Below are 60,948 nucleotides of genomic sequence, written 5' to 3' on the forward strand. Positions count from 1 at the left end.
CTTATGAAAAGTAATAAAACTTATATATTTTCATCCAGGCAAGATTCACAACTTAACTGAGCCAAACAATACAAATATGCAGATCCACTCAGAATAGGAGCAAAGGAACATAGGACATTTATTATTTTTATAACTCTTAATCTACGATTCCTAAATTCATGAAACAATTACCAGACATCAATTATCATATGGAAAGCATGTCACAATATTTCCACATTTCTTTGAGCCATACTACAGCAGTTATGAAAAAGACAAATATAACAAGCAGTTAAAACCTAACTGCATAAATCTAGTTTTACGACTAAAACTTCAAACTAAACCATGCCATATTATAGATCTAATGCATAGAGAATTTCACAAGGATTCCAAAAAGTCCACATTTGCTATTTTACAATTTTTCTATGAATTACTATGTATTTCTAGAGTTCATCCAGAAATCTGCAAAAAAAACAAAAGAAAAGGAAAACAGATCTTGCACGGGGAACCCTAGCTTTTCCAGGAATCACGCCACAGCCCAGTAACACTATTCATATGAGTCTTAGCTTCGCATCTGGAAGCCTGAGTTGTTTCTTATTCTAACCCGAGATCCCTTGACACAAGGACATGGCCGGCTTCGGGATTCTGCTGGAGAGCGCCGATGGCAGCGGGGAGCCAGTCGACGGCCTGGCCTTGGCCGGCTGCAGCTAGCAGGGGCACAAGCTCGAGCTGGGAGGCTTGCCATGGCGGTGTGCGTTGTGCTTGCTCTGGAGCTTGCTTTGGAGAGCGAGAATGGCAATGAGAAAGGTAGAGGGAGTGGAGAGGCGAGTGAGGAGGGTCAGGCGTCCACTCTGGGGAGTGCAGGGACTCAGGACGCGCGGCACCGAAGGTTGGCAATGGTGGGGGCGCGCTCTGTGCATGGTGGACACGTCCAGAGCAGTTGTCACTCGTTGAGGCGTTTCCTCGAGCACGTGGCGTGCAGCGAAGTAGCCGGCGTGGGAGACGATTTCGGGCCTTTTCCAGACCGAGTTGGACATTGGGCCAAAAACAAAGTTTGCTCACACCGCCGTGCTCTACAACTTTGATTAAGTGTGATAAGTCATTAGACCAACAGATTAGGAGATAACATGATGCCACGTCACGAGTGTCAACGTATTGACGGTGATTAGCAAAACCAAGAATTGATGGTCCAAATCATGTCAAAAATGATGCAACTTTTTACATGACCTTCTCCAAGTAATGTTCCACCACTTTTATTCTTGGACTAACTTTAGTTGCTTAAAAAAAACACGAGAACACGGCATGCCAACGGGTCGACGTCCGTTTGGCAATAAAATAATCATTTTCTGTTTTGGGAGCTACTTTTAGATATCCAAATGAACTCCAAATTTGATGATACTTGATCCAATGCTTTCATCAAGAAGAGTACTCCAACTCATATTAAGGAATCTAATTGAGTTACCATATGAATTTCGATAATAAAATGTCACAAAGAAGCTAACTCACTGCTGTACTTCCAGGGACTTAGAATTATTTCTCAGGGATAAAAAGCAGCAGCTGATTCGAACTTCGAGCCTCTGTTTGAATCATTTTCAGGCCGATTTGGTTCTTGACCCTTGAATAAAGTTTCTTCTACCAAAGGAAAACTACAACGTTCGTTTGGGTCAAACCTCATAACTGCAACAGAAGTCAATCTTTCACTTTAATCAAAGAAGTAACCTGATAAAGCTCCAAATAGGGTTTTAGGCCAATTGAAGCATTTTCTTGACATAAGCTCAACATGAACCCTTCATGACTTTTGTTGTATAATTCATCTAGAGTCATATGAGCAAGTTTGCAAGGTTTGGTTGATGACCCATGATTCTATTTCCTTAATAGAGCCATTCCGACAAGGATATAACTTATCATTTCATGTGACTTTTTGATTCCAAACTTCACCAAACTTTTCCAGAGACCAACATAGATTGGGATGGATATGAGACACATGGAAAATGTTCCACTAGCATCATCCAAGCCTACCTTTTAAAAAGGGCCTATATGTAAGTAAAGGTGCATCATCCAAGTCCCAGTTGGGGCTTACTTTCATAGATTGACTTTGAACTCTTTATTACCATTGAACTTGTCATGTTTGAGCTCAAACCTAATACTTAGCAAGTGACAAACACCTAGGGTGTTACATCCTATATCTAAAAACTATTACTCTCTGTTCACCACTACATAAAAGATTTTAGAAGGCAATTCCCAAATACCAATGGAGGCGGACACAAAATCCAACCACCTTCTAAAATTTTGAACTATTAACGAATGTAGTCATTTTTATTTACCCAGACAATCATGTTGTTTGCTTGCCTTTTCGTAAAATAGATTTACAAAGGCAGATGCCTTAAGACACTGCCTTAAAAACAACCTATTTTTAGAGACGGGCATCTTAAGGTGCCCGTCTCCGTAAATCTATTTTCGAAGATAGACACACTATAAGGCGCGCCTCTAAAAGAGGCCAAAGCCCAATAGGCCCAATCGAGGCCTGATAGCCGTATTCGCTATAAATACATGAAGTTAGAGTTTCTTACTTTCACTTACTCTCCCTCTCTCTTCCTCACCCTCTCCCTCCTCAGTCGAGAACAGTGTTTCCTTCGAGCATCGTCGTGGCCCCTCTTCCTCTCCTCCTTCCCCTCCCTTTGTAGGCCAAGGGAGGCCCTCTCCCTTCCTCCCACATCTGGTAGGTGGCGCGTCACCTCCTCCCTTTGGCGGTGCAGGGCGGCCCTCCCTCCCTCCTAGATCCAGTGGGTGGCGGCCTCCCCTCCCTCCCAAGGTTGCCCCTCTCCCTCCAGCAGCATAGCTCCCTCCCTTTCTGTCAACGGCAACACAGGGAGCAGTGGTAGAGGCGGATCCACACCCTTTTACCATCATGAAGCTCCTGGCAGTGGGCATCTTCGCAAGTTTCTGGTGGCGGCACTAGACGTGGGGACTCCAGCGGTGGCGTGTACTTCGGCATGTTGGGGCTTGAGATCTGACATTGGGGCTTAGGATCTGATGTCGATGCTCGCATATTCGGCATCGGTGCTCGCATATCTGGCGTCGGGGCTTGTGGATCCGGTGCTGGGAGCCGGCGGGCTCGCTAACAGGCTCAAAAATAGGCTCACCGGTGGGCTTCTGCCCTTTTTACCCATTTTCGTAGGTGGGCTTGGTATAACATCCTCCTCCATTAAAAGATTAACCGAGGCGAGCAATTTAACCACATCCATAGATCACGATTAACCATGACCTTTGATTGGAGGTAGTTGCTTTGCCCGCCTCTGTTAATTGTTTTTGTCTGCCTCCAATAAGATTCTTGTAGTAGTGGTTCCAAATTATAAGTGGTTTTGACTTTTTTGGTATATCTGTTTTGCTATATATCTAGATATAATAATATGTCTAAATATATTGCAAAGTGAATGTAAAAAAAAGTCAAAGCAACTTATAATTTGGAATGAAAGGAGTAGCATATATGAAATTCAGGTGCATTAGCAGATATTTTTTATCTATTTTGCTCTACTTCGAATTTTTAAGAGGATCTCTAAAATCTACCTTATCTCCCCTAAAGAAATTAAGAAGAGAATCCAATGTTAAGATAATCGTGCAATAGTGTCTTTCTATAATCTTGCCATAGTGCTTTAAGATTATCTACCCTGAGAAAGAAGAGAACCCAAGGGAGGAGAAGTCAGAACTGTTTTCGAGAAGCCTCCTCCCAAATGGCTCTGGTTTTTTTTTAATAAAAAATGGTTTCTCCTAAATCAAACCATTTAGTAGGTCTTTCTCGTATGAGTCGGAGCCAGAGAGAAGCCCTCCCAAATGGATTATAGAGAAGACATAACGTAGAAGACATATTGGACATTTCTTACCTTGCATATGCCCTAGGCCTTGTTTGGATGCAGTTATATCCACCTTAATCTATTTGTTGGAGTGGATTTGATAATAAATAAACTAAGTTCCACCTTAGTCCATTTTGGTGTAGTCGATCCGTAGCCGTGAAATTTTATCTCAAGAATCTAAAAACGTTACTCAGTGTGGTTCATTGAGCAAGAATTACTTGTGCATTCTGGAATACACCGGCAGTTCTGTTTTCGTGCCAATATACTCTCTGTGGTTCATTGAGCAAGAATTACGTACATTCGTGCAAATTGTTAGAGTGCACGGTTAGTTTCAGACTCAAACAAATCTATTAACCGATAAATGTGAAAGTATAATCGACATAGAAGAAAATACTCAAATAAAAACGACATCGATACCGAGGCATGATGTTTTTTTATGAGATTTGGTGATGTGTTTAATCTTCGGGGCAATAACTACGGACGCTCCTCCCTCTAGAAAGTCACTGTTTTTAATCCATACGGCCTCCTTCCAAGCGTGCATGTCACCATACAAAATCCCACCTAGACTCCTTGTCCATGATCACTCCATCAAAGAAAAAATAATATGGAATCCTAATCATGGCTTGCACGAAAATGCATATCTTTGGCCCGCAAGCACGCGTATCCTCTGGTTCCTTGTCCATGCTTGTACCCTGGTTACACAGTACTCATCACATATACCTTCTAAGGAAAAATCACGCACCCTCTGCGCTTGTCTATTGCTGCATCAATTTCGAAGACACCAACTCAACTTTGATCTATAGCAACACAAGAACACTGTCACGACAACCCTCGATCAAAAAGTTTCTGAAAAAAAATACCCAGAGTCTATTGTGGCTTTCACCACCACCATCATTGCTTATCCCACAATGATCACCCTGATCATGATCAACCACCCGTCGATCTGACCGCGAGTGAAAGCCGTCGTATTCAAGCACGACGTCTTCCAGCTGCACCGTTGAACATGATCATCACGTCTGATCGACCCCTATCAAACAACAGCCATCAGCCGCCATCAACTCGATCTCCACGTCCGGAACGATCCCTGTTGATTGCAGACCATTGGACGGTCCGAGCCACCTGCTCGAAGTTTCCAACTCCACCGATCGAGTCGTCAATCGCGGTCCTGCTCCACCTTGTGCCATGTCCTTCTCCGGACACACCCGTGCGAGCCTTGCGCGGTGCGGAACATATCCATCGCACCTCCCACGATCTTCTTATATGAATCTGGCTCTAGATACCACTTCTTAGAGTGCACAATTAGTTCTAGACCCAGACAAATCTATTAACCGATAAATGCGGAAGCATAATCGACATAGAAGAAAATATGCAAACGAGAACGACACCGAGGCACGATGTCTTTTAACAAGGTTTGGCGATGTGCTTAATCTGTGGGGCAATGACTACGGGCAATCCTCTCCATAAACAGCAGCTACACCGGCATCCCGGCAATCCCACGGCCTCGCCGCCACCCAAACCAGCCACCAAGTCGTCTCACGGTTACAATAGGGGTGACCTTATATTTATCACTACTAGAAATGTGTTCATCAATGACGAATCACTAATGACGCTTACTATTTTCGTCACAGAACTAGGTCATTCGATGACGAAATTAGTAGCTTCGTCATGGTTGACAAGTGACAGAGTTTTGGCACGAAGAACAGTGACGAAAATGGAAACAACGTCACTGATCATGGAAACTAAATCGTCATAGATTGTGTGGCCAGTGTCACCACCCCAAGGAGGAGGGGCTCTGGTCCCACCAGTGGGTCCCATGTTCATGACATGGCGCCTTGGTCCCACCTTTGTGTCGCACGTCGTTGACACAGACGCCACGGTCCCACCAGCGGGTCCTACCCTAGTGACGTGGCGCCATGGTCCCGTCGATGGGTCCCACAATCATGAGGTGGGGCATGGTCCCACCAACGGGTCCCACATGCATGACGTGGCACCATGGTGGCACCTGTTGGTCCCACGTCGTTGACGTGGTGTCATGGTCCCACAAAGTGGGTCTCCAATTGGGGGTGGCGTGGTCCTGCCAGTGGGCCCCACATATGTGGCCATGCAGGGCCAAATCTGCTAGGCGGAGTTCCCCTTCCGATTTTTATTTTATTTGGCAAAAAAACTTACTCTATGGGAGCTTGGATCCCGCGACCTATTGCTGTGTCACCACCAGACCACTAACTAATTTGTGTTGTAGTCTTGTATGTTTCTTTATTTGTTTAGTTATTAAAGCCAACTCCCTTTTTTATTTCCCAAAAAAATTAAAAAAACCCTCTCCAAGAGGGTTTGAACCTACAACCTATTGGTTTAGAGGCTGCTACCTTTACCACCAAACCAATCAAGCTTTTATGTACTTGTAACACATGTTTGTTTATTTGTACACTGATTTTTTTTAATCCGTCCGACTTGATGGGCCCTGTACCCATGATCCGTCATCGGTGGAACACTTCTACGTATGCGCGAGGTGCAGAGAAACCCTCGCGTGAGTTCATTCCTGGTGGCTATACGCTTGTATAGGGTCCCCAAGTAATCGCCGTCGACGTCGTACATCCCTAGCAGGTGATCGTCGCTGACGTCGTGCATCCCTACGTGCGTCCCAAGTGATCATCACGTGCGTCCCAGCTGATCGTCGCTATGCATCCTCATGTGATCGACGTCGTGCGACCCAGCTTGAATTCTCGCATTCATCTCCTGGTATTCTTCTTTTGTACATGCATGTATACAGGAAGAACCTTTTATCTTTTCTATTTTTTCCTAAATGGCTAAATTTTTGCCGAGTGCAAGCATGTTTGTGATTAGTTTTAAATTTTTTTTTGTGTGTATATATATGCATGTGTACGTGTGATTTGTTTTGAATTTTTTTGTATATATACATATATGTTGCGGCGGGCGTGTGTGGGAGAGTGTTCCGCCAGCTCAAGGAAACATATATTTCTTGAAGGTTTAAGGAAACATATATATGCATGTGGCGCACTTACATGCATATGTAAGTAAACAATACCTTGTACATATTTGCACTCAACAATTTATTCTGCATTTGACCTGATAAAACTTTGCTATACTTGATTCTCTATCAAACAGAAGCAGAAGAGTAACAATGTAGAACCCAACACTGAACAAAATGAAGAACTTGATGTGGTGGAGGCATTCAAGACCTGCCATACTAGCTCCAAACATGGTCTCGATGAAGCAGCAAGAGAAGCAGTTGTAAGTCTTGGCATTTGTAACTATAGTGACTACTCATAGTGCTGCTTAGTGTTCAATCTGAACTGATCAACTCATACCTAGACTATGCCTTAAAAAACTTATTGCCCTTGTCCTTTACTAGGATTTGTTCCTGCTTAAGATGAACTGGTTCACACTTGTTCATTAGCATGAGATGATAGATTATAGAATTTTCTAGCTTCTTGAGATATACTTTATACTTGTAGTTGCTGCACTATTGCTGATTGTTTCCGTGCACACTAGCTATCCATGTGAGTAGGTACATTCAGTAGCCTGCAATTTATATCTTTTAAAATACCTGATTGTAGCACTACCAGAATTTCCTTAAGTTAGCATGTGAATCTGGAATTCCAGAATGTTTCACTGTACACTAGTTGTGCTTTATGTTAGTAAGAACCAAACTGCAGTTTACATAATGTTCAACATGATAAATCATTTCAATTGTACAACAATCTGTCCATTTAGCTGGGTTTACTGCTACCTCTCTCTAGCACACATCTTGCAGTCTATACTATTTAAAATACATATTATGTCATATTTGCACCTCACTTTAATGCAATATAAGTTTGAACTAATGATGGTCCTTTGTTGTTTCAGTCCAACATGGAAGCTTTGAGGGCAGCACCTATTGCTGAAGGTGAGACTGGAGTATCCAGTATGCATGTTGTGTCCCATGTGCTCTCCAAGAATAGCTCGAACATTTTCCTCAAGAATGTTGGCATCAAACAAGTGGGATCCTCTAAATCAGCAGCATCAAATGAAGATGAGATTAGGGAACAACTAGCAGCTGAAGCTAAGGCTGCTGTACAAGATGAACTTGAGGATCTCAAGAAGAGAAGTGAAGAAGCTGAGGAAAAGCTTGCGAGGACAGAAAGGGAGATGGAGGAGATGAAGAGGAAAACAGAGATAAACACCAAGGCAATGGAGGAGAACAACGCGCTGCTCAAGCGTATCTTGTCCCTCAACAATGCTTCTTTGACATGAGCGCTACTCGTACCTGCTGGCTTATGAAGCAAGGGTCTGTGTTGGTGATTTGGTTGCTAGTGCTTGGCAAAAACTTGTGTTGTTGGTTATTTTGGCATGGTTGTTGCAAAAAACTTATGTTGCTGGTTGTTGGCAAAAAAATGTGTTGCTAGTGCTTGCCAACTTTATATTATTAGCTTTGATGTTCTGTGAACCAAGTTTCGTAAGTTTATGTGGTGACTGGAAAACTGGACCAAGTCTTCCTGTGATGAAATTATGTGTCATGCTGTGATGAAATTATGTCATTCTGTGATGAAATTCTGGGTCATTCTGTGACCATTTTGTATGTTGATATGTGACGATTCTATAAGTTGTTTTGTGACGAAAATGAGAAATAATAACGGAGAGACACGTGGGCTAATCACAACATGCCATGTGGCTCTTTTAAAAAGTGACACGTGTACATCACGCGTCACTAGCAACGTAAGCAGCCACGTCACCAGCCACGTGGATAACCATGTCAGCAGCCACGTCATCTGCCAGGTCAGCTGGCAAGTGTAATGCCACGTCAGCTGGCCACATGCGCAACCCATGTCATCTGCCAGCGTGGCAAACGCCGTCTGGCCGTCAGATGGATGGTGGCTTATGACGAAAAACAGCGTCATTCTATGACAAATATCTTTCGTCATAGAACGAAATCTATTCTGTGACGACACGTATTTTGTCACAGAATGAGTGCACATCTATGACGAATATTGACATTTCGTCACGGTAGGCAATCAATGACGCTCATTCCATGACAAATACAATTTCGTCATTAACTCGTCATAAAATAAACTCTATGACGCTTATTGATTCTTCGGTGACGAAAGTCGATCGTCATTGGTCAACACATCCCTAGTAGTGTTATGGTCCCCTAGGACATAGAGTTCGATTCTATCCTAGCCCCTAATACAACTCAAGTCCAACATAACCAAATATACACATATTCGACACATATCTAAAAAAAGAAAAAAATTGTGATTTGTCCGATACAATGCGAAGTCTTGACAATATCTGATTTATGAGAGATATATATTCAGAAACTAGGCCTGTTTGGTAAGACTCTAGTTTCTCGCAAAAACATTTTGGATCTTAGATTCTTTCAAGACTGATGATAAATTAGAATCACTTTATAAAATCGTTTGGCTGAAAATCTGGATTTTGATTAAAAAATCATTTAAATAAAAATATGTTCAAAAAGTTCTAAACTTTTTTGGATGGAGAACAACTTAAACAAAAACCATTTTAACTTGTTGCACTAAAAAAGAATTAACTGAAAAAATGAACAAAAAAAAAGTAAGAGGCAATGATATGAGAATCTGTGCGAAACTAGCTCCTAACCATTTCACATGTGTATGTAGAAACGGTGAAACATTTTTGTTTCGAATCACTTGCTAAAAAGATCATTTGGAAGTGATCCTAGTGATATTTCAAAAAAAAACAAGTGATCCTAGTGATTCTCATGAGAAATTGAAACGTTCCTCCTGTCACCCTTAATCAAGCTTCACAAGGAAACTGCTGTCTCCTTTACGATTTAAAATTATAATTTTTCCGGTAGCAAGAATTCAAGAAATTTAAACTTTGGACAAATTGAAACAGAAAAGAATAACCTGTGGACACGTGCAGTTTAATAAATTGATAATGACTACAGCAGGAAAAGATGAAATAAAAAAAGAAGAGAAAACGAAAGGAAAAAAAACAACAACTCATGGGGTCGATTATCCGCTGGGCCAAACAAAAAATATGACGTGACAAAAGAAAATTTGCCTCTAGGCCTGCAATAATGGGCCGTTAAAAGGCAAACCATATGGGCCAATTTTCACGAACTAAACAACTATGAAGTGACGCTTGCCGGGCGGCCTCGGACCTCGGTTACGCTACGCGGTACGCCATTCGAAAGGGAGGCGGTGCGCTCGTCATGGTGCGCGTCGTCCGGCCAGAGCAGGCCGAGTGACAGACAGAGAGTGTACTGTAGAGTTCCAAAAAATTTTGCAAAATAAATACTGTAACACTTTTGTTTATATTTTATAAATATTATTTAATTATAGACTAATACATTATTCGCTTAAGTCAGTGTTTTTCTCTTATAATAAATCAGCTAACATTACTTTCTGCCATGATTTCATTAGTCAAACGAATAAGATGTAACTAGACTTAAAAATTTTATCTTATAATTTATAAACAAACTACGTAATTAATTATTATTTCTATTTTTATTTATATTTACTACTATGTATATATGCCGCGAGATTTGGACCGTGTTTAGTTGGTGTGGGGAAATATTTCGCGACGCTGTAGCACTTTCGTTTGTTTGTGGTAATTATTGTCCAACCATGAACTAACTAGACTCAAAAGATACGTCTCGTAAATTTCGACCAAACTGTACAATTAGTTTTTATTTTCGGCCTTGTTTAGTTCACCCTGAAAACCAAAAAATTTTCAAGATTTCCCGTCACATCAAATTTTGGAGCACATGCATGAAGCATTAGATATAGACGAAAATAAAAACTAACTGTACAGTTTGCCTGTAAATCACGAGATGAATCTTTTGAGCCTAGTTAGTTTATGATTGGATAATATTTGTCAAATAAAAACGAAAATGCTACAGTGCCGAAATCCAAAAAATTTTCGAAACTAAACAAGGCCTTCGTCTATATTTAATACTCCATGCATGCATTTAAAGATTCAATGTAACAGAGAATCTTGAAATTTTAGATTTTGAGGTGGAAGTAAACAAGACCTTGATCTAAATAAAGTTCGTAGACTCGTAGTTATGGCTGTAGGGCGTGTTTGGTTCAAGTTCAAATCCAAGCCTGGCTAGCTATTTGAGCCAGGCTAGACTTAGTCAGGTTTACATAAGCCAATAGTCACTTGTTTGGTTGGAATGATTTGGGAAGCCTGGCTAAGTTCGAGGTGTGTTTGGTTAGCTAGTTTGGCTTGAATACACTCATCTCCTTTCTATCAGTGGTAAGTTACCTCCTTTGACTTATTCCGTCGAACAGCTGGAGTGCATGGTGGTGGAGGTCACACCACGACAGCCTCGCTCGCCCTCCTGGCAACCTCCCCTTCCTTCGGGGCCTTAGCCGCCGGCGCCTCCCTCTCCTTGGTGGTGGTTGTGGTGGCGGAAGCCATCACGCAGCCGCGAGACCTCCGTGCGTCTGCTCGGCGAGGGACTTGTTCTCACGGCGGGCCTCACCGAGCTTCGCCTCTACTTCGACCTCCGTGCGTTTGCTCGGCGAGGGACTTGTTCTCACGGCGGGCCTCACCGAGCTTCGCCTCTACTTCGAGCTTGGCGACGCGGAGGTCCTCGATCTTGACGCGGGCGGCGACAGCAGCGTAGGACCTGGCAGCGGTGTGGGCGTCGGCGTCCCCCTCTTCCTCCTTCGCGACGCCACCGATTGGAGCGGGATTCTCGGCGGCGACGGCGGCGTAGGACTTTGCGGGGTGGGTGATGGGTACTTGCTCCTCCTCCGCGACGCCGTCGTTGAGGGCGGCCTTCTCGGCGGCGGCAACGGTGGGGGAGGCGAGGGTTTCATCGCCATTCTCCATTGGGAGGTGGGGGTGGGTTTTGTTGGTTCTCTATGGCGGTCGTGGCCGACCACCTCGGCGGAGCAGGGTTCGTCGGGGATGGAGCTAGGTTCGCAGAGATGGAGTTCCAGGGCAGGAGGTGAGAAGCTCACCGGGAAGATGGCGCACGGGGCAGTGATGAGAATCTGGCCAGACGGCAGTTGGAAAGCTCGATTTGGGCTTTCAAAACTGACCAGACTATCTCTATACGGCTGGCTCAAGTTAACCATGTCTCAAACCTTCTTCAACCAATTAAACATTTTTTTTGACCTAAGTAAATCCTAACCACATGTGGACTACAACCAAAACACACTCGTCGAGTACGACGATACGTGCGTGCTCCGCCCCGAGAGCTTGATTCGATCCAGCGGGGTGCAGTGGCTATTCCGTCATTCTCGAACCGTCTACACCTTGTCGGCTTGTCCCCTTGTGCTGGTGCTTAATGGCGACCAGGCCCACTTGTCCATTGGACCTGGACAGTCGACAGACCGGTGAAAGTGAAATCGATCGGACCCCGCCCCGTCGGTCAGCGGACGCGAGACGTCACTCCACTTGCACCTGTCCTCGCATGGCCTATGTCAGAGTTTCGTGGCGTTGTTTCAAGACTGCCATGTCATATAAAATAAAATAAAATTTGAATGAAACACTCACTCTCAAAGAAGAGTTTCATCTCATAGTTTCATAAGTATTTAATTCCAAGACTCATAGAGAGTTGGTAATCGTGACAAGAGAGTTTCATCTAGATGAAACACATTTCTTCTCTCTTCTTAAATACTCCCTTCGTCCCTAAATACTGCTATTTCTAGGAGAAAATTTTGTCCACAAATACTGCTATGCTATTCCTACTAGCATACTCAGTCTACCAGCACATTTAATTCTCCTCGGAACTTCTATGGTCTAACAGCCCATTTAATTTCTTCTAGGAAGTAGTACTTTGGCGCATGGTAATTGGTTGAGTCTGTTTAGTTGGTATTAAATGCAGCTCGTTGGAACTAGAGAACCATGGCTTAACATGCATGATTAAATGGTGGAACCCAAATTAATTGAGGGTAGAATAGTCTTTTGTTTGCCACATTAATCTGTCTGAAATCTGCTAGAAATAGCAGTATTTGGGGACGGAGGGAGTACACTGTCATGTCATCAAAACAGTCTATGTGACAACCTATTTAATGCAAATGAAACTGACATGAAACTTCCATTAAGACTGGCCTTATGACGCATCAATGCATCATGCCATCGTGGCACCATGCACTCAAAAACTAAAAACTTTTTAAGATTCTCTATCACATCGTGCATAGAGTTTTAAATATAGGCCTTGTTTAGTTCCCAAAAACTACCAAAATTTTTTAAGATTCTCCGTCGCATCAAATCTTACGACACATGCACGAAGCATTAAATATAGACAAAAATAAAAACTAATTACACAATTTACTTGTAAATCGCAAGAAGAATCTTTTGACCCTAGTTAATTTATTATTAGACAATATTTGTCACAAACAAACGAAAGTGCTACAGTGCGCGAAGCAAAAAAATTTTACAAACTGAACAAGGCTATATATAAAAAAAATAAAAACTAATTACACAGTTTGATTGTAAATCACGAGATGAATATTTGAAACCTAGTTACTCCAAGAGATAATATTTGTCAAATGAAAACAAAAATACCACAATATTAAAATCAAAAAACTTTTTGGATCTAAACAAAGCATGAGTTGTGGGCTTGTTTAAGGCCTTGTTTACTTCCTATAATTTTTTCAAAATTTTTAAAGATTTCTTGTTACATCGAATCTTACGACACATGCATAAAGTATTAAATATAGAGCCTTATTTAGTTCCCACCGAAATTCAAAAAGTTTTCAAAATTCCCTGTCACATCGAATCTTACGGCACATGCATGAAGCACTAAATATAGACGAAAACAAAAACTAATTACACAGTTTGTCTGTAAGCAAAGTCATTGCAATGGAAATACGGATGGGTACAACATAGAAGGGATAATGAATATACCGCAAAAACCACAAGGCAAGAGCCAAGGTAAGGACATTCGGTAGCACCTTCATCTTGTTTTGAAAAGGATTGGTACTTTCGGACTTCATTCATCAAATTATCAAGAATGTGGCCAGCCCAATCAAATGATCTGATTAGAGAGACATCCTTTAAGTTGTGCAAGTACCGTAGGGTTTGACCCTAGTTAGTCTATGATTGGACAATATTTACCACAAACAAACGAAAAGTGTTACAGTAGCGAAATCCAAAAAGATTTCACATCTAAACAAGGCCTAGATAAAATATAACTAATTATATAGTTTGTCTATAATTTACGAGACAAATGTTTTAAGCCTAGTTAGTTTATGATTAGACAATATTTATCAAATACAAATGAAAATGTTACAGTGTCCATTTTGCAAAAAATTTTGTAACTAAACAAGGTCAAAGTTTACCCAGAAAATCTAAAAACTTTTAAAAATTTCTCGTCACATTAAAAAATAACTAAATAAAAAGTAACTAATTTGAGACGATTTTTTAAATTTAATTGTGTGTCAAAATTTTAAAAAACAATAATTGTGTGTCAAAATTTAAAAAAAATAGAGCTAAACAAGTTCTGATCTGATGATCCATGCCGAGCCGGGCGCCTGACTGCAGCGGCGGGCTAGACTGACCGCTGCGGACTGCGGCTCGGAGACCGGACGTCCGGGCCGGAGAATCCGCACAGCACCTTGCTGAAATGTTTTTTTTTCTTTTGCAGAGCACCTTGCTGAAATGTTTTTTTTCTTTTGCAGAGCACCTTTGCTGAAATGTTGATGAGCGTACTGTACGTAGAGTACGGCCTTGATTAGTTCACTCTGAAATCCAAAAACTTTTCAGGATTTTCCGTCACATCGAATCTTGGGACACATGCATGAAGCATTAGATATAGATAAAAACAAAAACTAAGGCCTTGTTTAGATACACATACACCCAAAAACCTAAAATTTTACAAGATTTTCCGTCACATCGAATCTTATGGCACATGCATGAAGTATTAAATATAGATAAAAATAATAACTAATTGCACAGTTTAACTGTAAATCACGAGACGAATCTTCTAAGCCTAGTTACTCCATAATTAGACAATGTTTGTCAAATAAAAACGAAAATGCTACAGTGTCAAAATCTAAAAACTTTTTGCATCTAAACAAGCCCTAATTACACAGTTTGTCTGTAAATCGCGAGATGAATCTTTTAAGCCTAGTTAGTCTATGATTGGATAATATTTGCCATAAACAAACGAAAATACTAAAATACCGAAATCCGAAATCTTTTCGGAACTAAACAAGGCCTACGTGTTGGAGGCCCATGGGCGTGACCGCGTGACGCTGGACTGTTCCTCTCTTTCACGGTCGAGCAACATGGCCTACCGCCTGTACGCGCGGTGCCGCGGCAGAGCATCGGGACGTCCCGTCCGTGGCCGCGGGGGCTGCCTGCCGACGCGGGCCTTGTTTAGGCCTTGTTCAGTTCCAAAAAATTTTGTAAAAATTTTCAGATTCTCCGTCACATCGAATCTTTAGACGTATGTATGAAGTATTAAATATATATGAAAATAAAAACTAGTTGCACAGTTTGGTCGAAATTGACGAGACGAATCTTTTGAGTCTAGTTAGTCCCTGATTGGATAATTTTTGTCAAATACAAACGAAAGTGGTACATTTCAAAAAAAATTAGAACTAAACAAGGCCTTAGTTCTGAAAAGTGAAAAGTTTTTAGTACTGTAGTATTTTCGTTTGTTTGTGACAAATATTATCTAATCATAGACTAATTAGGATCAAAAGATTTGTCTCGTGATTTACAGCTAAACTGTGTAATTAGTTTTTGTTTTCGTCTATATTTAATGTTTCATACATTTGCCATAAAATTCGATGTGACAGCAAATTTTAAAAATTTTTTGATTTTCGCGGTCCCAGCGCCGCTCGCTCTCCCAGGTGATAGGACAGCGATGGATCGTGCGGTCGGTCCGTCATGACTACGGGCACGTTGCCTGGTCTACGGTGACTAAAATTATTATTAGCTAATTTATCGTGGAAAAAAAATATTATTAGCAGACAAAAAAAATATGGTTGATAAAACAAACGAACGGGCATTATATTGAGAGCATGTGCAACCCATGCCACTACCTCTTCCACTCTAAAAAAATTATAAAAATCTCGGTTTGCAAAGAGTTAAAGAATTATTAAATTTAACTAAGGCCTCGTTTAGTTCACCTGAAAACAAAAAAAAATTTCAAGATTCTCCGTCACATCGAATCTTGTGGCACATGCATGAAACATTAAATATAGACGAAAACAAAAACTAATTACACAGTTTAGCTGTAAATCACGAGACGAATCTTTTAATCCTAGTTAGTTCATGATTGGATAATATTTGTCACAAACAAACGAAAGTGCTACAGTATCGAAAACTTTTCGCTTTTCGGAACTAAACAAGGCCTAAGTTTACAAATAATGTCTTTTACATTCGTTTTTAGTTGACAAATATTGTCCAATCATAGAGTAACTAGGTTTAAAAGATTCGTCTCGTGATTTACAGATAAACTGTGTAATTAGTTTTTATTTTCATCTATATTTAATGCTTTATGCATGTGCCGTAAGATTCGATATGACGGAGAATCTTGAAAAATTTTTGGTTTTTGAGGTGAACTAAATAAGGCCTAAGAAGATAGCTCGCTGCAGGTTGTATATGTTTCTAATTTGGATTGAGGAATAAAATCAATCTCTAAGAGCAAGGTTAATAAGATGGCAAGCTATGGTTGTATATAAACTTACAATCAATCAATTAGCTCACTTATATAGTAGTTAGTTCACCTATAATCTACTTATTTCTCATAAAATTTCTTAGTTCTTATACATATAAGTTGATTGTAAACTTGCAACCTACTTATGTTCTCTCTTCTTTTCTTTTTTCTGCAGCTCAACATATAACCCACCCACGGTTTCTTACTGTACTTGCTCTAAGGTCAAGCTCATAGTGAGTTTTATGGCATTTTTTACAAAGGTTGCCATATAAAACTTGCTAGCGCATGGAAGATCCTAACAACACATGGACTGAAGTTGGCATGGGAGGAGGTGCGAATAGGGTTTGGCACGACAACTCGCCAGCACGGGGGATCCCCCACAACACGTGAATGAAATGACTCGGGCTCGAGCCTTTAAATTTATATGCGAATCTGTTAGTCATTCAGTATTATTTTTTTCTCTCACAATAAATCAGCGAACAATACTTTTAGCTATGATTTTTCAGACAAACAAACATGCTTACCTTGTCAACTTATCAAATTTACTAATATGTCATAGTATTAAATGAAAACCAAACTCAAGTCACAAAAAAAATTTAAAACGAAACTCGTATGAAACCTCCAATGAGACTGGAGTAAACATTTGTTGCTCCTCTATTCTAAGCCACACATAAGAAGCTAACAAAATATTTTGGAGCCACAAAGAGAAGACAATAAGACCATACTATTTGGATTTCATGATCTAAAATTTAGCCACTAAATTTTAGACCATTTTAGCTCTTAAAATCCCAAACAAAAGGTTTTGAAGTTTAGACAATTCACGAAATTTAGACCACACAAGTGAGCTAAATTGGTCTAAAGCTTTTGCCCTCAACTTTAGTCAACTAAACTTTCTACCTGAATCCAAACAAGCTCCAAGGGAATAAAGAAATTGCTTGTGCTACAGTTTCTCTCTTAAGCTGACCAATAATAGGGGATAGTGGTTTTGTTTATTTATGTATAGATAGTCAGATCCATCCATTGCATCAATTTTTTTTTCTAAATGTCTCTCTCTCTCTCTCAGGTGGCAGTAAGAGAAAAAAAGTTAGCTTCTTATTTGGTTAGTCCTAGTGGAAGTTTGAGTTTTACCTACAGTTCTATAGAAGCATTCTTGATGACGTGATAAAGTTTTTTTAAAAAAGTGAGAACATGTGAGTTTCATGTAGATGAAAGTCTCTTGGCTTGGTTTTCAACTCTATGAAACAAAAAAAATGGAGCTATGCATAAAGAGTGATTATATTGTTTCATCTAAAATTTGTATTCTATGTTCTTGAAAACAATGGTATAAAACTCTCCACTGTGTATAGTGACCTAGCTTGTGAAGTTGTTCCATTAAGGTGGGATGAATAGGTGGTCCATGTCTAGAGAAGTTGATAATATTACTCCCTCTATCCCTGAAAGATTCAACTCCTAGAATCCGTGTCAGTCAAACTTTTTTAACTTTGACCAACTTTATAGAAAATAACATCAATATCTATGACATAAAATGAATATCTTATGAAAATATATTCTATGATAAACCTAATGGTATTAATTTGGTACTATAAATTTTAGTGTTTTTTTCTATAATAAATTTGGTCAAAGTTTTAAAAGTTTGACTTAGAACAACTCTAGAAGTTGCAGCTTTCAGGGACAGAGGGAGTACTATTGAAATTAAATAGTAGTTTATCCGTTCTAAATCACAAGTCATTTTGGTTTTTCTAGCTATATAGATTAGCACATGTCTAGACCCATAACCAAAGTTATGTACTTAAAAAAGCAAATGATTTATAATTAGAAACTGAGAAAATGGTTAACTATTCTCATCCATATCCTGTCACATCCAATCAAATAAAAAATTTGTTTATCTTATTCTCACAACTAAACGCTTACTTCATTCATCCCTAGATAATTACACATGATGTTTCTTAAGTAAGTTTAACTAAATATTTATTAAAAAAGATACTAGTATTTATGATGAGTACTCCCCCGTCTAGAAAAGAATACAACTTTAACACTTACTAAGTAAAAGTATCTTTAGTTTGACCAATTATATATAAAAATATATAAATACTCTTGATATCACATCAGATAAATAAGTATCACTAGATTCTCATGAAGATATATTTTTATAATACTTATTTGATATCATAAACATTAGTATTTGGTTAAATTTTAGACATTTTAACTAGGAGTGTACTTAGAATTGTTTTTTTCTAAACAGAGATAGTAACGAATACCATTTAATTGTGGAAAGTATTATAGCCTGTTTCCTTGGCTCATAAGCCATGGCTAAAAGTACTCTTCGCTGATTTGTTGTAGGCGGAAAACATTGCTGAATGTCCGACACATTCGGCAAGATCGCTGACTCTTAGAACAGATTGAGTAGAGTATATAATAACCTCGTCCCTAGCGTAGAAGAAGTACGGCGCGTTGTGTAGTTTGTGAAAAGAAACAAATTTGAGTACTATTGCACATTTATAATTATAGAAAATATTATTTAATTATGAACTAATTAGGTTTAAAAGGTTCGTCTCGTAAAATACATACAAATTATGTAAGTAATTATTTTAATCTATATTTAATGTTCTTCAAATATTTGATGTAACGAGATTAAAAGTTTTTTTCAAATATTCGATGTAATTGGATTAAAAGTTTTTTTGAGTGAATCTAACTTTGGCCTTGTTTAGACCCTATTTAGTTCTCCACCCAAAAAATTTTCATCCATCCCATCGAATCTTTGGACATATACATGGAACATTAAATATAAATAAAAAATAAACTAATTATACAGTTTGGTTGGAAATCGCGAGATGAATCTTTTAAGCCTAAATAGTCCATGATTAGCCTTAAGTGCTACAGTATCCTACATGTGCTAATGATATATTAATTATGCTTAATAGATTTGTTTTGCAGTTTCCAGACGAATTATGTAATTTGTTTTTCATCTCCAATCTAAAGAGGACCTTAGTTTCCAAAATTTTCTAATTTTTTTAAGATTCTCTGCCACATCGAATCTTTCGACATAAGCATAGAATATTAAATATAGATAAAATAACTAATTACACAGTTCATTAGTAATTTACGAGATTAAACTTTTGAATCTAGTTAATATATAATTAAACAATAATTATTAAATATAGACAAAAAATAAGTTAATATATAATTAAACAATAATTATTAAATATAGACAAAAAAATATAGTAATTAAATCCAAATTTTTTCATCGACTACAAGGCCTTTGTAGGCCTTGTTTACTTCCACCAAAAATAAAAAAACTTTTCAAGATTTTCCGTCACATCAAATATTTAGACGTATGCATGGAGTATTAAATATAAACGAAAATAAAAACTAATTGCATGGTTTGGTCGAAATTTACGAGACGAATTTTTTAAGTCTAGTTAGTCTATGATTGGACAATAATTACCACAAATAAACGAAAGTGCTACAGTGTCGCGAGAAAATTTCGGGAGAAACTAAACAAGGTCTAAACTAGTGGCTGTCGCAGCAGGAGCTCTCACAACAAATCAGGTAACATGCCATAGCTTATCCTTAAGGCCTTGTTCAATTCTAAAATTGATTTCGACATTGTAGCACTTTCGTTTTTATTTGACAAACATTGTCCAATTATGGAGTAACTAGATTTAAAAGATTCGACTCACGATTTATAGATGAACTATGCAATTAGTTTTTATTTTTATATATATTTAATGCACCACACATATGCCACAAGATTCGATGTGGTGGAGAATTTTGAAAATTTTTGAAACTCAACAAGGCCTACACATGGCCTTATTTACTTCCACTCAAAAACCCAAAATTTTTCAAGATTCTCCGTCATATCGAATCTTTAGACACATGCATGAAGTATTAAATGTAGATGAAAATAATACCTAATTGCACAGTTTGGACGAAATTGACGAGACGAATCTTTTGAGCCTAATTAATCCATAGTTGGACAATAATTATCACAAACAAACGGAAGTGCTACAGTGTTCCAAAATTTTTCCCTTCACAACCTAAAATAAGGCCCATGTGAGGCCTGCCCGAAGCACGACGCTCGAGGGCTAGTTGTGACCGGGCAGTGGGCCAGGTCGCCAGGCGACACTTTTCTTTCATGGTTTTGCCGCGGCGCGCTGCAGCCTTCAAACCAACTAGAACATTAGGCGCCCTTCAGGCGCCCTGCAATGATTCAGGGAAAAAGATATGTAACCAACATAGAAGGGCGCCCTGCAATGATGATTCGAGAAAAAAAGATGTGTAACCAACATATACGGCTAAGATATCAAGCATAATTTTCACCACTACTATCATAGGATAATACCATATCATCATACACTTAGCAAATCAGTATTAACCATACAATTTCAAGCATGTTTAAATATAGTTACATATGATTAGTTTTGCATTAACCATACAATTCCAAGCATGTTCAATACCTATAGCAGTTCACATTACTTATCGACCACGGAATTTAGTAAGCATATCTCAAAACTTTAATTAAAGCTAACATTCATACTTAGTTATACACTTACCATATCTCAATATTTTGATTACAGTTTTTACATAATGTAAGGAGAAAGACAACCTAGGTAGACCAAATTGTAGCTACATGTCATATGTTTGCTTGCACAATATAATTATGTTCACTACAAAATGTCTGATCTTATTAGAACCGAATAAGCGGAACAAATGACATCTCAGATAAGCCAAGAGTAGCTCCACTGGGCCAAATGTTTCAGCCAGCTGAAAGGTATGTTCTTTACAGAACAAATGCAAAGCTTATTGAAAGGCATGTGTCTTCACTATTTTCTTGTCCACCTGCCAAGAAAAGAGAACAATTACAAGCTTCTTCAAAAGCGTGTTCCATAGCAAAATGTTGCGTGCAGATAGCAAATCAACAGCGCACACAACAGGGCGCATCCTGATGTTAGTGAGTAGCCATACAACAGGTTGCTACAAATTCAAATCAAGGTGTCTGTTGATAGCAAACCACTAACATGATGCAAAAATGTAATGCTGATGAACTGGTAATTCTGGCTGCTCTTTTCTAATTTCCATCCATTCATGTACTACTCAAATGCAGGCTCTAGCTTGCGCTTGCTTCTTGAAACTATACTCTGTATATAGCATGTAAATGTAGATCTATAAATCTATAAAGCAAATAAAAAGATGAACCATGATTATAATTTTAGTAGCTAACACAAACTCTAGGATGCATCCCCCGTTTTATAGGAATTTGGCACTAAATACTTTGTTCATATTGTCACTTATCTCTACATATCAGGGTTCGTCAACAATAAGCTACATTGGCGCTAATTCATTTAGTCATGTACATGTGAACTGAAATTTAGGGAGACTAAAAGTTACTGCATGAATAAATCAGTTTGCATTACCCAAAACTGAAACCTGCTATGCAGAAAGATTCATTAGCATGATAAACTATGCACCTTTGAAAAGGAGCACCACCAAAGTCTTATTTAAGCATATAAGGGAGAGGTAAACATTAATTGATTAATACAGTTCAAAAATAGCCTGTGCACTACTACTATTCAAACCAACAACGCTAAATCCCATTGATAGTACATGCAATTGAATTAAGAGCTAACTCAGATATCCATTATTTCATATTACCTGACACATCTCAAAAGCATGCACTACTCCTCAAGGACTTATTTCACACTAAAAGCAACTGAAGGTTCAAGAATCTGATGGTCTCGTGGTCCAATGCAACTGTCCAAAATTTGCCATTTTTTAGCAAATAGAATTTCTATAGACTTGTCAAATGCCAAAACCATGATCCATAAATCCAAACACAATAGGCCTAGCCGAATGCCAAGTCAAAATCGATATGCCTCTGTATGTGATATGTATACCTGACATCGTAGAGGTCGCTGGATGCCTAGATCAATCCCTTCACTCAGTATGCACCCAGCCTAGATACAGAGGAGGCGAGTCAGCTTTGTAGATCCTGAGCTCCACTAACGCATGGATCTGTATCATCACCTACAGATGACTGATCACCTACCAGCTTCCCTCGATGTTCCCCCATCAGATCCGAGCCATAGTTATACCGACGAGTAGAAGTACCGGCTGGGTGGAGAGGGCCGAGGAGGAGGAGACCATGATAACCTGTCGCTAGCATTGCACAAAATCCCCTCCGCCGTCAGGTGACCGTGTTGAGGGCAGCGAGTGTAGGGATGTCTCGGAGGCCAGCGAGCTCCGCCCGATCTGCGCACAGCCCATCTCACGCGCCTCCCCATACTTGAGGGACGGCGATGCCGGGAGACACGTGCGACGACGCCGACGAGCAGCGAACGGCGGCGACGTAGAGAACAGAACGAAAGGAGAGCTTCGTTGTTGCTGCGAAGGACGGTGAGCTCCGCTCTGCCTCCACACCGCGGAAGCTGCAGAGATCTGCCCGATTTACGCACTGGTGAGCCAGATCCACTCGCTGGGCGAGTTGACGTGCGGCAGAGGGAGTGTGGAGAAGAGAGAGAAAGGAGACAAGGGAATGAGGAAAGGGTTAGGGTTCAGCCGTTTGGGCCGGGCGGAGGGGGCTCTCCGAGAAGTCTCCACAGATTGCGGGTTTATTTTAGAAAAGATCGAGAGCTTTTCTGCAAGATATATAAAGTCACGTGTCAGCATGAGAAAGAGCCACAGATGCCAAAATTCTGTGCTGCGCCGAAACTCTAGTGGCTTTTAAACAACCCTGATATATATATAATATATTCAACCGGTGAAGAGAAGGGGAGGCCTGGTTTAGTTCGTAAAATCTTTTAAGTTTACCTAGCGTAATATTTTTATTTATATTTAATAATTATTATTTAATTGTAAATTAATTAGATTAAAAATTTATCTTTTAAATTATAAATAAATCATATAATTAGTTATTTTTTATCTATACTAGCAAATATGTCCATGCGTTGTAACGGAATTGTATAATGTTACAAAGTTATATGAAATATTTTTTTTTGAAGAATCTATTGAAATTTATTTTGAGTTGGAGAAAAAGTAGTATTCACATGAAACTTGTGGTAGCAAACTAATCGTATAAGCTAGAAACTCATCAAGAGATTTTAGCTCACGAGGAGGACTAAGAAACGAAAATTTGAGAAAAATTGGCCTTTTGATATATTAGCTATGAATAGATGTAAACTAATAAAAATAGATTTTTTTAAAAAAATAAAAAGATATTTAAAAGATATCAACATCAAGAAACATAAACTATATGAGAATATTTAATCTTCTAGCTGTTTATAGGAAGATATAAACAAATATTCTTTAAGAATTAAGGTGAATTTACCACCAGAGTACTATTAGCACTCAAGCCCTCCGTGCGACCGTGTCCGAATGGCAAAACAGCCAACGCCACACCCTATTCCCTGAAAACTGCCGACTCGTGTCACGTGGTCAGCGGCCACACCCCTTGCTGCCACACGCACGACCACAGGATCCGAAGCTGCACCGCCAATCTTGTTGTTCCCTAAAATCTGCACGCCTATTGCTCCATCTCTTTCCTTTGTGTTTTCTTGGCATCCATGACAGCTAGGCCCCGCTGCTCCTCATGGCCACACATCGTCGGATCCTTGATCCATCATATGGATCGCTGACCTGGACGCAATTGCATCCTCCCCACGTGCAACATATTCGCATATTCGCAACTCTTCCACCACCACCGAGAGTCCTGGCAAAGCCCTGCCCTACTGGGTCGTCCTCACCATCGGCGACCGCTGCTTCCGGAAGGAGCTGGTAACTGCGGGGTTGCCGACCGCGTCGACGCCAACCCGAGGAGGATGCTGGCGAGGTCCCTGCTCCTGTCCCCTATCGGTGGGAGGACCAAGCTTGACCTGGCCGCAAGAGGCAGCAACACGCATAGCGGCGCACCTGGCCATGCGCGCTGTGGGAGGTGAGTGTGACGGCGCTCTGGCCGGTGAATGCAGTCACGGGGGTGGCAGGAGGGCTTGGCGCTCCTCGGGTGGCTTTGAGACGTGATGTCCTCGTCCATTATTTCTTTGTATTTTTCTATTCAATTCTTTGTTTGATTTCTTCTTCAATCTTGATTTTTGGTGATTGTTGTGGAGGTCCATAGAAGAAACCATAGGTTTATATTGTTTTGATTTGATAAGCTATTTGTATTTCTTGGAGTAGTATCAAATTTGGATTTAGATTTAGATCTGGATCGAAGCGGTGGTTTTAATTCAGTTTTGGTTTCGTCCGTTCCTTCCTTGCTTGCCAATTTGGATCGAAAAAATCTTGCATTGCTGTGTGGAATTGATTTTGATTCAATCTCGGTTTGGTCCTTGGTCCCTCGCATCCTGAATTCTGATTGCCGATTCATAAAATCACGGAGCGGACAGATTTGGCAGAAAAATTTAGAGGGGCAGACTGAAATTTTAGCTCTTTATAGATAGGTATAGATATAGATTTAATATTTATATATACATTCAAATATTGGATGTAGTGAGAAATTTTAAAAATTAAATAAGGCCTGACCCACGATGTTGGGATCACCATCGCGTGCGGCCTAGATGCTTCTCGAATCACGAACGGGCAAGGGGCCAACGTGGGCGTGTCAACGTTAGCGACAATGGTGCGCTTGGGATGCAATCCTATCCTAATAATAGCATCTTCAACAACTTGATAAAATTCACTTATCAAATCTTAAGTTATAGCAAGTTGCTAATTTGTTTAGCAAAAGAAAAAACGATGTGTCTCCAATAAGTTGCTATTCTCACTTGGTAAAAATAGAGGATGACAGATGGGATCCGCTCACTTGGTAAAAGAATATATGTCTCCAACAAGTTGCGCTCGGGATAGTAACTTGGGATAGCAACTTGACAAATCTCGGCAGTAGAAACCTCTGGATAGCAACTTGGGAAATTTAGCAAGTTGAGATAAGAAGTTGTTGGAGGAGGATTTTTATGCTTTTAGCAAATTTGGTAGGATAGCATGTTGAAATACCAAGTTGTTAGAGATGCTCTAATTAAGGTGCTAGCTTCGGATGCAATCCTATCCTAATAAAAAGGTAATATGATAGATTAAAAAAAGGTAATATGACGCTGTAATATTTAAAAAAAGAAGAAAATTATTTTTAAAGGTCAGTCCCGGTAAGAGTTTTATGTCCTAATAATTATTATAAGACTCCACTATATTAAAAAGAATATGGACAAATTTCGTCTTTATGAATAGGTCAAAGCACTAAGGTCACTCTTGATGAGAGGTTTTACGACTCAGTTTTTCAATACATTCATATTTTAAAAATAGTGCAAAAAAGTTTTATAGGGATGAAACTATTTCTATTCCCATAAAACTCCTATCATCTCTTTTTTTATTTATACAATATCATATCAGCATATTTAATGTCCATAAAACTTTTCTTCACTGACCAGCGGATTCACACGATGGCTTAATCGTGTGAGTCTGTTTCTAGCTTTATTAAACTCAAAACATGTACACAATAACCACAATTAAGTTAAATCAACTAATATTTTATTACACTAGTATTTATGTGCCTTAATTTATTTATTTAATATTAGATAATTTTAATTAGGCTAGTCTTAATAGTAAATTTTATAGTGTTGTTTCCAAGAGTGCCATGTTATACGAAATGGAATGAAACTTAGATGAAACATCCACTTTCAATAGAGAGTTTCATTCTATGGTTTCAAAAACATTTAATTTTAAGATTTATAGAGTTGATAACTATCAAAAGAGTTTTATTTTTCTCCTCTCTTCTTAAATACAACATCATATTACACACTATCTAATGCAATAAAACTCACTTAAAACTGATCTTGAATCTAAAGTAGTAGTTTATTCATCATTATCAGCAGAACACTATGCAATAAATTATGCGTGCTGTATATTGTACAAGGCACAATTGTCTTGTACTTCCTCGATTTCAAATAATAAATCATTTTAATTTTTATATAGATTTTGCAAAAGTAAAAAACGACTTTTAGTTTAGAGAACGGGAGAGTACCCAAGAGTCTCTAAGTTTATTGCAGTAACCAATCTCTTTAGGCCTTGTTTAGATCAAAAAGTTTTTGGATTTTGACACTGTAGTAATTTCGTTTTTATTTGACAAACATTGTCTAATTATAGAGTAACTAGGCTTAAAAGATTGGGGCATTTGGCTACCGGACATGCAAAGTGGCGCGCATTAGCTGAAAGACACTTTTTCATATAACACTCACCACCAAAACAGTTGCCATTTGTAAACCATAAGGCCAATGGCTATAAAATTTTAACAGCAACAAGATATGATAGTTATCTACAAATCATCTAATACTCACTTCCATAGAAAATGTTGTTAAGGACATGAAATCATGTCCACCAGCAACCTTAACAGCCATGATTTGCTGGTGGACATGATTTCGTGTCCTTAACGAGATTTTCTATGGAAATGAGTATTAGATGATTTGTAGATAACTATCATATCTTGTTGCTGTTAAAATTTCATAGTCGTTGGCCTTATGGTTTACAAATGGCAATTGTTTTGGTGGTGAGTGTTACATGAAAAAGTGTCTTCCAGCAATGGTCACCACTTTGCATGTCCGGTAGCCATTTTTCCCTAAAAGATTTATCTCGCGATTTACAGACAAACTGTATAATTAGTTTTTATTTTTATTTATGTTTAATACTCCATGCATATCTCGTAAAATTTGATGTGATGGGAAATCTTGAAAAATTTTTGGTTTTTTTTAAACTAAGGCCTTAATTTCGCACGGTGTAAAATCTAAATCGCAGGTAAAGCCAAACGGTCCTCCAAGATTTTAGAAAATCTGACCATAAAACCCTCCGCACCCACCCCGCCGCAACCCACACGCTGCTCTCGCTCCCCCGAGGTAATCGACGAAGGCCACCACCACCTCGACACCACTTCGCCTCGAGAAGGTTCCACCAGGCCTATTCGGCTAGGGTTTGGTACTTTGGTCTCGGGGACTTTGCGGGCGATCGCAATGGAGGGCGGCGGCGCGGAACAAGCACCCGAGGCGGCGGCGGAGGTGAAAAATCCGAGGTGCTTCATGGACGTCACCATCGGCGGCGAGATGGAGGGGAGAATCGTTGTAGAGCTCTACGCGTCCGTGGCACCGCGGACGGCGGAGAACTTCCGCGCGCTCTGCACCGGGGAGAAGGGCATCGGCGCCGCCAGCGGCAAGCCGCTTCACTTTAAGGTTCGTACGGATCGATTGGATCGTCGCGATGACTTTATCTCTGCGCCCTTGCGTGATTTGTGTCCTTTGCTGCTATTTGTCCTGCGATTTGTATTTCTAATAGCTATTACAATTTTTGGTGCTTTTGCGTTTCTCGATTTGGAAATACAAAGCGTTATCAATGTGCCGCTGTAACGGAATAAAAGGATTGAGTATCGGTGCTATTTAACTTTTCTAATTTGTATTCAGGCCTTGTTTAGTTCACCCTGAAAACCAAAAAGTTTTCAAGATTCCCCGTCACATCGAATCTTATGGCACATGCATGAAACATTAAATATAGACGAAAACAAAAACTAATTACACAGTTTAGCTGGAAATCACGAGACGAATCTTTTAATCCTAGTTAGTTCATAATTGGATAATATTTGTCACAAACAAACGAAAGTGCTACAGTTCCGAAAAGTGAAAACTTTTCGGAACTAAACAAGGCCTCAGTAATTGGAACCGAAGAAGCGCTGTTTCCTGTGCGGTCGATTGATTATTTAGGGTTTTGATGCAGATTTGGTAACATGGAAATAGTTGCCATTTGTTTTAGATATACTATAGTTTACTCTTCTACTCTTCTATACAACGGTCCCCTTTAAGGGATTTACCTTCTCATTGCCTGGCAGTTTTGCTTCAGGTGCGATTGTTTAGCTTCAGGTATCATTAATTCGATCCTATAATTTTTTTTTTGCATTGTCCTTTTGTCATATAACTGGATATTCCACATTCTTCAGCGTATCCTTTTTTGTCATATAATAACTGGATATTCCACATTCTTCAGCATATTTGCTTTTGTGTTCTACAGTTTCTGCCTTGTTCTTTTTGTTTTTCTTGTTTTTTCCCCTCGCAGTACTGGTGCTGTAATGTCAAATCAGTGTCCTTTGATGCAGTGAACTCTATGCACTGCTGCCTCCACTTCTGTTACTGTTATAAGGGCCCCTCCCTTTTGACTTCATTCTCATTTGCACCTCTCATGTACCGCCCGTGCTAGCTTTTGTGCCCTTCTGCTATCACTTGCCACGTTAGCTTCTCCTATAGTGTTTGCTCACTTTATGTGCGAAGTAGCGTTGCCGTATTGTACGATCAGGTATATATTGTACCTTAATTTATTGTGATCTAATCACATGGAGGTTCTTATGCTCTCAAAGACGTGACCAACTGTTTGCAATGGAAAATGAGTGCGAGAAGTGGTACTTTTGTTTCAGAATAGTCCTTTTGCTGGCTAGCCTCGCCTGAAGCACTACAAATTGAAGTTACCTTTACATGTAGAACACGCACGAAATGCCTACGATAACAGCTTCGCCACAGACTGACAGGCCAGTTAAGGTTCATGGCTGGTAGTGAGAATTTGGCAGGATTTTATCGTTTAGAGAATCTTTTTGAAGGGACAGCCATCACTGTATCTAGCTTTACTTTGCCGGTTATCTTGATTTGTGTCTGGTCATTGTTTTGGCATTAATCAAGGACAAGTTCTAGTGGGTACCAGAGTGAAATCCTACATTGAACAGGGATGTGTGAGGAGTGTTGAGGTGTGGTGGTCATAGCTAACCTTCTCTGATGATCTGTTGGGCATATCTGGAATTCCACTATCTGCTGTGGGCTAGTCTTGGTGTGGGATCTGTATTTGCTGATTTCCCCCTTTTTTACAGTTTCTGCCACTTGTGAACATTATTATTTGTCTGAGACCCCACTGTCCTAGCTTCAGAAGTGAAATTTGTAGTTTGTTATCTACCTACTGCATGCAAGCTAGTAAATGGCAGTGGTGGGTGTTTTCTGTTATTTTCCTCCTTTCTTTGTTATTTTGCACGTTTTTGTCTGCTTTCTTGGTAGAACTGCATATGTACACTAGAATTTGCTGCCATATCTTGTTAGTAATCCACATCTTTGGTACTTATTACTTTTTCAGGGTTCATGCTTCCACCGTGTTATTAAAGGGTTTATGGTTCAAGGGGGAGACATAACTGCTGGAGATGGAACGGGGGGAGAGTCAATTTATGGGTCCAAATTTGAGGACGAGAATTTTGTTTTAAAGCATGAGAGGAAAGGAATGCTTTCAATGGCTAATTCTGGTCCCAACACAAATGGTTCTCAGTTTTTCATCACTACCACCCGGACACCTCATTTAGATGGGAAACATGTTGTTTTTGGTAGAGTGATAAAAGGGATGGGGGTAGTTCGCTCTATTGAGCATGTCACTGTCGGAGAATCTGACTGCCCCACTCTTGATGTCAAAATTGTTGATTGTGGGGAACTTCCTGAAGGTGCTGATGATGGAGTTGTAAACTTTTTCAAAGATGGTGACACGTATCCGGATTGGCCCAATGATCTTGAAGAGAAGCCTGCTGAGGTTTCATGGTGGATGGATGCTGTGGAGTCTGCTAAAGCTTATGGGAATGACAATTTCAAGGTAATATCCTTTTTTGTCTCACATTTTATTGTATACTGGTGACCTCATTAGTTTCAGTTCAAACCAAATAGGCTTTATGGTTGAATCAGTTCAGAGTGGAGTAAGCAAATTACATAAAACCCAACAAGATATCAGATGTGTTTCTGGGTAGAGAGTAGAGAGTAAAAACATATATCTTATTCTTCATTTGTCACCAAAGGGGTTGTCCTTTATTTTCAACCTTTTATCATTCTGTTATCAGTTCTCCCTTTGTCCGATATGTATTTGTCTCTGCGATTGGAGATGATGTTATCCTCAGGCTATTCCAATCCATGCGCACCTAAATCTTGTTCAAGGCGATAGGAAATACCACATATGAAGCTCTATTCAGTGTTTCTGTTTGGTAGATGGCTAAGATTATATTTCCCTATCTGGAGTTGATGATTATGCCTTTTTTTCTTACAGAAACAGGACTACAAAGCAGCTCTCAGAAAGTACAGGAAAGCTCTGCGCTACTTGGATGTTTGCTGGGAGAAAGAAGAGATAGATGAAGGTAATTATACAATTTCTAATACACTGTTCAGCTTTTGTAATTTCTGTCATATGATACACGCTGATCAAGAAGACATGTCACTTGTAACTCACTGGCATTGTAAACTATGCAGATAAGAGCACAGCACTGCGGAAGACCAAGTCAATAATACTCACTAATAGCTCTGTAAGTGCTTGTCTAGTCTAATCACTCCTTACCTGGGTGAATATCTGGAATTCTTAGATTAGATGTAAGAAAACTGTGGTGTTAGTGCCATCTCGCTAGCTTTGTCATGGTAGTTCATCATATCATCTAAGCACTTGGAATGATGCATGGCCTGAGTTACTTGGTGGCTACAAGGTTTGGTTGTCAGATTACTTGTTCCCTATCCTTAGGCCCTTCTGCTCGTCTTTACAATCCTGTACACATTCAACTTTAAAGTAGATGAGCATTTAAATTTCAGTTCAGGATTTGGACTATTTCTAGAGTTTAATCATCGCTGATATTCATTGCAGTTAAACCCTATCACCAATCTCATGTAAATTTAGCTGCTTGTTTATGATTCAACATTCCATTAGTCCAGAAATATTTACTCTGAATCTGTTTGAATTTTTGTTATCGTCTTTATTTTCTGCTAGTGTATCTGAACCATTATAAAATTACACAGTTATAATTGATTTACTTATTTCTGTGCACCATCTGAGCACTATTCAATAGATTTATCTTTAACATGAGGATATATAACACTACTTTGGATCGAACAATACTCCTATAATAATTCGATGCCATCAGCTTATACTTGTATTATTACTTGTTTCTTTAAAATAACATGACTTTTTCAGGCATGCAAATTAAGGTTAGGAGATTCAAAGGGTGCTTTATTAGACGCGGATTTTGCACTGCGTGAAACGGAGGGAAATGCTAAAGCTTTTTTCCGACAAGGACAGGTTGGCAACTTTTTGTCATATAATCTGTTTGCAGATGTCTACATGCTGTTTGTGACATTCTGGCTTAGTTCAAAATACTTCTTGTCTTTTATGATTGTTCTTTGCAGACCCTGAATCATTCTCTTGCCTAAAATACTGCTTCATGTTAGACTTAGTGCTTGTCTCATTTAAAGTGTGTGATATTACTTTCCTTTACTACCGAACACTTGCTGAAATGATTTCACTATACGAAATACAAGGTGACTTTACACATAGTTCTAGCAACAGGGATTTGAGCGAACTGATCAGCCCCTCAGTTCACTGGCTGTGCCAGCAAATCATCAGTCCAACCTCCAGCTTTTTTAAATAATGACATTAACATAAATGCAAAACCTGATATCTTGTATATTTGTAAATAAACTTAAGTTTATATTTGTTTTCCTGTCATACAAGACAAAAGATTTTCATTCTTAAGTTTGTGACTTGTGAGGACAGAATAAATAGACACTTTGGTACACAGAAAGTTTCCCAGTTCATGTGAATTTTTTGGTTCCAATCAGTGTCCTCACCTGTCTGTTGTTAACTTGTTATCCACTAACATGATGGATGTGAGCCTTCCCTTAACAATAGGCTGGTAGTTAACTATGATACCAAAGGATCTAGAAAACCTGCAGGGCAAGGTGTTCTCAGCCATGAAATGCTGCTATAACGCCAAGGTTGTTGTGCAGCAACCTTTCCTATCATACCATTGCCATAGCGTTGCCCAGCTATCTCTATTATCCCCTGTAACATAAATGTTCCAGCTTCACTAATTTGGTTGTGATCATTGTGTTCAGTTTTGTGGTGCCATGGCTGGGCTCCAGACAACATTAATTCACTTTATTTCAGGTTATGTGTAGTCTCTGGTCAGAGGATGATTAGAAATAGATAAAAGGAAAAAAAGGAAGAGCATTATTAGAGATGACGGTGGCAGGGGATCAGGCTCCATGCTGCCACCTCCATCTTGAGCATGGGTGGCAGGCTTTTGGGCTGGTCTGCACCACGATGCGCTAGGCCATCTGCCCGTTCATATTTTGTTATTGACCACTTTGCCTGAATTTCTGATTTAGTTGGCTGAGCATTCTTTGAAACAAACACAATCACCACAGTAGATACTTCTGTTTTGCTGCTCAACTGCTTGTCTGATCCCGTGTTTGAAGCTATGATTGACATGACTGAGGATTATATTAGTAAAATAAAATTCTCAACATGGAGTCTATTGTCATCCCCACAGCAAAAAACGGTGCAGCTTTACTAGCACTTGATAGCCAATAAACTGTTGACGTTAGGTCCTTCTTTTTCTGTTCTGGTTGACTTGAGAAATGCTCCCTTAGGAAAAGCTTAGGAAAAACGGTTCCCATTAGATATTAGTGATGATATCTCAAAGTCTCAAGATGCGGTTGAGCTGAAAATATATTTCTTACCAAAGCGCTTAATGCCAATAATATCTTATTGTTGTTTACCATCGGCATCTGTAAATTTCTGATCCTTTAAGTTCAATTTTCAGGCACACATTGCACTTAATGACATTGATGCAGCAGTGGAGAGCTTCAAACATGCATTGGAGTTGGAGCCAAATGATGGTTTGTTCTCTTTAGTCTCCATTGCAATTCATAGATGCAACTGATGATCTGATGGGTTTTTCTTTGACACCATTAGCTGGAATCAAAAGAGAGCTGGCTGGTGCAAAGAAGAAGGTCAGTCTGATAACCTTTCGAGCCATAACATTGTGAGCTCATATCATTGTTACTGAAACTTTGGAAGCTGCCACAGATTGCTGACAGAAGAGATCAGGAGCGAAAGGCATTTGCTAGGATGTTCCAACCTTCTGGAAAATCTGACAAGAGCAACGAAGTAATTTTCCAGTACTGATTCACTTGCTCTACAGGTGGGATAACCGAGCTAATGGTTGCTTTAATATTTTTGCAGGAGAATAATTGATCTACAGTTTCTTTCCCCCGTCTGAAACTTTGGTTAGCTTAAATCTGGGACACGTATTGGAACAGGTCTGATTCAGCCTTAGAGTTAACATTTGATGTTTCGTCTCTAATTTATTTAACTGCTTATTATCGTTGACACACTGACATTAAGACTTGCTATTTGTTGCAGGAGTACCATGGGAGTCTGCACTGCAAAAAAAAATGCAGATTATCGATCTTAGATAGAAGGAAACATAGTGGGGGAAAGGAACTTTTTGTTTTCTTTTACTACAGAAGTATCAGTTCGTGCGTTTGTCCCGGTGTTAGTTTCTTCAGGAAACGGACATTGAACTTAACAGTGCAATTTTCAGACTTTGCAGCAAGTGCCATCAGACCACTCCATTTTGTGTAGTCTCGGCCCTCAGGACGTTGTGGCCAACCTGACTATTCACATCTTTTGTGCGTGGTTCGCCCGTTTCACTTTCGTGGTGTTTCCTTGTAGCCTTTTGTCTGCCATGTCTGCTTGTTGCCAGACGCTGAATCAGGCACGGCGCTTTTGCCATGTCTGCGTGGTTCGCCCGTTTCAAATTTTGGTTTTCTGGTTCGTGCTCGGGTCCATGCCCTCTGCTTTGCCGTGTCCGTCACTGAACTTTTGCCTTTCGCATGCTCGTAACGCGTGCGTCAGACGGTCAAAGAATTTCCTCCTTGTCGTTGACCTGTTTTTCTTGGTTTTTCTTGGTTTCAAATTCTTGTTAGGGCCTTGTTTAGTTCACCCAAAAAAGCAAAAAGTTTTCAAGATTTTCCATCACATCAAATCTTGCGGCACATGCATTAAGCATTAAATATAGACGAAAGTAAAAACTAATAACACAGTTTAGCTGGAAATCGTGAGACTAATCTTTTGATTCTAATTAGTCTATAATTGGATAATATTTGTCACAAACAAACGAAAGTGCTACAGTACCGAAATCTTTTCGGAACTAAACAAGGCCTAGGCCTTGTTTTGTTCACCTTGAAAATCAAAATCTTTTTAAGATTTTTCGTCACATTGAATCTTACGTCACATGCATGGAGTATTAAATATAGACGAAAATAAAAACTAATTGTACAGTTTAACTGTAAATCACGAGATGAATCTTTTAAGCCTAGTTACTCTATGATTGGATAATGTTTGTCAAATAAAAACGAAAATGCTACAGTTTCGAAAACTTTTCAGTTTTCGGAACTAAACAAGGCCTTAGCCAATATTTTTTTTAAGATAGTGCGAACTGAGCTAACTCATTTAGTTTATCATGGGTTAGTGAAATGTACTACCGGTGGATTCTCATACGGGTTCATCTTTCAAATTAACTTTTAGAGTGATCATTTAGGCCCCTTCAACTTTTCAGGTGGTTCATTCAAAGTTTATATTGTCAAATATTTGTTTTATATATTTATAGATTTTGATATTTAATTTTTTGAGTTTTTCATATAATATTGAACAAAGACGCATCCTAGGTCGAAGATGTACTATCTTAGTAGATTTAAAACTTTATAATCAATATTGTTTTCATTTAAGCTTATTTAGTAGCTAAAATATTCAATACTCTTTCCATATTAGGAAATAAAGTTGTTTTTATAAGGTTTTGGTCAGACATTAAAAATATAGATTATGAATTACTTTTAAGTTGTTGAGTTTGGAATATGAATAGATTTATCTTGAAAAATACTTTTAAAAATATAAATATATTATTTTCAATAAATATTTTTATAAAAATAAGATGTCAAAAAGTTATACTTTAGAGATCTTATAGCTGTTTAAAACGATTTTAATTTTGAGTATGGAGGGATATGTGATTATAAAATGTTTATACGTAACAATAACATCTTATATATAATCATAATTGAGTGTGCAGTATAGTAATATGAAGGTGTTGTGTAAGTTGAAGGTTGAGGATTAACATCTACTCCTATTCTCTTTTTTGGTTTTTTTATGTTTATTGTAAATGATATGATGGACCAACAAACACGTAGCATGATGGGCCCAGTAGGATGGGCCTTACACGTGACACTAATTTAGACCATTTTTCTATTTTTTTGAAGTTACATAAAATAATTTATAAATCTTCTATATGAAGTTGAATAAAGCCAAACTTTATATTAAAACTGCATCTATCCACTCAATCTATGACTATTTAGTTGAAAATATTTTGATTTAAAACCATTTGTTTTCTGAAATATTGTTTTAAGTTTAGATATTTTAAAATTTTATGTTTTCGAAAAGCCTTAAATTTTCATATGGTTCATACCAAATTTAGAGGCCGACCTATTCTACTATTCTGTTGTTGATATGTTTTTATTTGAAGTTGCTTGGAGTCTTGAATATTTATTTAAATTTATATATTTTGAGATTAAAGTTTTTGATATTTTCAAACAATCTCGGATCAAGACACATCCTGTAGTAAAGTTGTATTGCTAATTTAAAACTTTTATAGCTAAAAGATTTTTTATTTGAGTTCACTAGTAGTCAAAATATACAATATAATATTACAAAATGCTCATATAAATTTATAGCATCATATATATACTGAAAAGTGAGTACGTATTGAAGTGGTTGCAAGACAGTGTGTGACCTAATGTGGTGATTTCAGTCTTGAGAGACTTACTTTTTTTGTGTGTTTTTTAGAAACTTTTATTAGGAAAGATAGACATTTTAACACTTTTGTATTTCTAAATGGTTTAATGACAAACACGTGTTCATTATAGTTTGAAAATAGAGGGTTAGCCATTAGTGTTTGGTCGAAGTCATGTTCGTTACGGTTCGAAAATAAAGCGTCACACATGAGCAATGCGAGTGGCGTGTGTGATCTACGATGATATCATGAGGTGTTTAATGACAATATTTATAATGACAACATAGTTTGTCATAAATAGTCAGCGTCCAAGGCCCCTCACCAATGATTCATGGAGAAACCAAAATTTTTGTCATTACTATGCATTGTTTTTTGAAATGATTTTGATTTTTAAGTAAAAATCCATCACTGATATGCACATTTCTACTATGATAAGTGTGCTTTCCTTTATTGAACCATGACTAGTGTACCTTGAGTCTAAAGTAGTTTGGTTTTTTTGTTAAATTGAGCAAACTTTTATGAATAGGTAGATTTATGTGTAACATGGACACTAATTAAGTACATTCACATTTCAATCTACATATGCTAAATTTAGGAATATCATTGCATGGACATATTCCTTTCGAAGATAGACATAACTAGTTCACTTATTGTATTTCTACTATTGGTTTGTGAGCTTGTCGAACCCAAGGTGAAATGAAAGTAAAAAAATACGAGGATAAAATTGCTTTTGAATATTTAAGATACTAAGTTACTGAGGTTAACTTTAATTCTTGCTCTTTTGTGTCAACAATTATTATGAGCACTTATAGCCTTTGAAAGAAAGATCACTAGTGGTTTGCGACTAATCAACAAAGAGTCATCTATGACACAATTAAAAACATTTGTTACCAAATTATTTAGTGAAATATATCTTGCATGCATATATAAATCATGAAGGTCTGAAGAAAACATGCAATTCATATCTTCTCAAATCATTCGAAACAACTCAAGAAAACAAGGATGACCAAACCATGACACAATGACCTAGTTGTATACTCTCAATTAATAAAATTACTTACACAGACATTCATTTGGTACATCTGTACCAAATATAAAACTCTTATGTACCATATCACAAGAAAAGATTGCATACATTACAAGATTCAAAATGTTCATGATCATTTATGTTGTAGTAAATGTTCATGATCATTTATGTTGCAGTAGCTCGTCAAGATATTTGAATAGACATATCACACATTTGAGATGAAGCATTGCAATCATTAGACTTCTTCATTGAAGATATAGTCAAATAATAGTAGCTAAATCAAATGCTGGTACCATTCTATCCTGTGTGCCTAGGAATGATTTTAGTGGCGGTATGGCCATGCATGACCACACATGTCAACCCGTCAATGGCAACATACATGGGCGCACATGGATCTACCTTGAATCCTCACTTCCATAATCAAAAGACTGCACTAGTGTTTCTCTACCTTTTCTACTCTCAAGTTTGTGCTCTACATAGGAAAACTATTGGCGTTGGTATAACACTCCAGAATTTTTAATTTTGGATTGTTATTATAAAACACTAAATAAAATGAATGATTTTTTTTAATATATGGATAAATTTGCCGATAATAGTTTAGATTTTCATATATTTTTATCGAAGAAAAATGGTGCTTTCCAAATATTTTGGAATTAACTAGACGAGCTTTAGTTGATGTGATGCTTGCTTATTACTTGAGTTTATTATTTTTATGTGTGCTAAGATTTTAAAAACACGTTTAGACGTCGTCCGATGCTTCCCGAGAATTTTTTCGGACCTTTTCAAGACTTTTCCCCATTTTTCTAAAATAAAAATCTAATTTTTGGATGCTCTGTTCTTTTCCATAGACACTAAAAACTTTATTTGGATTGATCAACTCTCAATATATCTCTAAAAGTTTTCCTTTAATTTTTAGAATTTTGGAAATATTTTTCAGGGATTTAAAATGATTTCAGCTTTTCTGGAATTATTTTTCAACTGAAAATGATTTTTATAAAATCCCGAAATTAAGAAATTTCGAAAAGTCTCCAAACTCTAGACCTATATATATGCCGGTGTTCCTCTCGTCACGCTGATTGCAGATCTAAAAACGTCATCCCGAGCCGCCACCTGTAGCTCCCTCCATCCCTCGCCGAAGTTCGCAAAAGCTAGGTTTCCGGCGAACTCTCCGATGAGCTTTTCCGGCAAAACCATCGCGTTCCGGTATCAACTAGTACCACCAAGAGGTAGCCCTCGTCGTTCTCTTCGCCGTGGTATACTTGTTTATACAAATCCATCACCGTTTGACGTGATTCCCATCTCATCTTCCTTATCTCCGGCGAGGTTCCACCATGGCTGAACTTTCTGTTTTCTTCTTCCGGCCAACCTCGCTGTCCTTTCTCCTCCAGGCCCGCGGTGGCCACCCACGCGATCTCACCTCGCCCAGCGCCCTTCCTCGGCCTCCCCTTAGTGTGCGCCTGCAGCATGGGCAGTAGCGTCGCCGGCATTTTTGCCATGGCCGACGACCACTTTTGGCGAGCTGAGCACCTCACCCCGGCCCCACGCGTGGGACCGCGCCACGCCCTTGCTATCCGGCCGAGCCGCTCAGGCTCCTGGCCGAGGCCCCTCCCCTGCGTGCGAGCTGCAGCTGCAACAAATTTTCCTCCATGGCCAGAACACGTTCGAGAGGATGCAGACGACCCAAGGTACAAGATGCACTTATTTACGGTTTTGCCACTGTTCGTTAAATCACCATCTTTCCATCGTTTTAATTCCGATTCAAGTCATTCTTTTTGCGATAGATTCATGTCCTACGCAGTAGTATAAACGTGTAATATATAACTTATTAATAGATTTATTTATTTAAATACAATTTGTTTACTATTTATTTAATGGCTTTCTAATGAAAACTAATCAAGGATTATAATTCCGTATTTATTATGTTGCGACCGTGCCGACGTTACCATGTTATGTGTTTAAAAATTTAATTATATGAATTTGGTGAATGATTAGTGAATGCCCTTTACTTAGGTTTATAGTTTCAACCTTTACAAATAAATAAATGCTAACCCGATTAATATTAGCTTAAATGTTTCTTAAGTACAATTTATTTAGATAAACTTGAAACATATAATTAATTTGTGTTAATATTTAACTATTGTTCTTTTAAATTAAAAGCAATAAAGGTTTATATACTGGTCTTTCATAAATTAATTATAATATGATTAATATCAACTTAAATGGTTCTTTATTAGTTATAACTTGTTTAATAAATGCGACGCATGTTAGGATTTGATTAGTTGCTCTCACTTGCTTTATGTTTCTAAAATTACAAAGACGTAAATGGCTTAAATGATATATAACCATCTACAATTAAAATATAACTAAAATTTAACTCCGGCTTTTATAATTCAACACAATTTGGCTAATCTAATTACGATAGTTCTATTAAATGTCTGTCATATTATTTCATCTAATAAAATACGACCAACGTATAGTCTGTCTTCTCTCTGTTTTTTGCAAGCCCCAATAGTTGTGTCTGTTTAACGATAGCTCCGTTCTCAATCGTTCTTGTGTTGTCACGATTATAACATTAAGCCGTGTCGTTTATTGCGCTCTTCTTTTTCAAAGCTTTTATTTTGATTGATGCTTGTTCTTAGTCGTGATTGTTTGTTTGTCTATTTGTGTTGCTTGGTTGCTACGAGTAGAAGAAGCGTGGTTCGTCAACAGTGAAGATCAGGAGCTGAGGACCGACAGTCGAAGCAGAAGATAGATATCAGAGGATAGAAGCCAAAGAATTCTGAGCAGTTATACACTGGGAATAAAGGCAAGTGCAGACACCATTTGATCATTTTGAACCTACTAATTAATGTCATTTACTTTATATGCATGTGTCCAATGAATGCAAACCCTAAGGACATGACTAGCTTTACTTATTATTACTTGCTCACCTGGGTTATGTATATGGGTAGTCTAGGCTATACTAGGTGTGCTTAGCTGCTCTACTCATCTTATACACATGCTTAAACAAGAATTACTCTCTACTTAACTTGATGCTTAAACTGTGCTGAACCTTTGGTCACTGCGGTGGTGGCGATGTTGGATGCTTACGAGCATCGTGATGATGGTGGCGACAGGGGGAGCGGGTACTGTTGGTGGTTCGGTTTGCCGGGCGTACCCGTCTCTGCTCTCCGTAAGGACTTAGTCAGGGAGCGGCCTCCTGGGACATACAGTGCAGCTCCAAGCTATATGGCTCTGGCTTGACTAATTAGCAGGACCTCCACTAGTAGGGTGTTACTTTCCGGGTAGGCGTGAGGAAGTAACTTGGGTAATGAATATTAAGTTGTCGGTTGATCGGTACGCCATGGCTATGGGTATCGACTGCCGAGCGCCCCGGTAAAAACTTGCGAGTGGCATCCTATTAGTTGGACCCTGTGAAAGGTCTCGTAGTGAGACCCTGCCTGCTCACCTTGGCAGTGTTTTGGGGAGTCAAGACCCCGGGCAAATGGGAATCACGACTTGGAGTGAACGTGCACACCTCTGCAGAGTGTAAAACTGATATATCAGCCGTGCTCACGGTCACGAGCGGCCTAGACCCTCACTTGATGAGCAAATTGGATTCACTGGATACTTGGAGATGGAACTTGGTGAGGTTGCTACCTCGTGTTTTGGCGGAATGGTTATTCCGCGTTGGCAGGATTGCTATCCTGTGTTAATAATTGGGGTTAATCCCTAGAATACTACAATTATTAGGATAGTCATTTAAAAGATGCTAATTACTACTTGCACTAATTAAGGGTTGGGTTTATGCTACTCATAATTAGTAATAGGTTGTTCTAATAATAGTCATAATTAAAAGTGATCAACTAAAATGCTACCGCAGTCAAACCAAGTCAGCTTTACCTTGTTTTAAGCCTTGCATGTCATTACTTTCCGTCTGTGCTTGCTGAGTTCGACATGAACTCACCCTTGCTATTTCCCCCACACCCCAGTGTATAGTAAAGTGCTGCTCAGAAGGACATAAATGCTATGGAGTTTTCTAGAAACTTATGAGAAGTGCTTGGCGTACGGAGCCCCCAGTCAACCGTCCCTGAGAAGAATGGAGGCTAAGAAGTTTAGCTACTCTTTCCGCGTACTCTGATGTTTGTAAGTGATAATATAAATATGTTTTCCGCTATATATAACATTGTTTTCTGATATTTCTATTCTTTTGTTGTATGTGTGGACTTCCTGGGCACACATATGACGACTCTGGTCTTATTTTAAAAGCCAGGGTGTGACAGGAATGGTATCAGAGCAATGTTGACTGTAGGACGTATGCCTAGATAGCACTGGTCGATTTCTAAAGCTTATTTTAATATAAAACTATTTTCTCATCCCTTGGCTCTTTGACTCTGACTATTTTCTCATCCTTGTCATGTTGTATCCCCTCCTTGAATAGCTTCCTTTGAGCTATTTCTATTAATCTCCTTGGCTTTTGTTTAGTTATTTTACTTAAGTTTTCAAAACTTATTTTATTCCAAAATTCGATGGCCCTTCATCATCTCAGACTTACCTTTTAGGATGACCACCATTATTGAAGAAGCACGTGTAGTTCGATGATGTATTGCATGCTTGTCTTGTTTGTTGTGTTGCTTGTGTGTTGTCCTTGTTCTCATGTTTTGAAGGAGGCTCAGAATATGACTTCTCGAGGCTTAGGTTGATCTATGTTAAGTGGGGTAGCGTCCGCTACCATCATATATCTCAAGTATCCCCAGTTTCAAGACACGAAGAACTAAAGATCAATCTTTATCTTTCATCTCTATTATTTTTGTCATCAATTTTTATCTTTCTTGTCAATCTCTCTTTATCATTTTAGATATCGTTCTTCATCTCTCTTATCACCCTTTGCGATCTTTGATGGTTATTGCATTTCATAAAATCTCAAAACAATCTTAAAGAACAACCTTTATCCTTCCTACCAACCCCTGTCAGTCTACGATCCTTTCATCATCTCACACCAAAGATCTTGAAATAACTTGGAAGATTAATCTCCGTCTTCTCTGTCAAGCTTGGCTAATTCTCAATCTTTTTATCCTAAATCCCATAAATCTTGAATGAAGAAAATTATGAGCACTAAAAGATCTATCTTTATCTTTTATACCATGTTTTGCTAGTCCTAGCTCCTTGTCTTTACACCTCATAATGTGAAGACCCGATGATCCATCTTTATCTATTTTTTAACATCATTATATCTTTATTTCCGATATATGTTGACCTTCAATCCTTTGACCACATGTCATAAAGCACGACAAGAATCATGGAGATCAATCCTTATCTTTATTAAAATCTTTAATCCTTTCATCAATCAATCATTAACATCCTTCTCAACTTTTGGTAGTCTTTAGTTCTTTCATCACATCTCTTGTAAATCTTGAAATCAAGGAAATGGTGAGCGCCATAGAATCATTTTTGTCATTTCTCTATCATCCCTTGTCAATTTTTTATCCTTTTATCATATCTCATAAAAAAAAATTTCTCACACTCAACTTTGATGATCTACTTCATCTATCTTCCAAGTCTTTCTAAATCTCGGGACGAGATTTATGTTAAGTGGGGTAGATCTATAACACTCCAAAATTTTTAATTTTGGATTGTTATTATAAAACACTAAATAAAATGAATGATTTTTTTTAATATATGGATAAATTTGCCGATAATAGTTTAGATTTTCATATATTTTTATCGAAGAAAAATGGTGCTTTCCAAATATTTTGGAATTAACTAGACGAGCTTTAGTTGATGTGATGCTTGCTTATTACTTGAGTTTATTATTTTTATGTGTGCTAAGATTTTAAAAACACGTTTAGACGTCGTCCGATGCTTCCCGAGAATTTTTTCGGACCTTTTCAAGACTTTTCCCCATTTTTCTAAAATAAAAATCTAATTTTTGGATGCTCTGTTCTTTTCCATAGACACTAAAAACTTTATTTGGATTGATCAACTCTCAATATATCTCTAAAAGTTTTCCTTTAATTTTTAGAATTTTGGAAATATTTTTCAGGGATTTAAAATGATTTCAGCTTTTCTGGAATTATTTTTCAACTGAAAATGATTTTTATAAAATCCCGAAATTAAGAAATTTCGAAAAGTCTCCAAACTCTAGACCTATATATATGCCGGTGTTCCTCTCGTCACGCTGATCGCAGATCTAAAAACGTCATCCCGAGCCGCCACCTGTAGCTCCCTCCATCCCTCGCCGAAGTTCGCAAAAGCTAGGTTTCCGGCGAACTCTCCGATGAGCTTTTCCGGCAAAACCATCGCGTTCCGGTATCAACTAGTACCACCAAGAGGTAGCCCTCGTCGTTCTCTTCGCCGTGGTATACTTGTTTATACAAATCCATCACCGTTTGACGTGATTCCCATCTCATCTTCCTTATCTCCGGCGAGGTTCCACCATGGCTGAACTTTCTGTTTTCTTCTTCCGGCCAACCTCGCTGTCCTTTCTCCTCCAGGCCCGCGGTGGCCACCCACGCGATCTCACCTCGCCCAGCGCCCTTCCTCGGCCTCCCCTTAGTGTGCGCCTGCAGCATGGGCAGTAGCGTCGCCGGCATTTTTGCCATGGCCGACGACCACTTTTGGCGAGCTGAGCACCTCACCCCGGCCCCACGCGTGGGACCGCGCCACGCCCTTGCTATCCGGCCGAGCCGCTCAGGCTCCTGGCCGAGGCCCCTCCCCTGCGTGCGAGCTGCAGCTGCAACAAATTTTCCTCCATGGCCAGAACACGTTCGAGAGGATGCAGACGACCCAAGGTACAAGATGCACTTATTTACGGTTTTGCCACTGTTCGTTAAATCACCATCTTTCCATCGTTTTAATTCCGATTCAAGTCATTCTTTTTGCGATAGATTCATGTCCTACGCAGTAGTATAAACGTGTAATATATAACTTATTAATAGATTTATTTATTTAAATACAATTTGTTTACTATTTATTTAATGGCTTTCTAATGAAAACTAATCAAGGATTATAATTCCGTATTTATTATGTTGCGACCGTGCCGACGTTACCATGTTATGTGTTTAAAAATTTAATTATATGAATTTGGTGAATGATTAGTGAATGCCCTTTACTTAGGTTTATAGTTTCAACCTTTACAAATAAATAAATGCTAACCCGATTAATATTAGCTTAAATGTTTCTTAAGTACAATTTATTTAGATAAACTTGAAACATATAATTAATTTGTGTTAATATTTAACTATTGTTCTTTTAAATTAAAAGCAATAAAGGTTTATATACTGGTCTTTCATAAATTAATTATAATATGATTAATATCAACTTAAATGGTTCTTTATTAGTTATAACTTGTTTAATAAATGCGACGCATGTTAGGATTTGATTAGTTGCTCTCACTTGCTTTATGTTTCTAAAATTACAAAGACGTAAATGGCTTAAATGATATATAACCATCTACAATTAAAATATAACTAAAATTTAACTCCGGCTTTTATAATTCAACACAATTTGGCTAATCTAATTACGATAGTTCTATTAAATGTCTGTCATATTATTTCATCTAATAAAATACGACCAACGTATAGTCTGTCTTCTCTCTGTTTTTTGCAAGCCCCAATAGTTGTGTCTGTTTAACGATAGCTCCGTTCTCAATCGTTTTTGTGTTGTCACGATTATAACATTAAGCCGTGTCGTTTATTGCGCTCTTCTTTTTCAAAGCTTTTATTTTGATTGATGCTTGTTCTTAGTCGTGATTGTTTGTTTGTCTATTTGTGTTGCTTGGTTGCTACGAGTAGAAGAAGCGTGGTTCGTCAACAGTGAAGATCAGGAGCTGAGGACCGACAGTCGAAGCAGAAGATAGATATCAGAGGATAGAAGCCAAAGAATTCTGAGCAGTTATACACTGGGAATAAAGGCAAGTGCAGACACCATTTGATCATTTTGAACCTACTAATTAATGTCATTTACTTTATATGCATGTGTCCAATGAATGCAAACCCTAAGGACATGACTAGCTTTACTTATTATTACTTGCTCACCTGGGTTATGTATATGGGTAGTCTAGGCTATACTAGGTGTGCTTAGCTGCTCTACTCATCTTATACACATGCTTAAACAAGAATTACTCTCTACTTAACTTGATGCTTAAACTGTGCTGAACCTTTGGTCACTGCGGTGGTGGCGATGTTGGATGCTTACGAGCATCGTGATGATGGTGGCGACAGGGGGAGCGGGTACTGTTGGTGGTTCGGTTTGCCGGGCGTACCCGTCTCTGCTCTCCGTAAGGACTTAGTCAGGGAGCGGCCTCCTGGGACATACAGTGCAGCTCCAAGCTATATGGCTCTGGCTTGACTAATTAGCAGGACCTCCACTAGTAGGGTGTTACTTTCCGGGTAGGCGTGAGGAAGTAACTTGGGTAATGAATATTAAGTTGTCGGTTGATCGGTACGCCATGGCTATGGGTATCGACTGCCGAGCGCCCCGGTAAAAACTTGCGAGTGGCATCCTATTAGTTGGACCCTGTGAAAGGTCTCGTAGTGAGACCCTGCCTGCTCACCTTGGCAGTGTTTTGGGGAGTCATGACCCCGGGCAAATGGGAATCACGACTTGGAGTGAACGTGCACACCTCTGCAGAGTGTAAAACTGATATATCAGCCGTGCTCACGGTCACGAGCGGCCTAGACCCTCACTTGATGAGCAAATTGGATTCACTGGATACTTGGAGATGGAACTTGGTGAGGTTGCTACCTCGTGTTTTGGCGGAATGGCTATTCCGCGTTGGCAGGATTGCTATCCTGTGTTAATAATTGGGGTTAATCCCTAGAATACTACAATTATTAGGATAGTCATTTAAAAGATGCTAATTACTACTTGCACTAATTAAGGGTTGGGTTTATGCTACTCATAATTAGTAATAGGTTGTTCTAATAATAGTCATAATTAAAAGTGATCAACTAAAATGCTACCGCAGTCAAACCAAGTCAGCTTTACCTTGTTTTAAGCCTTGCATGTCATTACTTTCCGTCTGTGCTTGCTGAGTTCGACATGAACTCACCCTTGCTATTTCCCCCACACCCCAGTGTATAGTAAAGTGCTGCTCAGAAGGACATAAATGCTATGGAGTTTTCTAGAAACTTATGAGAAGTGCTTGGCGTACGGAGCCCCCAGTCAACCGTCCCTGAGAAGAATGGAGGCTAAGAAGTTTAGCTACTCTTTCCGCGTACTCTGATGTTTGTAAGTGATAATATAAATATGTTTTCCGCTATATATAACATTGTTTTCTGATATTTCTATTCTTTTGTTGTATGTGTGGACTTCCTGGGCACACATATGACGACTCTGGTCTTATTTTAAAAGCCAGGGTGTGACAGTTGGCAAGTTGACAATGTGTATATAGAGCTTATAGCTAATTTCTAGCACTAAATATTAATGCATTTAAGAAAAAAAGTCACACAAATAGAGATATACTATATATATAGGGTGTATAATATTCTTGGACTTTGTTATCAAAATCTCAATCTTGCCTTCATATCAAAGTAAATTGTCTAATTAATCAAAACTAGGACAAAAAGATTCACATGAGGCCTATAAATACCAGCCTTGGTGTTTTCCAATCTCCACAACCCAACAACCCTCGTTCTTAGCTCAAACTACCAATTGTTGTGTAGTAATCAACCACATGGATCCCAAGTTCAAGGGAGAGTGGAGTGCCTCCGAGATCAAGATGGTGAAATCTCTCATTGCAAGGGACAACACCAATGACAATTGCGCTAGTGATATGAACAAGAAGCAGAATCAAATTGTGGATGAGCTCCAGGCAATGTTTCGAAGCAAGGAGAAGCATCAGGTAACCAACTTGTACACTGATGTCAAGGTGGAGATGACACAAATATTGCAGAGTGGCAACCAGCAAGTGGAAGGAAGTAGCAACCTCATGAATCAACCCTTTGGGGTATTTGTGGATGATCCATCCATGGGTAACATGGAAGCATTTGATGGTTATAAAAAAGTGGAGATGTTTCGCATGAGGAATGTGAAGGAGACTCCACAAAGGAAGCCCACTCCTCGGAAGGAGAGCCAACACACTAGGAGGTTTTGGACCATAGATGAGCATAGGTTAGTTATTTGCTAGATCCTTAAAGCATCTCATATATATATATTTAATGCTTGTCACATTAAGTTTTAGTACCCATATTGACCATAAGTTATGAGGTATTATTATGATGAGGTGTTTATATATTATTTTCATTTTACTAATCTTGAATATATATGGAAATGGAATATAAGTTTCTATCTAATTAGTTCACTCAAACTCTATCTCATTATAGGCAATTCCTTCGTGGTCTACATGTGTACGGTCGCGGAAATTGGAAGAACATCTCTAGGGACTTTGTTACCACCAAGACCCCAGTGCAGGTTTCTAGCCATGCTCAAAAGTACTTCCTTAGGAAAGAAAATGGCACCAAGAAACAACGTTATAGCATCAATGACATTAGACTTTATGATTTTGAGCCCTTGTTGCAGACAAATGCTTCTGCCTGGAAGGGGCCCACCTTTGGTGGAGGTTCCTACAACACAAATCACAATAGCTTTGGTGGACATCCTACTTCCATGAACAATGCCCAAGCTTGGTCACCATTCCTATACCACACTGGCCATGGAAGTAGCAACAATAGCCAGATAGCCACCTTGGCCATTGGCCAGCGACAAGAGCATATGGGAGCTAGTAGTTCTTTAGTGGCTCCGACCATGGAGGTAGATGGGGGCAACTTGGACTGGACTAGTTATAAGTTAGGAGATCTTGATACTCAGTAGATGATGAATGCAGACATGAACTAGGTTTTATACACCATCTAGTATGCCAAGTTGCATGGTGTCCTATTAGTTCATCCTATATAGGTGGGTTAAGCATCATAGTATTCTCTTATGCTTGGTGTATCAGTTGAGTTTGGTGTATGTGTCATGTTTCATTGTGTCACTTTCAAATGTATGTGTCTTGTTTCATTGTGGCACTTTACTTAGTTTGGTGTATCGGTGATGTCAGAATCAATATTACATTGAGCTTATTCATTTATTCTAAGCTATCCATTAGATTTTGTTACTTACCCTATTTTATATTATCTCATTGTTTTCATGGTTGGTTGTGGGACTTATACTCTAATACATATTGATCACTTAGACATTAGACATATTAGAGAAGTAGAAGATGGAAATTTTAGAGACATATATCTATCACTAAGAAGATGAAAGACTCCCATGTACAAACTGATCCTAAACTATGCACACATCTATACATCTTGTTCGTCTAGAGGGTGGCATGCCGCACATTACATTGTTGTACTATTTCACTATGATGTATTCTATGGTTTTGGAATTTTTACATGGAATCAATTGAGATTATGGCATTAAATTTTGAAGTATCTAAATATGACTAGCTAACTCAAACAAGGGATAAATTGATAACAAGATCAAACACGAAGGATATAGATAAATAATCAACACCATAAAGATATGTTATAGTATAAATGGTGAGGAGGACAACAAGACAGGGCTAGGTTCCTCTAGTGACCTTTCCTCAATAAATATTAGAATCCTTTGCTCTATCATGACCAGTGTTCGCCTAAACGCCCTAAACGGCCGATTAAACGGTAAATGGTGGCAAACTGTTTTGTTTAGGGAGTAAACGGGAAATTAAACGGTCAAAAAACGGGGAAAACGGTCTAAACGGCCTACACGGAACGTTTGTAAACGGTATTAAACATGATAAACGGCCGTTTAGGCAAACACCAGGTGAATCTAGTTGAATTTTATATCAACAATTTGTATACTTAAATTTATTATATTTATAAATATATAAAATTGATTTGTTACATGCATAAATATGTATATTTAATTCTTCTAACATGCATAAACATATATACATAATAAAATAAATGGTTTTTAGTTGCATAAATATGTATAAATGATAGAATGATTGATTTTACATTATAAAATATGCACATTTTTGTAATATTGTGTAAAACTGTTTAGACCGTTTTAATCCATTTAAATACCGTCTAAACAGTTTAAACGCTAAACGAAGGGTGACCGACTGTTTACCGTTTAGCGTTTAGGATAACATTGATCATGACATGTTGGAATCCAAGAACATAAATGCCAAATATGAACTGTAAGCAAGAGAGAAGGGGATCGGACAACCCCTCAAGTGGTCGCAAGATGACCCCCCTTGCTCTCCTCTATAAATACCACTACAAGGAGCTCAAGTAACACCCAAAATCAGGCGCTATGACAGACGTTATAGGTAATCACCGCCGACCCGCATGGCAAGGCATGGAGGCTCTCCTCGAGGTTTGCACCCATGTGTGACACCACATTGACGATGATGAGTGCCACATTTTGTAGCATGTCAAGTTCAACACGACGCTCCTCCACGTGGATCACTCATTATGCGCCAATTTTTAAATTTATTTTTTTAATATAAACCTTAATATTTACCTTATGTAGGTAGGTCCCAGTTCACCTAGACATGGGTTCAATTCCCATACGCCATAATTTATGCTTAATTTTTAAATTTATTTTTTTAAATATAAACCTTAATATTTACCTTATGTAGGTGGGTACCAGTTCACCTAGACATGGCTGTGCCAAAATACTTTTTAAAATAATTTTAAATTTATATCATCTTCACATCTTACCAATTTTTGTGCCAAAATATATATTTGAAAGATTTTTAATTCATGACAATCATATCTCATCAAATTTGTTATGAGCTATTGTCACAAAGTTTAGAAAAAATGATTTTAAATCTATGACAATCACATTTTATCAATTTTGTCATTAACTATTGTCATAAAGATTAAGAAAGGCACATGGTGACTATTGTTTATGACTAAATCATAACTTTGTCACATATACTTATCAGCCAAAGAAAAATTGTCATAAACACATTACTTTCATGACTAAAAGATGCTTTGTCATGTGAAAATTGTCATAGAAGGCCCAATCTCTTGTAGTGAAGGCGGGCCACTTTCCCTCCAGTTCATGTGTAGTCTCCAACTCACCCTAGACGTTGACCAACTGCTCTTGGACACCTAAAAAGACCAACAAGATTGTCACACACTCAAGCCTAGTGTCACACTAAATGCAAAAAAAATGAGAAGAGACCAATGCTTAACAATGACCTACACTTGGGCTTCAGCGGCTGCCGCCTCGCCCGTGGCCATCTCCTAGTCGGTTGTGGCGAGTGCCATCTCTATGGCAGAAAAGCACTGTCGTAGCCGCTCTGACTTCTGCCTCTCAGTCCTCTCCTCGGCCAACTCATCCCTCGGGTGCTCCTCATTTGCCATGGCCCAATCTCGATGATAGAGCAGTAGGATGGGCGTGATATATCATGGTTATGTACCCTTGATTGTTTTTCCGCTTTTATAGAACGATTTACAAATCAGTCTACATGTGTGGTTATCTACGAGTACAATGATCGCCCACCTACACCGCTCTTATCAATACACATATCATACGGTGTACATGCGCGCTATCAGATGAAACAACACTAGTTCTCATAACAATTGGCACTTCGAGTTCCCATGTATGCATGTGTGCAACCCTTTGGTCTGCAAGATATTACGCATCATTAAGTTATAATGCCAGGGAACCTAAACCGCATTGTATGGAATGCTGACTCAGTGTGTGAGTAACGAATGTCCCAACTCTAACACCATCTCACCACTTTCCCCGCAAACCAGCATCTTCCATGATGCGGATGCATAGATCATGGATCTAACTGCTCCTTTGCGCTTCTCCATCTTTAAGGTTGACCTATTTAAGCCAGGACTGGATGCGTCCCTTAGCAATTCACACACTCCTTCCTCCTTAGATACAAACAAAAGATATATATAGATAAAGCTCTTGAACCATCTTTATTTTCTTCATTGCCATAGCGCTCCTTTGCCAACTCCTCTGGTGGCAGTAGCGGCGTTGGGAGAAGGCTTCAAGATTGGGCACTATTGTCATCTAGGCGCAACGAGGGCTGCTCGATCTTGGTGCTAGTGGAAGTTTTGTGATTAAGGGGTTTGTTTACTTGGGCAAGCAAAGGGGTACCAAATGCGCTTTGGTATCCGTGGTTTGGCATTGCTGGGCTTCATTGGGGCTGGGATGTCGTTGGTGGCTCCTATGATGGCTCCAATGAGTGCAGGGCCGCTAGGAAGGTGATATACATCGTCCTATATGTACAGTTGCCACCTTTCTATCCCATGCAACCCTGCTATAGCTGGAGCAGCAGCAACGACGGTGGCGCTTTTCTCCCATGCCTCCTCTTTTTGCCTCTCTCGACCATGAGAGGTGTAACAAAGAAGGTAAAGCGGACAATGCTAGGTACACCCTTTACTTTCTAGGAGGTAATATCTCAAATAAATCTAAGCCGCTGATTTTTCAGATTTTATAAATTACTTAATAAATTAAATAATATAGAAAAACAAAAAACTTCCTCCGCATGCCCCTAATGACGGGAGGGGCAAATCATACATGTCTCCCAAAATAGAAACGTCTATCCGTCCCCTAATCACATTATTTCCCTCATACAAAAATGTCATTTTTCTATTGCATATAGTATGCATCGTGTAAGGTCAGAATAGTTCAATATTTATGTGTTTTTCTTTTTTTATATGATCGATAACCAGGCTCAAACCGTTTGTATGATGGGAAAATTTATGGCACTGTGCAAATACTAAGCAGGAAAGTGTCAAGTCAAAACATTTTATTCTTCTTCCATGTCTATGAGCACTATAGAAATATTAAAAGAGATTATTCCCTCGGTCAAGAAAAAAAATATTGTCACTTCTTGAAGAGTTAAATTGTTTTGCACATATATTTATAGAGCATTTGCCTCCCATGGATTTGTAAGGGATGTAACGGTCTTTAGTGTTGGTCCCTTGGATTATTTTTCACGTATCATCCTAATCATTCCTCGTAGTCATACATGGGACAGCATGCACCAGTCTCACAAGCAAGCAAGCAAAATGGTGGCCAGCGAGCCAGCCTGAAGGCTGAAATACAGCGGGTGGTGGTGTGCACTCTATGCTACCGTATTACCCGCTTTCGGAATGGCCGGTCCCGAAAGATAGTTGCAGTCTAACAATGTACGTATACTGTGTGTTATTATATATATGGAGTCATGCACACGCTACGAGATCATTGAGCTCCGCACATTTTAGCCTTGTCTTGAAAGCCACGTACTGCACCACCCAAACGCGCTTGTGTGCGGACGACATCGCCTACGCGAACCGAACACTGTGCGTAGTGCAGCGCAGTGCAGTTTCATGTGGGTGTAAGCAGGTGACCTCTGACGATCTCGCATGTGAAACGATCGAAAAACACTCGAATACAACAGCTCACTCGATCATGATGCGCGCGGTACACTTTCCTAGCTAGTACTACCACGTGATGCTACGCTACGCTCTGTTTGGTAAATGATATTTTTTTGTCATATCTTATCAGCTAAACGAACAGTGCTCGATAGGTGACGGTGGCGTGACGCCGAGAGTGCGCGCTGTTCTTCAGGCAGTTTTCGCGTCGCTAACGCTAGAAGCAACCCTGTGATCTCCCTTAACGCTGTGATTGTTGGAACGTGCACGCATTACGGACCGTCAAATGAAAACCCGTGTCTGCGGCATCCCAAAGCTAAACATATCTATGTAGTATCTGAGGAGCACACTGAAGATTCAAAGGTAAGCGATTTTCGGGCACAGCTCCAACAAATGGCAATAAAATGGTCAGATCCCGTACCCAAGACGTCGACGATCGACGAATAATTCTTGACCACAAGCTGACCTATAGCTAGTTTTCTAGCAACCTTTAAGCGTCTGATGGTGGTCGTGATCGACACATGGACTACTAATTACTGAATTACTGAAATTAAGAAGTAGCACTCGCTCTCAGCATGACGTGATCATGAAGCATGCACGGACGACGACGACGACTATACAGGCAATGCAACGTATGTTGCTTCCAGTTAATTACATACGACCGGTCGATCATCGGCCGGCCTAATCATCTCACACCGCCATTATCCTCTACAGTAATGATGCCCAAGAACCCGCACCAAGGGAACACAAAACACACGCACTCGAAACAGCATGCAGTCTTGTCTTCCGCGCGCCTGCTGCGGCGTACGCGAAAAGGCGACGGCGAATAAGAGTATGTTTGGTTGGGTTATTAAAGTTTAACAGGTAATATAATATTTTTATTTTATTTAGCAATTTGTGTTCAATTACGAACTAATTAGGTTTAAAAAAATTTATCTCGTAAATTATTTTCTAACTTTATTTTTATTTTCATAAATAGTCTTATATTTAATATTTTATGTATATATTCATGAGTAAATTTTATTGTACTCGACCAAACAGGCCCTAAGCCTAGGCAGCGTAGTAGTAGTAGTAGACGACGACGACGAGTAGTACGTAGTAGCTACTAGTAGCTAGTAGATGATGCGGAATTCCACCTCCCACCAACCCCCGGGGCGGGCGGCCCAGCGAACACCGCCACTAAGCACGCTCGCTAATGGCGCACCAAGCAGCAATGGCCGCCCGGCCGGGCCGCCTTGACGTGGGGGTGCCGCTTTAACCGAAAACTACGTCGCCGGCCGATCGTGTGATTCGGATCGAACCAACGACGACTTGCCTTGGCACGTCGCCTTTTTCCAGGTCTCTCCGGCCCCGTCCCGGCCCCAAAACGGCGATGGGCGATCGAGCTCGGACCCCTGCCACGCACGGAGCGGTCAACTTTGCGACATCATTACGCGCGCGTCCTGGCTCCTGCCTGAGCCTGATCGATCAAGCAAGTCGCCCCCTGGCTCCTGCCGGCTGCTGCTATATATACCTGCTCGGCGTTGCGCCATGTCATGCCAGCCACAAACAAAGCGTCCAATAATCGGCCGGCTAACAAGTGTACTACGTTGCAGCTAATAACTGGGTGTGTGTTCCTGCAGTACACGTTCGTGCGCGTGTGACACAGAGCGCATTAGAGCTCAGAACTGAGATATACAGATGGAGGCGAGGAGGAGCAGCGCAGCGCTGGTGGGCGTGGCCGTGGTCGCGCTGCTGGTGGTGCTCGTGCCCGAGACGTCCCGCGCGGAGCGGTTCGTCGTCGGCGACGCGGCGCGGTGGACGTGGGGGTACAACTACACGGACTGGGTCATCAAGAAGGGACCCTTCTTCCAGAACGACACCCTGGGTACGTGTATATACATATATCGTCATCAGTACTCTACTACTCTTGCTTGTAAGTTTACTATTATGACATGAATTGCACATAAACGAAGTACGATCCCCTGATGATCACCTGATGCATGCAGTGTTCATGTACGACCCGCCGAACGCGACGGTGCACGCGCACAGCGTCTACCTGATGCGCAACGCCGCGGACTACCAGTCGTGCAACCTCAAGGCGGCCAAGCTGGTGGCCAACGTCATGCAGGGCGCGGGCTCAGGGTTCGAGTTCGTGCTCAAGAAGCGCAAGCAGCACTACTTCGTGTGCGGCGAGCGCGGCGGCATCCACTGCACCATGGGGAACATGAAGTTCGTCGTCAAGCCCAAGAGCTCCGCCTGCCGCGACGACTGACCTCGTCGTCGCCGGCGTTTTCATCGACCCATCGACGCCGATGTGTGTGTGGTCTTTCGCCTTCCTTCTCTGCATGCCACCTTCTGATTCCTCCTGTTCAATTGTTGCGCGTGCTTGTAAGTTATTGTTAATTGGTGGATTTACACAGCGTTGACGTATATTCGTGCTGTCTGATACAGTGGTATTTATGGACCAAAGGTTGGTTGAATAAACTAGTCAGTGTCTTTATTTGTGAGGTGTCAAGTGTGGTTACTCGTTAACTTGTTTAATTTCAAGGGAGAATGTAACGAGAGTTGAGGAACTACAAGTAGTTGCTGCACTAATAAGCTACATGCTTAGAAAATAACATTACATACACCAGAAATTAAACCACAACTTCCCCCCTATTTAAACCAAGAAGCAATCATGGACCATGCCTGTGTTACCTCAAAAAAGGATCCAATTACAATTAGCACTAGGGCCAGATAGTAGTAGAAAAAAAACAGGGAAATATTTTAACTGTCAAAAGAAGTCACGCTCACTTCCTATTAAAATAGGACTCTTTTGGTAGTTGTGGTTTCAGTCCAAACCGGCTCGATCGCCAGCCCTGATGAAGCTTTTTTGTAGCAAAAATGGTTCTGCTGAAGATCACCTTCCCCAGCAGAAGTCTGTTTGCCAGATCCTACGGCGGCACCTCATCCTGGACTACATCTCCAATGACAACTCTTGTTCTGAAAGAGAAGTTTGTGTCAGGCCCTGTGCCCCTGTTGGTTGCTGTCTCCAGTAGGGCCTGGCAGTCTTCTCTTCATTGTGATAAACATCAATTCAATCCTTAGTGCAAATGGGTTCAGATACACTGCTGTGAGTTCCAGTTCCTTTCCTCAAGACCTCAACCTACACCAACCAAGACATCTAGTAGCTCAGTGGATCTCCTTTGCTTTCTCTCCCGGCACATAGTCTCCACAAGCCTCTCCCAACATCTAGCCTCTGGCATGAAGCCTGCATCAGCTAACCCATACAATGCCATCGTAGCATCTGCTATGCGCCCAGCATCACATAGGCCAATCAATAGGTTGTTTGACGCTGCATAGTGAGGTAGAAACCCTCGTCCAAGCATCAATCCCAGCAAGCCAACTGCCTTGTCCATCTCCCCACGGGAGCACAAGCAGTTCATCAAGATCCGATAGCTCGCGACATTCAACTTAACTCCTTCCAGCGGCACGCTCTCAAGCAGGTCCATCGCTTCCACGGTCCGCCCATCTCTACACAGCCCCTCAATCACCAGATTGTATGTGACGACATCAGCCCTACATCCCTTCTGCTTCATCTCCAAAACAAGATTGATGGCCTCATCCACACTTCCATGTCTACAAAGGCAGCCGATCAGTGCAGTGTAGCTCACAGCATCTGGCTCCACGCCAGCATTCCTCATCTCCTCAAACACAGATCTCGCTGCCTCAATGTCCGCTTTCTTACAATGCCCATTAATCAGCGTTGCATAATTGAAGGCATTGGGCTCACAATCGTTCTTCTTCATAAATCCAAAGATTGCACGAGCCTTATCCACCTGCCCCAGTCTACAGAATCCATCGATGATCACATTGTACAACAGCTGATCTGGCACAATGCGGTCCTTCTCGATCATCTCCTCAAATAGCTCAAACGCTTCCATCATCTTACCCCCACGGCAGAGCCCAGCGATCAATGTTGAATAGGTGACCAAGTTTGGCTTCACGTCAGCGCAAGTGTACTCGCGCATTTCGTCGAGCACTTTGAAGGCGGTCTCCAATTCGCCGATTCTGACAAAGTGCTTGATGAGGATGTTGTAGACGCATGTGTTAGGCCTTGGAAGGTACTTGTTCCGAGGGTCACGCAGGTCGGATAGGAGTTCATCGAGGACGCCGTGGCAGCCGCGGGAGGAGACGAGGCGGTCGAGGCAGACGGCGAGCGCCTTGTGTGAGACGCGGCTCGTGCGGAGCAGCGCGGGCAGGAAGCGGAGGAGCGCGAGCGCGTGGTCGGGCGGGAGGAGGCGGACGAGCGGCAGGAACTGCGGCTCCTGGAACCGGCAGGGCTCGGAGGCGGTGCGGCGGAGCACGGCGGCGGCGGCACGCGGGAGCCGCGCGCGCGCGAGGCGGACGAGGAGCGCCGAGAAGGTGGCCGGCGTGTGGGAGAAGCCGCGCTGGGAGGAGGCCGCGTTGAAGAGGTCGAGCGCGCGCTGCGCGGACGGGGAGGACGCGATGAGGCGCGCGAGTTCTGGGTGGTGGAGGTACCGCGGCGGCCGGGTGGGAGGGGGTGGAGGCGCGGGAGGCGGTGGGGAGGGCGGCGCGCCGCGGGCGGGGCTTCGGTACTGCAGTGGGGAGATCCAGGGGAGTGCGGGCGGGGGTTTCATTGTCGATCGGCGGTGGCGTACGGAAGCGCGGTCGGTTTCCGCCGTCTCAGCATTCGCGGCGAGGAGCTGGGGTGGGACAGGTCGGGTAACCGTGAGCCGCTCAGGTGGAGGCGGAGGTGGAGGCGGCCGCTCCAGTCCAGATAGCCGCCGGCGCAATTACCCGCTCAGGTCGTGTGAGGAAGCGGTGAAGTGGAGGAGCATCAGCCGACGGAGGTTGAAGAAGATGCCGATCGCTGTCTACTGTTTTGGGGCCACTGTCTAGACTTGGGCCAAGCCTGATGGATACGTTGGGCCAGGCCAAGTGAAAAATCTACCAACAGGCCTAGCAGGAGCAACGGCGTCAGCGACGGCCCGTGGTCGTTGTGTCCTCCTCCATAGTAGGCCGTGTTTGGTTAATTTTAGTTAGCTAAACTTTAATCACCTTAGTAGTTAAAAGTCTAAAAACTAAAAAAAATTAAAATAGTTTAGTTCCATTAGTCATACAAAAATAGCTAAAATAATTTTAGCTGGTTAAAATTTAGTAAGGGAACCAAACAGACCCTAAGAACACAAAAACTAGAGATAAAAAACTATTCTAAATTTGACGATATCAATATTTGTAGCCCCAAATAATTTTATTATAAACTATACTTAATGTAATTATACTTATTATACATCATATATATATATATATATTGATATATCTCTATATATATTTAGTTAATTCTAAAAAATACGACTCGGAAATTGAGATGTGCTTTAACTTAGGGAGTATATAGAGGTAAAAAAGTACTGTATAGAACTATACGAAGTTGGATAAAATCTTTGGTACAGACAGAAGATAGGATGGGGATGGGCGCAGAAATACAACTACGAGGAAAACGGGTGCAAATGACCGTGCTGTACTCGTGCTTGGATCGGGTAGGGGCAAAATCATCTGAGCACGCGCATGTGGACAGCATGTTCTGTTTGGAGTTTTGAGACTGGACTCTCCTACAGAAATACAAAGTGGGTAGCCAAAAAACCTTTCATGTGGGAGTGGGATGCAATTGGCCATGAACCCATGTACGCATGTATAATCCAATGCCAGTAGCCATGCCCATGCAAGTTTGGTCTTTTCTGGGTCACTGGGACAACCCAAACCTCATCCAAATGAATTAATCCGGATTTACAAGAAATGAAAAAAAGAAACAAAACTGAATGGAGGGATTGGCCCAGAACTGTCTATGATCTAATGATCATACCATACCTAGGCATTGTTTAGATCCAAAGTTTTTGGTTTTTGACATTATAGCACTTTCATTTTTATTTGACAAACATTGTCTAATTATAAGCTTAAAAGATTTATCTCGAAATTTACAGTCAAACCGTGCAATTAGTTTTTATTTTTATCTATATTTAATACTCTATGCATGTGCCGCAAAATTTGATATAACGAGAAATCTTGAAAAGTTTTTGGTTTTCAGGGTGAACTAAATAAGGCCTCACAATTAGACTCAAGTGACGTGCACTCACAATGGTCGAGAGCGGTAGTGGACGCGTAGCCATTACTGTTTCAATGACACGATTATTAGGAAGCTGAACTGACTGTAAGAAGACACCAATTCCCAATCGCGTGCTAACTTATCATTCATCACCGGTTCCAACAATTCTTCTCTTCAGATCATTAACTTTGACTAGCAGTTCATCTCTATGTTCATGCACATCTTATATCCTAACTTATTCATATTCCTTAGAAAATCCTCCTAATACGACGTAGACGTAGTTCAGAAGCCCAACATATGAAACTTGATAAGAAGATATCGTGTGTTGAACCAAATTGTGTAGGAAAGGCCAACAATTTCCAGTATCTTTGGGAGCTGCTGACATTAATCAATAACAATTTCTATGATAAGGCCCTGTTTAGTTTCTCACCCTAAATTTTTTTATCCATCCCATCGAATGTTTGGATATATGCATAAAACATTAAATATAAATAAAAAAATAAACTAATTACACAGTTTGGTTGAAAATCACGAGACAAATCTTTTAAGTCTAGTTACTCTATAATTAGTCTTAAGTGCTACAGTAATCCACATGTGTTAATTATAGATTAATTATACGATTTGTCTTGTAGTTTCCGACGAACTAGGCAGAACTTGATAACTACCGACCACGGCTCACGAGGATGGACTGTTCCTGCAACAACAGCGGCCGAAAGTAAATCGTTGACCCGGCAGCCGCTCGCGCTCGTTCGGTCGGTCTTGGCGCCAGCCCAACAGTTTACGTCCTCTGTACAACCTGCCGTGTTGTGTTGCTTACTGCGGCGTAGGCCTCTTGCTGCCGCTACTGCTCAGGCCTTGTTTAGTTTTAAATTTTATCTATTTATTTTTGAGACTATATCACTTTTGTTTTTATTTGACAATTATTATCCAAACATGAGCTAACTAGACTCAACAGATTCATCTCGTGATTTACAGATAAACTGTGCAATTAATTTTTATTTTCATCTATATTTAGTGTTTCATGCATATGCTGCAAGATTCGATGTAACGGAGAATCTTAAAAAGTTTTTTGTTTTTGGGAACCTAGCGCCTAGCATGGTGGTGCTTAGGCCTGCTGCCTAGGCTTAGCAACATGATGACTGATAGAAAAGGTCTGGATGAATGATCTCGTACATGTTGCAAATGTTCCCATGCATTATGCAGGTGCTAGTCTCATGCACTCTAACTCATGGGCACGCACCCATTTAGGCCTTGTTCAATTCTTGAGATCAAAAGTTTTTTTTTATACTATACTAATTTTGTTTGTATTTAGTAATTATTATTTAACCATAGACTAATTAAGCTCAAAAGATTCATCTCGCAAATTACATATAGTTATTTTATTTATATTCATTGTTTCATACATGTTCCGTAAGATTCGATATGAAGGGAAATCTTGAAAAAAAAATTGGATTTAAGGGTGAACTAAACAAGGCCTTAGATCTATTTTTTTATTTTGATACTATAGCACTTTCGTTTGTATTTGATAATTATTGTTCAATTATAAGTAACTAGACTCAAAAAAATTGTCTCACAAATTATAGATAATCATGCAATTAATTATTTTTTATCTAAAATTTAACGCTCCATGCATGTGTGTGAAGGGAAGTCTTGAAAAAATTTGGATTTTGGGATTAACTAAACTGCTCTTAAAGACTTATATAATATTATATTAATATTTAATAATCATGGTTTGCAATATGGGTTCCTACATTATAGATAATTGAGGTTGATGTTTTAGTTTTGCATTCAAAGTTAGAGTTAACTATCTTTTTTGAACTCCCTCATACATATGTTATCGTGGTATTCTATGTTTCTATTGCAACGCATGGGCATTTACTTAGTCCAGCCAAAAAAGTGTAGTGCCTGTTTTGACCAATGGACAGTGAAAACGACGGGAAGAAAATAAATTCTACATGGTCCAAAAATGGTTCTTATCTCACTCTTAAAAACATCAAACAGTAGACGGTAACACCTTTCAACGTGCCTCCGAGCTTCTGCGTCCCCCTCCCGCTCCAATGAACTACACCGACAGGTGGGCCCCACACGCTCACATCTCACACGCAACGCGTGAACTGAGCTCCCGACACGAATTGCAGCACAACTGAGCTCCCGACACGAAGTGTGCAGCACAGTACATGTACGTAAGTTTTCTTTTCTCTTTCTTTTTTCTTTTTTCTTATTTTCTTTTCTCTTTCTTTTTTCTTTTTTCTTATTCTTCTCATGTACGTAAGTTTTCTTATCTTTTTCAATTTTATTCTTCTTTTTTCATATTTTCTCATTTCCTTCTTTTTTTCTCTCTTTTCCTTTCTTTTCCTATCTCTTTTTTCTTTCCGTGCTTCATTTTTTTCCTTTTGTTTTATTTGATTTATTATTATTATTATTATTATTT

The 60,948-nt window shown here is 39.8% G+C and overlaps 6 protein-coding genes and 1 long non-coding RNA gene across 8 annotated transcripts; 4 read left to right on the plus strand and 3 right to left on the minus strand.

Moving 5' to 3' along the window:
* Positions 720–8,332, plus strand: LOC110431072. The gene is made up of 3 exons (XM_021449765.1): positions 720–962; positions 6,951–7,076; positions 7,692–8,332. Exons 1-3 carry the CDS (start codon positions 720–722, stop codon positions 8,076–8,078), a joined length of 756 nt encoding a protein of 251 aa, XP_021305440.1. The 3' UTR covers positions 8,079–8,332.
* LOC8080037 lies at positions 11,292–11,648 on the minus strand. Its single transcript, XM_002438011.1, has one exon. The coding sequence runs from the start codon at positions 11,646–11,648 to the stop codon at positions 11,292–11,294; it is 357 nt and encodes a 118-aa protein (XP_002438056.1).
* LOC110430810 lies at positions 20,926–23,019 on the minus strand. 2 transcript variants are annotated; one of them, XR_002448198.1, is made up of 4 exons: positions 22,481–23,019; positions 22,329–22,388; positions 22,087–22,185; positions 20,926–21,273 (listed from the first exon to the last, which is right to left on the minus strand). It is a non-coding gene; the product is annotated as an uncharacterized LOC110430810 (long non-coding RNA). The 2 variants fall into 2 exon arrangements; XR_002448197.1 differs by lacking the exon at positions 22,087–22,185 and having other exon boundaries at positions 22,481–23,018.
* On the plus strand, positions 27,263–33,942 carry LOC8070780 (peptidyl-prolyl cis-trans isomerase CYP40). The gene is made up of 10 exons (XM_002436668.2): positions 27,263–27,632; positions 29,563–30,063; positions 30,508–30,595; positions 30,708–30,760; positions 31,417–31,521; positions 33,047–33,122; positions 33,199–33,236; positions 33,313–33,393; positions 33,469–33,545; positions 33,649–33,942. Exons 1-9 carry the CDS (start codon positions 27,417–27,419, stop codon positions 33,478–33,480), a joined length of 1,170 nt encoding a protein of 389 aa, XP_002436713.1. The 5' UTR covers positions 27,263–27,416; the 3' UTR covers positions 33,481–33,545; positions 33,649–33,942.
* On the plus strand, positions 46,712–48,090 carry LOC8080038 (transcription factor DIVARICATA). Its single transcript, XM_002436669.2, has 2 exons — positions 46,712–47,189; positions 47,402–48,090. The coding sequence occupies exons 1-2, from the start codon at positions 46,753–46,755 to the stop codon at positions 47,886–47,888; spliced, it is 924 nt and encodes a 307-aa protein (XP_002436714.1). The 5' UTR covers positions 46,712–46,752; the 3' UTR covers positions 47,889–48,090.
* On the plus strand, positions 53,951–54,914 carry LOC8080039 (blue copper protein). Its single transcript, XM_002436670.2, has 2 exons — positions 53,951–54,299; positions 54,421–54,914. The coding sequence occupies exons 1-2, from the start codon at positions 54,113–54,115 to the stop codon at positions 54,684–54,686; spliced, it is 453 nt and encodes a 150-aa protein (XP_002436715.1). The 5' UTR covers positions 53,951–54,112; the 3' UTR covers positions 54,687–54,914.
* Positions 55,088–57,254, minus strand: LOC8080040 (pentatricopeptide repeat-containing protein At5g18475). Its single transcript, XM_002438012.2, has one exon. It carries the CDS (start codon positions 57,052–57,054, stop codon positions 55,555–55,557), a length of 1,500 nt encoding a protein of 499 aa, XP_002438057.1. The 5' UTR covers positions 57,055–57,254; the 3' UTR covers positions 55,088–55,554.

Source organism: Sorghum bicolor, chromosome 10 (genome assembly GCF_000003195.3).
Source record: "Sorghum bicolor cultivar BTx623 chromosome 10, Sorghum_bicolor_NCBIv3, whole genome shotgun sequence".
Taxonomy (NCBI): Eukaryota; Viridiplantae; Streptophyta; class Magnoliopsida; order Poales; family Poaceae; genus Sorghum; species Sorghum bicolor.

Bases quoted from the DNA above. Each gene is read 5' to 3' on its own strand.
- LOC8080037 (XM_002438011.1), bottom strand. From the start codon at position 11,648: ATGGAGAATGGCGATGAAACCCTCGCCTCCCCCACCGTTGCCGCCGCC.
- LOC8080039 (XM_002436670.2), top strand. From the start codon at position 54,113: ATGGAGGCGAGGAGGAGCAGCGCAGCGCTGGTGGGCGTGGCCGTGGTC. The intron at 54,300-54,420 runs GTACGTGTATAT...TGATGCATGCAG, and splicing joins CTTCCAGAACGACACCCTGG to TGTTCATGTACGACCCGCCG.
- LOC8080040 (XM_002438012.2), bottom strand. From the start codon at position 57,054: ATGAAACCCCCGCCCGCACTCCCCTGGATCTCCCCACTGCAGTACCGA.
- LOC110431072 (XM_021449765.1), top strand. From the start codon at position 720: ATGGCGGTGTGCGTTGTGCTTGCTCTGGAGCTTGCTTTGGAGAGCGAG. The intron at 963-6,950 runs GTAGCCGGCGTG...TCTATCAAACAG, and splicing joins AGCACGTGGCGTGCAGCGAA to AAGCAGAAGAGTAACAATGT. The intron at 7,077-7,691 runs GTAAGTCTTGGC...TTGTTGTTTCAG, and splicing joins AAGCAGCAAGAGAAGCAGTT to TCCAACATGGAAGCTTTGAG.
- LOC8080038 (XM_002436669.2), top strand. From the start codon at position 46,753: ATGGATCCCAAGTTCAAGGGAGAGTGGAGTGCCTCCGAGATCAAGATG. The intron at 47,190-47,401 runs GTTAGTTATTTG...ATCTCATTATAG, and splicing joins TGGACCATAGATGAGCATAG to GCAATTCCTTCGTGGTCTAC.
- LOC8070780 (XM_002436668.2), top strand. From the start codon at position 27,417: ATGGAGGGCGGCGGCGCGGAACAAGCACCCGAGGCGGCGGCGGAGGTG. The intron at 30,596-30,707 runs GTAATTATACAA...TAAACTATGCAG, and splicing joins GAAAGAAGAGATAGATGAAG to ATAAGAGCACAGCACTGCGG. The intron at 33,123-33,198 runs GTTTGTTCTCTT...TGACACCATTAG, and splicing joins GGAGTTGGAGCCAAATGATG to CTGGAATCAAAAGAGAGCTG.